At 34.2% G+C, this 69,589-nt stretch overlaps 3 protein-coding genes and 1 pseudogene across 10 annotated transcripts in view; 3 read left to right on the plus strand and 1 right to left on the minus strand.

The window, feature by feature from the left end:
* Window positions 1-7,161, plus strand: part of LOC119641735 (glutamate receptor ionotropic, kainate 2) — a 13,914-nt gene extending 6,753 nt beyond the window's left edge. Inside the window, exons 9-15 of one of the 4 annotated variants that reach the window (XM_038040555.1) lie at window positions 179-263; window positions 685-961; window positions 1,097-1,298; window positions 1,710-1,932; window positions 4,022-4,137; window positions 5,219-5,368; window positions 6,489-7,161. In XM_038040555.1, the coding sequence (XP_037896483.1) occupies window positions 179-263; window positions 685-961; window positions 1,097-1,298; window positions 1,710-1,932; window positions 4,022-4,137; window positions 5,219-5,368; window positions 6,489-6,689 (1,254 nt within the window). In that variant the 3' untranslated portion in view covers window positions 6,690-7,161. Of the gene's footprint in view, window positions 1-178; window positions 264-684; window positions 962-1,096; window positions 1,299-1,709; window positions 1,933-4,021; window positions 4,138-5,218; window positions 5,837-5,859; window positions 6,010-6,488 lie in introns of those variants that run through there. The other 3 variants (XM_038040556.1, XM_038040557.1, XM_038040554.1) reach the window with 3 other exon arrangements.
* Window positions 7,162-19,593: 12,432 nt separating this feature from the next.
* On the minus strand, window positions 19,594-52,033 carry LOC119641708. The gene is made up of 6 exons (XM_038040502.1): window positions 51,948-52,033; window positions 21,810-21,887; window positions 21,529-21,710; window positions 21,248-21,446; window positions 20,161-20,267; window positions 19,594-20,057 (listed from the first exon to the last, which is right to left on the minus strand). Exons 1-6 carry the CDS (start codon window positions 52,015-52,017, stop codon window positions 19,935-19,937), a joined length of 759 nt encoding a protein of 252 aa, XP_037896430.1. The 5' UTR covers window positions 52,018-52,033; the 3' UTR covers window positions 19,594-19,934.
* Window positions 25,417-46,947, plus strand: LOC119641706. Of its 5 annotated transcripts, XM_038040499.1 has the most exons (7): window positions 25,667-26,077; window positions 38,957-39,052; window positions 44,809-45,362; window positions 45,430-45,811; window positions 45,873-46,015; window positions 46,071-46,157; window positions 46,392-46,947. In XM_038040499.1, exons 3-7 carry the CDS (start codon window positions 45,050-45,052, stop codon window positions 46,688-46,690), a joined length of 1,224 nt encoding a protein of 407 aa, XP_037896427.1. In that variant the 5' UTR covers window positions 25,667-26,077; window positions 38,957-39,052; window positions 44,809-45,049; the 3' UTR covers window positions 46,691-46,947. The 5 variants fall into 5 exon arrangements, with proteins under 5 accessions (XP_037896425.1, XP_037896429.1, XP_037896427.1 ...); XM_038040497.1 differs by lacking the exons at window positions 25,667-26,077; window positions 38,957-39,052 and adding an exon at window positions 25,417-25,659; XM_038040501.1 differs by lacking the exons at window positions 25,667-26,077; window positions 38,957-39,052; window positions 46,392-46,947 and adding exons at window positions 25,423-25,659; window positions 46,234-46,379.
* On the plus strand, window positions 28,878-30,976 carry LOC119641709 (annotated as a pseudogene).
* Window positions 52,034-69,589: the final 17,556 nt, after the last annotated feature.

A 69,589-nucleotide genomic window follows, 5' to 3' on the forward strand; every position in this document is an offset into this window, starting at 1 on the left:
AAAGGCAATTTCACAATAAAAGTTGTTCAAAGTTACTTTCATACATTCAAACTGAAGCTACTAATTGAATGATTTATTGAGAACTTTTTGCCGCTTAACCATTCTGGGATGCTTTTGAATCTTATTCCCCCGTCGTATCACAAGTACTTTACTTAAACTCTTTAGTATTACTTTTCAGCGAGCCGACTTGGGCATAACGGATTTGACTATGACTTCAGATCGTGAGAGTGCTGTTGATTTTACAATTCCTTTCATGAATTTAGGTAAGTCCTTCTCTTCTATCTTTTTCATGAGCGCAAAGTATGTATATGTGTGGTGTATGGGGCGTATTAACAACATAAAATAAATAATTGCTTTTTTTGACATAACTTGTATGTAACTCATACGCCATGTTAATAATGAATATGACTATGCAATTAAAGATGAATGAGTGGATTTAAGAATCTTCCAATAAGTCCGCTATGAAGAAGCAGATGAGCTGCACATACATAGAGAGAGGTTTTCATCAGTGTCTCAATTTCATTGATTTCTGTGAGGGACTAAGTAGAGACAAATTGTCTCTAAACTTACAGCCCGAAATTAAGTGTTGTAGATGCTTATTTGAACATAGAGTTCAGCAGCAGTCGTTTCTCTTTTATCTAATTTTTCTTATTTCCTTTTATGCTTGGCTTTTACTTTCTTTAGGTATTGCAATATTGTTTCGCAAACCAATGAAAGAGCCACCAAAATTATTCTCATTCATGTCACCATTTTCTGGTGAAGTGTGGTTATGGCTGGGTATATCCTGTGTAAGTGTTTCGCTTAGTATGTTCATATTGGGACGCATTTCGCCGGCTGAGTGGGATAATCCGTATCCGTGCATAGAAGAGCCCACCGAGCTTGAAAACCAATTTAGTTTAACTAATTGCTTTTGGTTTTCTATTGGCGCTCTATTACAACAAGGCTCTGAATTAGCGCCCAAGTAAGTACGCTAATCACCTATATAATTGCTTTCCCGTATGTCTGCTTGCATGACAAGCATTTTAACAGGTCAGGTACCATGTGCGAAATTGAGTGAGCGTTGCTCTATGTGCATATATATGTTTGTCATTTTCAGAGGATTTTCGACACGTTCTGTGGCCTCATTTTGGTCATTTTTCATACTGATTATGGTTTCATCGTACACAGCTAATCTAGCGGCCTTTCTAACGGTAGAATCACTTAGTACACCCATCGAGAATGTTGAAGATTTAGCCGCCAATAAGGGTGGCGTTAATTATGGCGCTAAGCTTGGTGGCAGTACTTTTAATTTTTTTCAGGTAAATTCGCTGCAAAATCTTTAACATTTTTATCGCCATTCTTCTTATTTTACATATACGATGCGTTGAGTGTAAGTAAAAGATCTTACGCTATCATTACGCCTGCCGTTCATTACATAAAACTAAGAAGAAATATATGTTTCGAAGAACTTTAAGAAAATATTTCTTTAATGGTCAGTGTGCAACTCCAAAGTGGATGTGATCATATTTACTGAAATAGCTGTTTAGCTATTTGTCCGTCTGCTCTGAAGATGACGACATCTGTCCATGTGGTTTAAGGAAAATGTCGTTAAATTTAAATGTGCTCTCAATCGTTCCTAAAAGCATTTGCTTGTAATGTATTTATGCTGCGGATATTGAATTATAATTTTTTGTTTTTTTTTTTTTAAATTGCTACGGTGACGGCTTTAGGGTGCAAAATTTCCCACCTATCAAAAAATGTATGAGTTTATGGATTCTCATCCTGAGTATATGACATCAACGAATGCCGAAGGTGTTACACGTGTGGAAAATGAAAACTATGCATTTTTAATGGAATCCACAACCATTGAATACATTACCGAACGACGTTGTACTTTAACCCAAGTTGGTACTTTACTGGATGAGAAAGGTTACGGCATCGCCATGAAAAAAAGTAAGTAAATGTGTGCTTGCGAATGCATAAATAACTGCGTACTTATAGGTGTCTTAGTGTGTAGACGATGAATTATACTCTGAATAGTTTCCTCACGTACGAAACTGCGGAAAAATCTCTCTCTCTCTCTCTCTCTCTCTCTCTCTCTCTCTCTCCCATACGAAGCATCAAGTTTATAAGTTTATTAAAACGTAGTTTGATAATTTACTGCTAGGAGGATATTATTACAATTATTACCAAGTAAAGACTGGCAGTTGGGTTGATTTTCATTTTATAAACTTGGTTAGAAGTGAGAAGCTTTTAGTTTTATTAACTTATTAGCGTTCAATTGTATTTTACTTAACTTAATCACTGAATAGCGGTTTTATATAGAAAAACTTTTAAAATTAAGTTTACTCGATACGCTTTCCCGATAATATATAACATCGAAGCACATGTGAATTGCAAGAGAACGCGGGTTTCCTGTAATCTGTATTCCTTAAGTCCTTTTTGATTTTTTCAATTGCCTCGTAAAGTAGTGCAATGGCATTAGTTTAATATATTAATTGTGATGAAAATGCATATGTATAGAATATGGATTTCGAATTTGTGTGTGTGTTGGGTTATTCGCAAAATTATTTCGTTTTTGCTCAAAATAAAAGATTAAAGGGTTTTATGATTTCCTAGTTATCTCACGAGTTGTCTTCTTGTTATTAGTTCTTCAACTGGCCTTCCAGATCGTGACACGTCGTCAACGGAACGAAATTTTGTGAACCAATTTTGACATTGACGTTGTGGCAGCACATTCTCTTCAGACTCATTCAATCTACTTTCAAGTGTCCGTATTTGATAGAGCCCTTCGCTATATCAGCTGCCAAAATACGTGATCGCAATGCGGCCTAAGTGTGAACTTCGCTCTGAGAAAATGCAATTACATACAATACGAGACAAAATCACTTTCCGTTATGTGTCTCGGAATTTACAAAGGAATACAAGAAATGAATGGGCAGTTTCTCTTAATAGGTTTTCAATGATAAATTGCATGACATTCGGCTTTGCCCAATGAAAAAAGGAAAACGATCTTGAACGCAACTTCAATCTTTTTTCCCTCAGGTTTTTGTTGAAAGGGAAAGTGCAGTGAACCGTCTATTAAATCGCGCTAAAGGGAACAAAGGTTTAAGATGTAAACCATGTTAAATTACATTATAAGAAAGTCAAAAGTAGTACAGATGAGATTGATGCGTGTCGCGTTATATGGAAGTAAGTAAAGTCACTTCTTAATCAGTTTAATTAATTCTGCGCCCTATGACGCGCCTAACAGACACCCGTCTGCCATAGTTTTCCTTATCTCTAGAGATATAAACTTTCTTTCTAACTGTTTTCTTGTTTACTTTTGGTTTGATTTTATGCAAATCCGAGGTTAGCAATTATTTTTTTATGTGTTATTATATTGAAATAAGTAAAAAATATTTCCAGTGTTGTCTAATGTTGTCCAATAACACACATAAATTAAACGAGCAAAAGTCAGTTTATTGAGCACTATTCGAGATGTGTAGGTCTGCAAGGAATTAATGAATATAAGTGGATGTTTGCAAAAGCAAAAAGTTCGACATAGGGGAATTCCCTGATAACTGAAATTAGCAAATGACGATGTACTTTCATTAAAAAGGAGGGAGTTCCTGGTTAATTTTAATGGTAAAAGTTTAACACTTCGATAAATTCATGCTAAAGAGAAGTTTCCTAATTAAGTTGATGGAATGTTGTTGGACGGAAACCGCGTCATAAGACTATCGCTTTATAGGTGAGGTTATATGGTAACCCTGCTAAAAGAGAGTCGCATTGTAGGAGGATTGGCGCTGTTGTAATTTTTCGTATGACGGCACACTGGTGGACATAGAAAAGCCGAATACCTACTATGTTGGGTGCAAATATTGACTTTTTGTCCGCACTTATTAACTGTGTTATGTACGAAAAGATAAATTTTTTATATCCCTTTCGAATTTAGTTAACAGATATATTTTTCGAGGGGGACTGTATTTGTTATTGCGAATTTTTAAAGAAAAAGCTGAAAATTAGTCCAAGTGTTATGTTGTTGCAAACCTATATATAGATTCTCCATATCGAGATGTCCTCAGCCAAGCCGTCCTGGAGTTGCAGGAACAAGGTGTGCTTGTAAAAATGAAGACAAAATGGTGGAAAGAGAAACGAGGCGGCGGTGCGTGTACGGTAAGCCTTTACCTGAAACAAATTAGCGAAAGCTATATTCGTTTTTGGGCGAATCTTGAATACCACCCATCACAGGTTTCGAACGTAACTTTGTCCGCATGAATATTTCATAACGTATTATAATTTATGAGTTAACGAAATCTTGTCATTTCTGATAGCCACACTGTCGATATTATTTGAGAATAACAAACCACATTAACGATCAAAATATCGTTATACCTGGCAATGTACTCTGTTTCATGATTTGATTGTTGCCAGCAGAATTGAAGTAAAAAATAATTAAGAAAATCGTTTTCATAATTTCAGTTTTTAGTCGTTCCGTCCATTACTCAAATAGTTATTTTGAAAAGGTTAGCCTGTTTAATAACTGCATTTGTTCTTTTGAATAACAAAACTTAATCTGACCGGAAGTGTCAGCGTTAATTACAATCGTACTTTAAAGCGAGGTTATGACACGTGTTCTGCGGTCAAAAAGTAAGACCAATTTAACTTTGACACATAACACTTAGCAGTTTGGCTTAGTGTAGTGAACTTATAGTGCACAAAACCACGATAGCCGAAGAAATGTCGACACAAATATCGCTTTGATTTTTGAGCGGCTATGGGAAGGATTTTCCCTCGTTTGATCGGTTGTGTTCGTTTCATGTGCGTGTAGTCACAAATAATTATCACACTTACGTTGTAAAAATTGCAAAAACTGAGTTTTTTGCGCAGCTGAAACAATTATGACATTTATGATGTGAAATTCGACACAGACGTCTACGGCAGTACGGCTAGTTTAAAAAATATATATTTCTAGTGTTCGACATACCCCTGTTATTGAACTTGAATATTGGTCTTACTCTTTGGGCACAGTATTTTTTTAGGAGATCTTGAAGACGTGTTTCTCTTTTTCAAATCTAATCTTTGATGCTGGTGGATAAGCAGACTTTTAATAAGATTTTTCAAACTCATGCATTCATTCATTCCCTATCACATATCATCATATTAATTTCACTATCATTGAGCCTGGTGCGTGCAAATGCAAAAGCATCATAGGCGGTACTATGTAATTTACAAAATGTGAAATTTACTACTCAAGGGCGTGGAAAGCGATAGTGGAGCTTTGGCTTTAGAAATCAGCAATCTTGGTGGTGTATTTTTGGTACTAATCGCTGGCTCTTTCTTTGGCTTATTTGTGTCCATTGTGGAAATGATATGTGGCGTTAAGCAGCGTTGCGATGAGAACAAGGTATTGCAAAAGATGTCATTCGTCATCCCTAAGAGCCCGATTGAATTCACGCCGTGCATATTTTTCCAATGTTTGTCACCTTTTTTGCGAACGATTGGATCTGGATTTGATTTTTTCTCGTACCAACACCTTTCACTTTTTAATGCTTTGTTCTATAGCTTTTTGTTCGTATACATATACATTCGCATATATATTTTATTTGCCCTTTGTTTCTTTGATATGAAAATGATGCCATCGTCTAAATTTGCAAACTGTAAAAAAAACAACAACAACTTCAAAACATATCACGGTCCAAAAACAAAACTATAAATGAAAACTCTTTTATTCAACACTTTTGTTATTATCCTTGCATTCTTAAAAACACTTGCGGCTTAATGACTTTTTATTTGATTGACATGCGTTGACAAAAACAAAACAAAAAAAAAATAAAAATCGTGTCAAACTGAAAAAAAAAAAAAAATAACGGAATGAATAACAATCGCTTAACACAGCAAAAAGCGAGTTCGGACTCGGCTGCAGAGCTTGGTATGGCTAATGTTGGCGGAATATATGCGGTATTGCTGGCGGGCAGCATTATAGCCGTTTTTTGTGGCATTGTGGAGTGGATTTGCGGACTTTACAGCACTGCCCAAGCCAACAAGGTATTCAATATCATTTAAAAACTTTACTAAGCGTACTAAGCGTAAAATTGTGTGCGTTCACTTTAACGTAACATAAACAAAAACGAATGAAAACTCATCGAGATGTGTCGTTTTTATTATTAACATCTAACGCGCAGACAGAAAGCAAAAAAAAAAAAACAAAAAAAAAGAACGAAAAGAAATTCAAGGTTTTCTTTAATGCATGCAACTAAGAATAATTTTCAATATCACGACATAATCCTACACTTGTTGTTGTGCAATTTCCTTGCGTTTCTAGAGAATCCTAGAGCCCTCTTTAATTTAAATATTAATAATATTTATGAAATTGTTATTGTTTTCTCTTTTATTTCCTCGTACTTCCTTTGCTCTAATTTCCATAACTTTTTCTCCGAAACTAATGGCAGCTTATACTGCATTCAGTTGGTCACTATAAAATGGAAAACAGTAAACAATTTACAATTTTTGATTCCTCGCTCTAGATTCCCTTCAAGACTGAACTTATGGAAGAAATACGTTTTGTTTTGAAATGCTCTGGCAACACTCGGCCAGTGAAATATCCTAAACCATCACGCAGTGCTAGTTCCAGATCGAAATTTTCTGTTTCATCGAAAGACTCCTCTTCTGTAACCGTCGATTCCTTGGCGACCGACGATCAACAATTACAAAAAAGGAAAAAATAATTTCGCATCGAGAATACAATTTCAAATAAATGAATTCATTAATCCTCAGTACTCTTCTTTATTCGATAAATTGAATGAAGGTCACTATAAGGAAGTATAATCAGCATCTTTTTAGAATAAAGTATAAAAAATAATACTATTTACACGATCTGCCATCCTTGTGGAAGTTCAAAGTCCATCTTCTTATTTATCATGCGGTCTTAGTTTGGTAAAGTAAACGTTGTGGTATTCTAGGAAAGCTTTCTGTTTCAAACCCAGTTAGGAAGGGACATGCTCATCGGTCCAAAAAGTGCAGTTAACAGGTGTAAACCAACACACAATCACAATTGGGTTGGGCCGAGTATCAAATATCTCCCATATGACTTCGCTTAATATAAAGTTCTATTATACATAAGTGTAGTTGAGATTCTATTCTTCATCTCTTTTCATCATAACGTATTAAAGGATCATGGAGATTTACCACGACCATGGACATGTAACACTTTAACAGACTGCGTGAGGAAATTTCTACTGACGATGTGACTATGATGCTCTGTCTGTTTACGGGAAGGGATTAAAAAAAATGGTGTTATCCTGAGCAAACACCAATAATTTTCTTCGAAAATCAATAATAATACCATATCTAAGCACACTTTCAATACCCGTCTTCAAAAGGAAGATGGGCGTAAAAGTAGTTTATTCTTGATAGGAACTGAGATAACAAATTCCGTTCAAATAATTCAAAAACGGATCGCTTAGGTTAAAAAAAAAATCAAGGGCAGCATTAGGGGAAAAGATAGACAATCATAGACAGAATTTTTTCAGAAATCCATTGTTCGCGCTGCTGCGTACGTTCGCTGATACTTATGTCTTCTCTATATCAGAAGTATGTAGCTACAGGGCACAAAAAGTTGCCTGTTCCGAGGAAAAGGTGCAATTCTCATTGATATCGTCAGGTGTCGTGTTGTTTTCAATGAAAGATTACATGCGTGTCTCGTATTGGATCTAAAGAAATGCAAGGACCTTTTTAAGGTAATCTCAAATGGTTATTAGATTTAAAAGAAGTGTCGTGGTGTGGGTTTAATTCAAACTTGAAATAAGAGTTTTTTTGTCGAAATCCGTCTTGATCTCTCAGCCACAGGACGACTGCACTCCTTTTTGCAACTTACAACTACTGGCGGATGGCGGAATTCCAGTGGAACTTGATTGATAGATTATGTCTAATGTGGTTATGTGAAATATTTTATTCACTCAATTAGTTTAAATTTATTTATTCAATTCATTTAATAAAAAAACTTGGAATTAACAAGAAATACATTTGGATTTGGTGAGAGCTATGACTATGGTATAATTAATGTATTGTTGAATACAATTTAGACTACAGCTTAGAAATGAATAAACCCTTTGCTGCCGAAGCATTTTTTAGTACGGGTATGCAGCTACCCGACACAGTAGTTTTAATAAAAAATTTTAACACATCAAGCATAAGAATTTTAAGCAAAAGTAGTTTATTTTCATATTTCATTTTTATTTATATACTACAAGCATAAGATTTTAAATTTAAATTTTATAATTTTTCTTATCATGTGATATTTGAGGAAGCACTCTCCAAGGTGTATCCCAGGTTTTTTAGGACATTTGTCAGAGTAATACAACGTTTCACGTTTTCCCCTTTTCTTTTTCGTTCGGTCAAAAAATGCAATGGTTCCGTGACAGTTGCACTAACTTGGGGACGACGTCTAGATTGTACTCTTTCAGGTATTTCTCTAGATTCAGTGACATTTATCCATTCAGAACTGTCTTCGTCTCATCTAACGTGTGAATCAGAAGAATCTTCACTTTCGCTTTCTATTATTCTGATTTTTTTTCTTCTTTCACCAAATACTTCATCACTCTGTTCACTGCTATTGTCTTGATCACTATCTTCTTTATGTTGTGATCTAAGTGTCCACCATTTGATATATACCGGACTAATCCCACACCCAGTAAAAAAATTTACAACGGGTGCGCAATTTAAAGTACAATATTTTAAAAAATAGTAATGACGCCTCTAGGGTTAAATTTTAAATATTCGAGGCTCAGAGAAGTCTGTTGAAACCAATAAACATTATTAATTGGCCTATCGTAAGGCACAAACCTCAGGGTTAAACTGTTAGTTTAACAGTAAGTCTTCAAGCACGAATATGCAAATAGTTACACCTTGTGTTAGTTTATATTATTGGTTTGGTTTTATTTGTTTCATACATGTTTATATTCGTAAATTTCCTCTACCATGAAATATATTCCCCGACATGGAAACTATTTCATCTTGTTGCTGTTTGAAAGTTCGCCACTTAGCGAATTGAGCATTCTATGGCAACAGCATAATCTTCATCCTTTGTTATTATTCATTCATGATGGATATAAAGAGGATATTTCTACCATTTACCAGATTTAACGCGAAAATTAGTGCTGCAACAGCTTAGTTTTGTCTTTGATTATATTACTCTAGCGGCCTCTAGAGTTTGATGTTGAAAATGACATTACTCGTGACTACATTGCCGGCATTTTAATTGCTTGTGTCTTCAATAAACAGATGGCATAGACGATTGCTTCCAATTGCATCCACAGGGCAACGTACAGATACAAATTCGTATTTATAGCTTTTGTTATCTATAAAGGCAGTTCAAAACATCTTTCTTCTCTTGCCTTTAAGAGACATAAATATAAAAAACATAGAAAAGAAAATAATATCTTTGCTTATTGAGGAGTCGAAAAGGCGTTCGATTTTCTCCAACTGCAGATAAATCAATTAATAAATAAATCAATACGTCAATAATTATTTTACATATTCTAACTAACCCTGTCGACAATGAGCTATTTTACAGATGTGTCCCTTTGTAAAATGCTATTTAACAGATGTGTCCCTTAGTTTTGCCGACGGCTTCGTATTTTAGCAGATGTGTCCCTTTGTTCAGTCTGTTAAATTGCTGTTTGGGTATTTAATCATTTAACAGAGTTGCAATTTTTTGACTTTTTTTTTTATTTATTACAAGCAACTCTGTGCTTTGCCTTTTAACAGGGAATTTGGCGAGAGCTTTGTCTAAAAATTATGGCGGTCTAATTTTAATTTGTGAAATTAAATAAGTTTAGTTCGCGTATTTTCCAAAACACTAAACATCTAGACGAGATGATGGAAAAGCAAAAGTGACCAAGCCTAGGAACAAGAATCGGAAACAATCAGGAAAACATTAAAAAGAATAACAATTTCTTTTATATATATATTTTTATATATATTAATAAAGCTATTTGAAGCATATAATAAAGTTATTATATAAATAAAGCTATTTATATTTAATTATAGATAATATAAATTAATATACAGCAACAGGAAAGGTAGTTTGATTTTGCCAAAGCGGTTGAAAAAGCGTTTGTGGCTATAAGCTCCAACTAGACGATGGATTATTTAAAATTAAATTTTGGATTTAATGGCAACAAGTGCTTTTTACGAAACATCATTGGGACATTTAAAGTCGAATGCCCGGTTTGTTTTGATTCATCATTGAGAGTATCATCGGTCTGTTGACATAAAAATTGCTTTGAATCATCTTGACGAAGAACCCATTGACTTAATACAATATTAGCATAATCGCTTGCCATCTCTCCACTCCCTTCATCGTTTTCGACTTTTATATTCGACTTTCCCTTAGCCGCTGACATTTTGCCGCTCCACCTGGGGTAATCTCCGTCTTCTTTCCTGCTTGTTAAAGATGTATTAAAAGCTTTTTTCTCCGTTAGCATGCTTTGCTTTTTAGAAATAATTTTATTTTATTATAAAAGCAAAGCATAAAAGCAAGTTATCCTCATCACCATCACTTTCATGAAATTCATTTAGCAAGGCTTCCACGCGTTCTTTCCCTTTCTCAGATATGACCACTTTCTTGCCATTCGCTGTTTGAAAACCTGCCGCAATAAAAAAAAAATTATAAAAATTAGCATCAAAAAAGTGTGAGGAATATCAATGCCATACCTTGGATTGTCTGCTTATTTACTTGGAACTTATATTGGGAGAGTTATTGATCTTCTCGTTTTGATCTAAGATTAAGGAGGCAAGTATGTCATTGTCATCTTTATCCCAATTTTCACTTATCCCAGTTTTACACTGATTTTTACACTGATTAGATGGTACTAGAGCTAAAAAATTTGGGATTAATTTAAATATTGTCTCATCGCAGATTTTAAAAACAACTTACTGTTTTGGGAAGTTGTGGAACTCGGGAGATTTATATGTGTTAAAGTACGTTTCATCATCATAAATATCCCATACCATAAATCAGAGTCTCAGATGCGCCTAAGACAAGTATCGTTTGCAGAGAAATTGAAAAGATCTGCACTCGATACAAATTCCGAACAAATGTAAGTAGTTTCTATCATAGGGGTTTTCCCTTTACTTTGTGAAACAAGTTTTCAAGATCTTAATCTTAAGAAATGCCAACCGCACAATATCAACCAGCGATTATCTTAATCAACTGCCTTGAAAAGTGTGTTTGCTGAGTAGAAACGTCTTAGATGAACAGCTACAGAAATCAATCCTAAGACTAAAATCTTAAAGGACTAGCACGTAAGGCTACGGGGTTTATTAAAAACTCTACCGCGCTTGACATTCGAACCCGCGACCATGGAATTACGAGTCTTCGGCCACTCAGGCGGATTGAATAGAAATATATTTGGCTTTGATTCACCAAAAATCTTTTTACGATATCAAACAAATAGATCAGGCGATGTCACAGTTGATGAAGTTGGGGCAGGTATTAGACATTAAGTTAGTTTCTGGGCGGCTTAGAGTTTTCAACTTTTGCTTCAATTGACTTTTTTAAACTGAATAAAGAGATGAACATTGGAAATGTACGAATATTCTTTTTAAGAAACTTTACAACAAGCTCGGTATTTTCCAACGGCAATTTCTCAAGTTGTCTTTAGATCTCTCGTGTGGCCAGATCGACACAAAAAAGTGTAGCTAAGCAATACTGCCTCATTGCGGGATAGATCCTTACGAAAAACAAATAAAATTTTTTGGATTTTTTTGCTAACCGAGTAGAACCGAGTATGAATGACAAACGGTAACGGGAATGTATGTCACTTTGGCATATCTAAAAGTATATGAAACCGTATAACATGATATACAATTTATCGCGCAATAAAAATTTTCCCAAAGAAAACAAAAAAGGAAAGTGATAAATTTGAGGAAAACGATGAATTTAAGAAAATTATAAATGCCTGGATTCCATTGAAACACCAGATTAAAAAGTTTGACTAATTTCAGTTTAAAGGTCATGCGTTAGATGCTTGCATTTATTCTGATCATTTGTTCACTTGAAAAGGCATTCATTGAGAAAGATTGGTACAATATATATTAATCAAAATATTTTCCATAATTCTCTACAACTTTTTCCCACCTTTCTGATAAATGGCGATACCGCGTCGAACGAACAATATTGATTTGGCAGCGACCAATCGAACCATGCTGCGTCGGTTTGAACATGGGGTAATCAGAAGGCGGAAATGTCTGGTGAGTATGCTGGGTGTGGCGGAATTTTCTATTCGAGCTTTGACAACTCTTGCAATGTGTGACCGAGCGTTGTAGAGCGTTGCATTTGTTAAACACTGTCGTTGGTCTTTTTTGCAAAAATACATGGTTCAATTGACATCGGTAGACATCTGCATTAATAGGTTCATTCGATTTTAGCAGCACGTCATACGCTGTTGATCCCACCGCATGCACAGGAAAGTGTTATGGTCAGGAATATTTCGCTTCAATTTCGATGAGAATGACTCTGCTGGACCGATCCATGACTTTTTGCGCATGGAATCGCAATAGATCGACTTTTCACCGCCAGTCAAAGTACGCCATAGAAAATTCATCCTTTTTTGCTCGGTAAGCAATGAAACGGCTATATTGAAACACTTCGGAACAGTATTTTCAGTTAATTCGCATGACAGCCATGTTTCCTTCTTTTGGAGTTTAGAACCAGTTTATTTATCGATTGCTAAAAAGTTTGAGAGTACTTTAGGAGTTATAGCCCGATTTTCGTCCGATAAGTTTTGCAATCGATGGTCCTTGGACTTTTTGATCCTCCAGTCCGTTCTTTGTTTGTGACTTCAAGATCACCTCTTTCAACCCGTCGAAACTAAAACCGACGTCTGCAGTAGATTTCTTCAAATCAAACAACAAAAGTAATGAATGCCGAAAATGAAATTTCGAGCTTTCCGGGATTAACGTCTGTATATACTGAATAATTAAATATCAGTAAATGAAAAACTGTTATGTGATGTAGTCGAATTGATTGATACTTCGCATTACTTCTCCATTTCCACCAATAGATATAGCTAATCAAAATACATGCAAATTCTTATTATATACATGAAAGATATAATTTTTCTCGATATTTTGTTTCATAAGGTAAACGAAAGCAGCTCCTCTTTCGCGTGTCTTTTGGTTTGTTATAGCACAAGGTGCTATGAAAGTGCTGTACTAGCTTTGAATTTTCAATTAGAATTATGTAAAAACTTTCCACCTACCTATACAGACCCAGCTTTCTCTGATAACTAACCCTGCGTTTCCACGCTCGTTTTGCTTCGAATAAGGCCCGTCATGACAGAGTGCTTAGGTATTTAATAATCTTCGATTTTATGGTAGAAGTACTCACGCCAACGTCGATCAAGGTACAGTAATCGTTACGTTGTTCCCATAATCTGCAAATAGGAACGTTGTTACCATCAGTTTGGTCTACAGGTATGCCGCCCTGAAGTTTATCAATAAAAGACATATTTAGCATAATTCGTTTGCTTTCTAGACTGGGCAACTTTATAAGCCTTAAACGATTACTATTTCTTTATGGTGACGGGCGGATGTTAGTAATCCAGGACAAACACCGCAAATAAAACGGTAGAAACTGTGTTTGTGCGGACTGAATTTGCATACGGTAAACATCGTGTTGTGGATCCTCCTATGAAACACTTTTAATCGATTTCCTTTTATTATATATCGAACGTTCTCTCCTTTCAATAATAAGGTCACGTATAGCAGTACTTAGTCCTACACAAATGAATAAATTTTACTTAAAGCGGTAAAAGTTTGCACAAGAGCCCTACATGATACTGTTGAAGTTTACACTTCACTTTGACTTTAGCTCCTTGCACTCATAAAGTAAGGAGTGCGTACGAGAGATGAGTGTTGAGTTGCTTTGAAAAGATTTACGATGGATACCTCATAAAATAATATGTTTGGTTGTCTTTATGTATGCACTTTGACTTCCTGTAGCTTTGCATTTATCTTATTTTCTTGTTATTTACTACTTTAAGTAGATTTACTGGAGCGCATTTAACCGCTTTGCGCATTATTTGTAACAAAATCTAAATTGATATCAGATTTCCTGCAAATTTTTGTTACTTTCTTCTACAAACATACTTTTAATACTCACCACCGAAGGATGGAGGAATGCTTTTTTTGTTATAATGTTTGCAACATCCGAAAGAAGGGGTCAGACAGCCTACAAGGTATGTATGTTCTTGATCGTCCTGAAATTCTGAATCGACTAAGCCATGTCCGTCTGTCCCTCTGCGTAATATCATTCTCCAGTGCGCAAAAATGGAGCTCTCGACTTAATGTTTGATAGAAACCTTGGATTGATATTGCAAGTGGGCGAAACCGTTAGAAGAATACGCCTTCAGTACCAGGTAAATTGAGAGAACCATTGTCTTTTAAAAGGTTTAAAGCCCCATAAAGTAAGTAAATTCTTAGTCAGTTTAAAATTCGAAATGCACCTGCACATGTCCATCGTTTCGTCTAAAAATCTGTCCGTCTGCCCAATCGTGTAATATGTGTGAAAAATATTCTCTCGTTGGCAAAAATGAAGATAACGCCTACAAATTTGCCAAAAGATTTGAAAGAATTCCCCGAGGACGCCCACAGGGCTATGCAACAGAAGCTGTGGGCACGTTTGCTTCTCTGTACATTCACTTTTATTTTGAAACTACAAGAAAGCAGTCCCTTTTAGGGTAATGAGTATAAAAAACTCGCTCACGACGGAGTATAATTTTCTTACGTGTTTTTTTTTTTTACATCAGATACTTACGCTCGTAAAATATCGATGAAAACAAAAAAGTCGGTCTCGGTGATTGATTTTTGCATTTAATATTTCTTTTTTATTTTGTTGTCAGTTATAATAATACACAATACATACATACATTTCATAGACATTTAGAGTGAAAGATAGAGAGATAGAGAGGGTGAGGGTGGGGGATAGTGAAAGAGGTGAAAAATGTAAATTTTATTAATTTATTTTTATGTTTGCACGTAAGTGGTCGTATATATAACCAATTGAATATATATTTTTAGTTTTTAATTTTTTCTGTGTGTTACGTACGTAAAATAATGTCTATTTTCTTCTTTTTTTTTGTCATGTATACCGTATATAAGAACATTCTGGCAATATATTCATATTTGTTACATATGTGTACATATATATAAATATATTTATATATATATATAAATACATATATATATATATATATGTATATATATATATATATATAATATTATTTTTTATTGGAGTTTAACTTTAATTCCTGAAATATGTTGATTTATATTCTCTTGTAGTAGTGTAGTTCTGCTCGAATTAATACAATTTCAATTTTTTATTTATTTGTTTATTTATATTGTTAATCATTATTATAGTGTAAGTTTTTTGATGTAGTGTCGGTGGGTGGACATAAAAGCAATCGATACAAATAGATTAATATCTAATATATGATATATGGGTAGATTTTTTTTATTTTTTTTATATATATGTATATATTTGTTTATTACTTATATATTTATATACTTATATATATGTATATATGTATATATATTTATACATATATATATATGTATAAGTATATATATGTGTAGCGGCAATATATATATATATATATATCATATATGTATATATATATATATGTGTATATTTATACACAGCGACAATACTTGTGTAGCTCGTACTATTAATTTCTATAAATCTTGTTCAGCATTACTTTATTAATTAGGTAAAATTGTTATATATATTTTTTGTATTTATTTTAGCATTTTTATGTCGTTTTTATCATATTATAAAGATTATCGTTTGTTTGTATAGAAAGATTAAGAAAAAAACACCAATTTACTATATAATAATTAGTGGTCTAAAAAGTATTAAGCTTAATAATGCGTATAAAGTTGGAAATGCTACTCAATACCGCAATACACGAGCATAACTTACGTCCGTACGTTGAAACGCATGAATTCGGTGTAATAAAGGCTTAATACTTTTTAGATTTGTCTAATATATCAAAATGTTTCAGTATTGTTTATACTATTATATGTTTTATATAAATTTTAATTTTAAGCGTATTTTTATTGATTACTTTTCTTTTTTTTTTTTTGTTTTATTTCAATTTCAATTTGTTGAGCTCCGTTTCAAAATACGTGTACGTAATTTGACGCTATTGAGGGAAACCATGCGCACATAGGTAGAGAGTATCTGCTTTGCTCCCTTAATGTTAAGACAAACACGCGTTGCTTAAATCAATCTTTTCGATCTACGGCCAATTTATTGAAAATACTATATACGATTCTTAATCTAAAAAGAAGTGTATGACGGGTTTCAAGATATCTTACAAAAGCTCGCTAGCTTTGTGGTGCAGCAAACTGTACTACAACAAACGCGTTTACCAGAAGACAAGTAAGCAATTTGAACCATCAAAGCAAGAAAAGGGATGTCTTACTAATTCGCATAAGGAATAAAGAAAGTTCGAGATACCTTCAAAGAAAAGTTTGAAAACCCTCCATAAGCCCCTGTAATGAATGATCGATCTGTTTGAGTTTATCACTTTTTTATGATGAATAAAAATCACTTTTTAATTTCCTTAAATAAATTCTGCCAATATTTGCCTGTAAATGAAGTGAAGAGAAAAAGCAATTTCAAATTTATATCTCATAATGAATCGTTTGAAATAACTGTCGGTTCGACGATTTCGAATTTTGTGCTCGCAAGCACTTGTTGTAAAAATCCTAGTAAAAGTGAAGAACCATTGAGTTAAAACATAAAAAACATAAGAAGAGAAACACTCGCTCCAGGGCAACATGTTTTATTCAAATGAATCTAATCATTTAATTAATTAAATGTTCGTTTAAGCACACAACGCTTGTCGGTAAGCAGAACATTTAGAATTTAAAAAATTATTTAAATATGAGTCAAATAAATATTTGCGTTAAATTTGTACCGTAATTATAATCTGTTGCTAAACAAAGGAAAAGTTAACTTATATGTATAGCAGGAATAAGTTACCTTAAAGTAAAAGATTGTAAAGCTGTAAATACTTCACTCCATGTGGGGGGAGTTTAATGCGCTTCTCGCATATTTTAAATTATTTATATTCAACTTTAATAAACGTTTCAATAAATATCCTTCAGTCAAACGCATGTCATGCGTACATACGTACGTGCTGCGCTCATCGAATATTGGCAATGTTTATATATGTATATGTATATCTTCTTTCTTTTTTTTTTTGAATAATTTGTTATTAAATTTACCGTTTAGTAGCTATTAAATTTGCATATTTAAAACAATAACAAAAACCCTTTTGTAAAAACATTACAGGATTTGTGATTAAGTGGCTGGTCATATGATGGGTGTTTTATCAATGGATTGCACTTTAGATTTGCAAAATAGGCGCGCGTCTGTCTCCCATCACTAAGTGGTATATTTGCAATGTATCTCTTCCCGAAAATTAAATCTTTACCGCAATAATCAAATTTGAGAAAATAAATTTCGGATTAGGAAGCTCTCCTTACGGATAACGGCTAGAATGCATACGTGTTTTAGCTCCACAAATATTGGTAGGAGGTATGCATTAAGCTTTCAAAAGAAATCTTTCTTTTTGCAAAAGTATATTAAAAGCGTTTAATGCTTTGCGAATATAGCTTACATTTTACGCTTTCCTTGCTGACGAAGACTTGAGAACTTGTCAAGTTTGTTAAAATGACTTGAACGGTGCACGCACATAATCAAAAATATACTTAGCAAGACTTTTACTGTTCGTCACGCTTATTTTCTAGGGCTATTAACTAGGGACATCAGTTTCATTGATAATAGAACTAACTAATCTCTTAATAAGTAGTGGGAACTCTTTAACCATCTTTGACTTCAATCGATGGAGCAAAGAGGAAATGACTAGAAGGCTTCAGGGTTTTTAGCAACAAAGAACAAGGCTTTCGGTAAGGATCGGTTCAATTTTAACAAAACAAAAGTAATCAACTTGTGCCTCTACATACACACAATAACGGTTTGATTGTTTTCGGAGATATGTCTCAAATAAGCGACTACATGTAACAAAATTACTTTTGGTCGGGACCGTATTTTCTTATATCTATCATCGTTATCCTAAAAAGACTAAAAAAAAAAAAGGAAAACAACACAATTTTCGTACTCCATAATAATAATAGGTGGGCTCGGTTAATTTTTCATATATTCAGAGTGAAATAAGTGACAAGCAAAAAAAATGGCAAGATGTTCGCAGCCTTTACTACATAGGCGTGTGGGCGTTATAGGTCTGTCCCTTGATCGGTTTGGACCATTTTCAAATTCTTTGGCAAATTTGGCAGCGATATCTTCTCTTTGGCGGATGGGAGAATGCTTACCACATACATAAAACAGTTGAGCAGACGGACACGCTTTGATGAATCCCGAACTTGAAATTGCCCAAGATTTTGCATACTTTTTGGGGTTGTTGAAGGTTGTAAAGGTATTGAAAAAAAAATTAAATTTGGTATATTATAATGTAGGGTATGTGTCTAATTTTTGCCCAGGTATCACAACAACCCCCATAGAATATACGTTCAAATTTGTTTAGCTTTGTCTGCTGTAGTTTATGGGTAGATGAGCAAAAAACCTATTTATTATTTATTCCTTTTGAAAAACAAAGGTGTTCTCAGTTTACGTGGTATTGTAGGCGCATCCTTCGACTAGTTTGGTTCATTTTCAATACTAAGCAGCATGTGAGAACTTCCAATGTTTCTGCCAAATGTCAGGTGCGTAGCTTCATTTTTTCGCAAAGGAGGATGATTACAACAGACATTGCTTAGATGGATGGACGGACAAACAGAATTTGATATTGGTCAAGGATATATATAGTTTGTGTGATATCTAAAGCTTCCTTCTGGGCGTTGCAAATATTTTGATAAAATAAACGCATTCCACGTCCTTCGGTGATAGTTATGATTTTCTGCCTATCCTCTATCGTTTAAAGAATTTAATAATTCCAAGTCTAAATGTTTTTCATGAACAGTTCATGCGTATGTTTGTTTTATTGCGAGTTAGTTCTTCACTTTGCTGGAAGAGAGTCGAAACCAAAGTAAAAACGCTGTTGTTTTCCGAAACTCTTCAAAACTCATAGTCCATAGATCCATCATTGTATACCAATTGAAATATTGCTTTACTAACAATTTATGATTTCTTTTTTAGTTATTTATGTGTCAGGTTTCACTACACACTTACACTAGTTTTCCTATATATCCATCAATCTTTCTTTATAACATGCATGTGCATGTTACCAGAGTATACGCAAGCACGCACGCTTCTGCAAACACAAGTATTTATGCACTTAATTTTCAAATTCTTTAATATAATTTATAGGTCGATATTGAGTTAAATTCTTTTTTTCGTATTTACGGACTTTAAATTTCTCTTCTCATTATTATGTTATTATTATTATTATTATTATTATTATTATTATTATTATACGATTAAATGGTGGGCTTAATTTTCACTATATAATATATTCCTGGTATTTCTATTAGTTTATAGCTGCTTGAAAATATATATATATAGCTTTTATAAAAAAAAAAAAAAAAAAAAAATTTCTTTATATTTAGTTTTGAACAATTTGCTAAAGAATTTTTATCTAGCTAAGCGCAATAATGTTTTATATTAAGTTGTGTTCCGTGTGCACATCGTGTTAAGGAAGAACATCAAAATGAAATCCTTGCTAAACTTTAGGAAGTTGCAAAATTTTTCCGATGCTTATGTATATATTTTTCTTAATTTCTTGTTTTTTTTTTTTTTTTCGTTTCTTTCTTTTATCTCCTTTAGTTAGTTATAGGTACTAACTGTCTTTGTCTTTGTGTGCGTGTTTCTGTTATTTTTACTAAATATATTTTACATGTATTTGTTCTCATGTTAGTTGGCGACACGTACCGTTTAAGTGAATTCAGTTGTTGATTTCATGACATACTTCCATATAATCGGGATCGTGCATAATGCCTTTAATCATATCCTTAAGCATAGTGTAACGTGGAAAAATGGGATATAACTTTGAGCTGCCATACTCCTCCTGTATCCAAATGCATTCATTTCAATTAAATTAGTTATTAAAAACATACGAAATGAAAAACAAAAGTATTTATTAGTAGGTATATATATATATAATTTCATACCTTCAGAACTCTTATCAAATGCCTTAGACCCAAATATTTTTTCAACAATCGATACAAATCGTTAATCAATTGAGTGTTTTCATGTTCAATTTGGGCTGTAGTCATAGCTGGAAAGAAAGCATAAAAGCGATAAGAAGCAATTATTAACTACGATAAAGATATATAATAAAAATCATACATAACTGCATTCACGAAGCTTATTGATCGTATTTCTATATTAAGATTTCAGATATTTAACTTGAAACCGAATGAAAATACTATAGTGGGTCACGGTTCTGCATTTAATATTCTACACCTCCTTACAGTTATTCATATAATGATTGTTCGTGGTGGTAAAAGTGGTCCGATGGGAACCAATAGCTCGCGTTCGTCCTTGGGTGAAACAAACGTCAACGTACCAAATTTCGTGAAAATATATTAAAAAGTGCGACCTTTGGGTTAAAGACAAGAAAACAAGACCGGCAGACAGACGGACAGATAAACTTAGATCGATTCAGTAAGTTATTTTGGAAGGGTCGATGTAATAAAAATATGGAACTATCTCAATACCTTGCGGCTTTTGCACACCTATGAGAAGGATTTTCAGTCCAGGTCCGCTTAGTGCATAGCGTGCTGATTTTCTTCCAATTTATGGGCAAGTAATACTTATTCGTAATTTGTAGAGATATAAAAGCCGCAGGTAATAGACGAACTGGCAAAACAAGAAAGTTTGCTAGTGATTACGAATTTCACGCTTTGATTTGAAGCATTTAGTTATTACGTTGTCCTAAGGGACTTTAATGCGCTAACGGAAATGGAGAGACATACAAGAGTAACGCTCGTCCTATAATTATTGATTGCTTTGATTTCTAACTTGTAGGCTGGATTTGGCGTACGTTCTGTAATTAAATCACTAAGCTGAACACAATTCATTGATATGGACGGATTTTTATTGCTGCTGCCTTCTCTTAATGATGTATACGTTAATAATTGTCTTTCGTTAAAGTGCAGGTCTCTAATAACTTACTTACTGTCAGACGTGTGTCTGTTAAATATTAACATAAACAAGAACAAATCCTTTATTTTAATAAAAACTAAAAAAACTTACTATCTAATCTTTCTAAACGTTCACGTTTCTCGGCAGCTTCTTCGGCTAATTTAGCCGACGTTTTAACACCTTCACCCGACTTTTGTGTCTTCTCCATAATGGCGCAGGCTCGCATAACGTAAGAAGGTACAGTTTCCTGTTTCTCTTGCCGTGGAATGTCTATTAGAGTCCAATATTGGGTTTCCAGACGTATGACATCCTTAACACAAGAAAGATTAAAAGACAATGACGATAAGTAGGAATGAAACAAATCAAAAAAAATTCATTAAAAAATTATTCACCTTTATCATAAGCTTCAGCATAGGATAACGTTGAAACACATTACGTTGACTCTTTGAATCGCCATATTTATTCATTAGAGTAATTAAAGCTTTTTTAGCAGTGTCATAGGACTCCTCTAAACGTATGCGCAAATTCCTCAGTCTCTCATTTGTCTCAATGACTTCTTCGCGACTCATACCACCTGATTATGTATAAAATAAGTAAAAAAAGAGAAAAGATTACAAAAAAAAGGGAGAATAGTTGGAAAAGAGTACACATTAAATGAAAGCATGCATTTTACTTGGAGCTCCCTCATCCTTAACATCTTGCACGATACGTCTTACACTTTGTGTAAATTTCCCAACGAAATTTGTCGTAGCTAAAATTAGAAAGAAACCAAAAAGGCGAACGGATAAGAATTTGGAATATATTTATAATAAAATGTAATGAAGAGAAAGCATTAAAATATAATAAATATGCAGACTCTTTACATTGCAAAAGCCATCTCACTTGAAAGACTCTCACTAGCCATGCCACGAGCATAGATAAAAATGGCATAGTTTTTCAATAAATAAAAACGTATCAGATCGCCTCTTACATCGCTTGAAGACTTTACAATACTTATAATACCTTATAATATGTCGATCATCTACTTAACACAAGCGAAACAGTATTATCACCTTTCAGATTTTCCTTCTTTTGGAAGAACTCATTAATCGTTTTATCTGTGTCCCGAACTTGACGAAAAGAAAAAGAAATTGAAAACTCACTTGCATGTCTGCATGTAATTGGCAGATGAAGAAAGCGGTTCGTGTGCGGGTGTTATGTAGAGTTGTTCATTGTCGTTAAAAACGAATCGATTCTTTCAGTCATTCGCACCCATGTCATGTCATAGGGATGAAAAGAAAAATGTCCAATAATTGCTCAGCAACACTATTATTTATTTAGTAAATATTAGCAACTTAAGAGCAATCACAGGAAAGAAAAATTCTTTCTTAATCTACGACTTCGCTTGGAAATGTTCCGACCATATCACAAACAGTAAGTAGGATCATTATGCCATTGCAAATCGTACCACACATAGCAACACATCACTTCGATAAAAAGCACGCACATGCATATTGCTTTAAATATTGATTCAAACAAAAACACACACAAATGTATTTTTTTATTCTCCTCTCCGGGGCGAGATACGAACCGGCGTACCGTTTAAAAACCGGCCGTACATAACCATTGGCATAAACGTCTAGCTCATTGCACTAATTCTATCACAAAACCACCTATGTTTAATAGCCGAATATATATTTATTTTTCATTATGTGTACATTAGTGTTTCTCCTATTTTCCGAAAACGTCGATAATACTTTTGCAATAAAAATGTTTAATAAGCAAATTACTGTTTTCTTAGTAGGTTAATTAAGGCTGAGATATGTGAATTTGTTTGCAAGTATTAGTGTACAGTAGGATATGGATCTTTCAACAAATATAACTATATGGTTTTCAGATAGGGCACTGACTCTCACCCGCACATTCGTTTCGGAAACGTACAAACGAGATGACGATTTTTCACGAAAAATAGTCGAAAGACCTCTCTAATCATAGGAAGTATGTTGCAATTTTGTTGCAACCGAAAAAGCCTATGATTTGATCCTTAGGACAAGTCGATTATCGAATCGTTACCGGATGCTGGTGATTGACTTTTTTGGCTTTAAATTTAAGACTATGGATATGAACATTTTTCCCAGCAAAATGACGCCGCTTACTGCGGAGTTGTTAAGACAATAGGTCTATTGTCTGAAAAAAATGTAATCAGAATTTCTACTTAAAGACCCTATATATACGGAAAAACCATTTAATTAATACTTATTATTTGAATTGTTAAATATTTCTTCGAAAGTTAGTTTTTCATTTTGGTTTGGATTATTATTCATACCAAGGGGAAAACCTAATGTATTGTTTTAAAATGTCGGCAATCAATTGCTAACCTGGCTTATGCATAAGTAAAGTTTGGCGTGTAGGTTATGTGTGTTTGAGGATAGAGGAGAAAGTATATTTACGTTTGAATCGAATATTTGTGTACTACGAGATAGCACCAGACAGTTTTAGAAATAGAATCTGGGAATTTTTATAATGATACTATTAACAAAATTCGTATTCACTGATGTAGAATACCTCAGCTCACGAGGAGCACAAGAGATATATAAGTTTTCGTATTTTCGTACCAATGAAGCAAATGGGCTAGCTATTAGAACCAGAATAAACCCACCTGTAAACTCGCTCTTCTATTTCATTTTGTCAACCAAAACCGAAAGGAAAGAAGAAAATTGTACATATTACTTTGGCGTTGATCAAATGTAAATAGTGTCGGCTGTATTCTAGTTCTAGTCTCCTATGAAGAAATCTTTTCCAGGATGACTTTAAAAAATAAGAAAAAATTTAAATTGTACGATCTTCGCACAAAGGGCCAAAGTTTCAAGGACCACCCACAAAAACGATATTAGGTCTCTTGATTATAAATAAGGTTTATGTTGAAATTGTAGATTGCAAATGTGTTTTCTTATTGCGAGCTATGTATTGAACGGCTTTCCGAAAAGGAATAAATTACTATTAATTGTTTAGACACGTGCTCCTCAAAATGTTTCTCACGGTAATTTAAGTGCAACGTCATATTTTATGATCATCAAGAGATTGATAAATGTTTCGGACTTTGAACTGATTATAAAAAAGACCAGACATTTAAATCTTTCGTCAAAAACGTGCATTGGTGTTGTGATGACTTAACCATGATGACTTCATGAAAATGTGTGGACGCATATTTTAGCAGGCGTGGGTAAATATATGAATCATTTCGGAAATGAATTTGTATTGAATTTTTTTAATTTCATAAAAGTATACTTCGTACAAAAATTAGAATAACATTTACATTAAAAGTCAAATGACGGAACATTTATGCCCTGTTTTATTCAATTATTATTATTCATGCTATGATTGTATCATATTTCAATTCTTTTTAAAAGACAGAAACTCTGTCTCTAAAGAGCTATTATATTCCAAGGGGCTGAGAAGAGTTTTTTTAAAATCAACAACATTTTTTTTTAATTCTCTTTCCTATTTTCATTAGTTGTCTTTAGTTTCGTTAGACCAGTCAAACGCAGTTATTTCTTATCTTAAAGGTGTGCACTCGCTGTTGCGTGGATCGCAAACAATTCTATCACACATATGAAATTTTAAAGCAAAAGTTAACAACTGGAAATAACGAATGGTTTACAAAACTGGCCACATAACAGCTCGGAACCATCGTTTGGAAATGGCTAACTAAATAAAAGAAATATTTTTAACAATTTTGTACTACACAGTTGAATTTATTTTGAGCTGGAAATTTACTTAAAAGTTAGGTGTAATCGCCTTTTTTTTTTAAACCATTTTTTCTCTTGCTTAATTTGTTGAAGAAATTGTAATAGAAATAGCTTTAATATTCCACTTATTTTACTTGAAATTTAAAAAGACTGAATGTAAGCTCATTAAATGAAATAAGAAGGTTGCACAATATTTTCTTCTTTCATTTGGCTTTTAGATATTTATTATTATATATATCGAATTGGAAAAACGCTGCAAATAGCTACAGTCTTTCATATGAAAGCATTATTAGTTATGGCAACGCTGGTTTCGTGCATATGAGCGTGCAATTAGGGAGAAGGAGAGAAATACATTAAGTGGCTTGAGCGATCACCGCTACTAAGAGGCAGTTTACAATCATATGTGAATAAATGATGCCAAGCGAAAGTATTCAAAAAAATCTCTGAGAGTAAAACAAAGTTTTGCAATAACGATGCCAGCAGTATGTGAATAAATGATGCCAAATAAGAGTCCAAAGAAACCTCCTCTCAGTCATATCATTCAGTTGCTATTTTCGCTTGGAGTTGTTTCTGGGCGGAAAAAAGGAAGGAAAATCGAGACTCCGTTCTTTTTTTTTTTTTGTTTATTATGATTGCGACGAATGTAAACTTTTTAAGTGTGCAACGAGCTAAAAAGCGATCAAAGTAGTTTTTGGCAGCGACAAATACTACGCGTTTCCATAATATTTTGGTTAATGAATTAATTTATAAAGTATAAGTTTAAAAGTCATTTGAGCCATTCGAGTAACAGTGTGGGTATGTGCGCTTCTGTGCGAATGTGTTTGTGCAATGTGTAGAGTTTATGCGATGTTTGTATTTTTAAGAATAAGTAAATTTAATAAAAGATACTTCCAATTCGGTTCGTGCCGAATATTGTAGTACCCGCCATTTAATTGATATTTCGGTTATTACGGTAAATCTTTTCGATTATAAAACATTGCACTCCGTTTTTTACGAAAAGTACATGCATGTATATAGGGGTTTAAAGCTAATTCCGTTTCCCTTGAGAAGCTGTTAGTGAATTAAATATGCAATTGTTTGCTTTTCAAAAAGCAGTTAATTTCTGTCCAAACAATAAACATTTCTTTAGTTGTAAAGTATTTTTAATACTTTTTATATAAAATGCACTTAACCCAAAACGGGTTTCCTTTGTAAAGGAGTTACGGATTTGAAGGTAAGTTTTTTTTTTTTTTATAGTGGCGTTTAGTGATATATGGACATATAGGCAGAAAAGATCTTGGAATAGATTTTTTGTGTATATTTCTTTATTAGAACTCTTTGAAAAACGAATCGATTTTGCTGGCATGCGCATTGAGGATTCCATAAAATTTATAGATAGAGACGCGCCTTATGCGTTACAAGTAATATGATAAATTATTACTCTCTGCGATGTAGTGGTGGGTACGCATGCAAAGCTTTATTATTGTTTGTGCCGAGCAAAAAATTTACGTAATTTTTTAATGGAAAAAAAATGCTGATCGCGCTGTATTTTCTGTATTTTAATTGTAAAGAAAAAATGCAAATATGCAAAAATAGTTTTTAAATTATCTAGAGTGTTGCTTGTGTTTAACAAATTACAATAACTCCATATATATGTATATAAAAAATGTATAAGTTTAGTTTTACAATTAAGTTAAAATAAATTGTTTCACTGTATATGACAAGGTAATTTGGAGACCATGAACACCACCTGCTAAACGAACTTAGGAATTTATATGCGTCGTTTGCTTAAACGAATAAACAGGCGCTATCACTTATTCAAACGTTTGAAGCATGCCAATTTTCTCTATCTTGGCTTAACATAACTTCGTCAATCGACCTTATGGGTAGTCGTCTCTTAAAATGAATACTTAAGATATTCTTTGATTGATTTGCTTTATTATTCTTAAAAATCCTACAATCGGAAATAAGCAAAACTTCAAAATTCCAAATCGAGATGTGTAGGCGGCCTGCCTCAGGACATACTAAATACTCTCTTCGTAAAACTCTAAGGAAAGATGTCATAGCGAGAACGAATCTAAAATCAAATTTTTCAGTAATCTGCCGATTAATAATTTTATTTATAGCTGGCGCAAGGGCGAAGTTTTCGAACGGCGATCCTTAACAAAGAATGGTTCGCATTGGGTCAGCCTGTAATAGACGGAGAAATGTAATCTTTTTTCAAGCGGCATATCGTAGAGAAAAAAACATAGGGATTTTCCTTGGCGATTCTGTCAGAGTTGCATGTAATTTTGTTTGTTTGTTATCTAGAAGTTATTTCCTAATCAATCGATCCTAATAAGTTATATGCTTTCTCGTTCCAGGCATAATTATTAGATGATTTCGCATTACATTTCACTTGCATTACAAAGTGTAGCCTTATCGGCGACGATCTTTATAAGCCGATTTGAAATCCATTGATGATCAACGAAATCATGAAATAACTTACCCCGAAATGTAGGGCTGTAAGCTAAAAAATAACTTTAAGCAAGTAGATGGAAAAAGGTCGAATTTAATGAGAATGGATCTGGAGAAGGATTTAAAGAAAAGCTTAGGAATTATAAACGTCCCATTTTTTAAGTGCTAACATTCTTTTTATTGTACATATATGACCGCAAAGACCAGCTATGTGGTCTAAGAGATGCAATTGAAGCTAATGCTGCTGATGAACTTTTAATTAGAGAATGGCATTGATCCGGAAGTTTCTTAGAGCGACCAGTTTTTTTCTCGCGTTCGGAGTCTACGTCTGTAATTTATTTACATCTATTTAGGTCTGATCGTATTCGTTTTTCTATTCGTTAACAAAACGGTTAACTTAAGTTTAACTGATTTCGGTAAAATTTTTTGTAAGAAATTTCTCAGTCCTTGAGTTATTGAGATATCGTTAATGCTTCAATGTATATATAAGTGACTAAGAATTGTATCGATTCTGCATTCAAAAATTTTGCTATAGGTAACGGCTGACAATTATTCCTAATATTGGGGGGAACGCTAAGGAAATAACCTACACGGAGACTAAAATGCAATTTTATAAACAGTTGTTGTTCATTTGTTGTTGTTAATAGCTGGAGTAGTTAAAGGCAAGGCGTTATAGCGTGCGAATCTAAATAACTTCCATCAAATCTGTGTTAACAACAGCTGATATGATGTATATATTTAAAATTATTGTTAAATTAATAGAAAAACTCTTCTCACCTTTTTCAATACAATCACTATCATTATTACTGTAATAGGTAACTAAACACTACCCATGTTTTGTTAATTTATTATTATTATTTTTTTTTTTTGTTCTGCGCATGTATCCATCCAAGTGTGTACTTTGATTTGTCTGTCTGTCTATAACTATTGTTGTTGTTGTTGTTGTTGTTGATGCTTTTTATAACATGTGCATGTGTGCACAATGCACTTGTATATGCATTCATTTTAGTTAAGTGTATCTATGTACGTGCATTCACATAAAATATTACGTGCTGCTTGCACTGTATTATATTTGTAAAGTCGAACGTATACTCTATGAATGGTTATTGTCTACGAGAATATTTTGCATTTTTGTTTGTTTGTTTATCATAATTATACAAAAAAAAAAAAAGAAAAAAGAAAAAAGCAAAGCATACAAGAAACTGGAATATGCAATATTTTAAATTGAATACAAATAATAATACATAGATGAATTTTTTTTTCAGGGCGCAAATAATTCGAATGACATTCTATTAATAAAAAGACTCATTCGATAAACTGTTTGTTTTCATATAACGATAAAGAATGAATACATTCAATAGGGGAGCATTTTTGGATTCCCCCCCCCCCCCCTCTTCCTCACTAGATACAATTTTAATAAAGCTTCTCTTACTCGTTTCAAGAGCGGTTGTGAGGGGGCAACAAACTTTAAAACGTTTATTTTCATTTACCAAAATGAATCGATTGAATGTTAAAATATTCAAGTGTTTTGTAGTATTAAGTTCAATAACAAATATTTATGCCTCGTAATTACTGCTAATGAGCTGCTATTAACTTCCTCGCTACGCAAGTGAATAATAGAAAAATTTTCATTACTTAACTTATTTTCCTTTTTTGAGTCATTCAAGGCAAGTTCACTTAGATAAGTTTATTAAAAAACGCACTTTGTACTCCATTAGTTTATGAATGACTTTTCAAAAACAGTTTCACTCCCCATTTTAATTGACAGAAATCTTGATAGGAAAGTTCGGCAGGGCTTTTTCGAAGGCTATCAAACAAAATTCTTTATCCATTGAGAAGATTGAAGAGTAATGACGTTACTCCATATTCAAGCACATTTACATTTGGAATTAAAATGACGATGTGTTTCTTATTAAGCTCAATACATTTTATTTGTATATCAGCATAAAATGCTGAGTGGACTGTCTGTGCGCCACTGTCTGTGCCCTTTTGTTTCTAAGACCGTGATAAGCAAAAAAATGTTTTGAATATTGCTGTGCATACTCCTACGTATTGTATTTTCAAATAAGAGTTTCAGTTTCATAGTCACGAACAATTCATCTTTTACGCTATTACAAACAAAGCTGCAAATAACAAATGAACAAAAAACTTTTTACTGAATTTTTTTATTGTTCATCGTAAAATTGGAAATTGAGTAAAAATCATGAAAGATGTTATACGTGATTGAGTTTAGTTTAAATCGAATACCTTTACACCTATCGCTAGTTAATATCTGCTCTTAGGAAAAAAAGAGGAGGGAATGTTTGAAATAATATTTTTTTGTGAAACACTTCGTAAGTAATGCTTATTAGCATCGTGTTATTGAGAAGATTTCTTGGACAATCCGTGGGTGCACTTAGGCGACTTTCGAATTTGCAACACTCAAAACGCCGTTTAAGATGCCAAGAAACGTTTACTACTTTCAATAGAAAGTAGAAAGTGACGACTTCTTTTCAATTGAGGACTGATCTATACAACGTCATATACTAATGGCAACAAAACAATGCAAGGACCGTTCCTCTACAATTCAACTGGTCCAAGTCAGGGCCACCATCTCCCCCCCCCAACTACGCAACAATCACTAGCAATGATTGATCATTTCAAAGATCATAAGGTCGATTTAGCTATTTGGGCAAGGCGTGGATTGGCTACATTATTTGCACTGTTTGTCCTGTAAATGCCAATCATCAAAGTGTCTTCAATAAAGTTTCATTAGCTAATGCTGCTGTATCCGCTTTACATTTGCGAATGGCACAATTCTTGTGGAAAATATTTACATTCATAGTCGTTTTAACGTGCAGCCAACATTTTTTAATAATAGTACCTATAGTACTATACACCGCTTTGCAAAATTCTTTGAAATTGCTGGAAGCCTCTGGCCAAAATTTATGGTGGAGTATCAGGTTTTTAATATCACTTGTGGACTTTCAGGCAGCTAAAGCGTTTTTTTGAAATATTTATTATGCCATTGACAGTGATTTAAACATTTACAGGGCGTGTCGGGCTTATGACATCCATTGTCTACTATCGTTTTTTGTTTAGGCGCCGCAGCGCGAGAAACAACCCTTATACGCTAAATGTGTTCGCCGACTTTCGTATGACCACGGAACCCTTGACATATCGCTCACCCTACCCGATCGTTGAGGGAGTTTTGCGGTGCGGGGCAAATTTTATAAGTCCTTTAGTTGCGCAAAACCCTCCTGTGCCAAGACAATAAATATTAATTTAATGTCTTTTCCCGTACACTTGCAAAATTAAGTCTCGAATGCAAAAGCAATTCTTTGGAGAATATAAACTTGTGACCCGGGTTCAGATTCTGCAGTTTCGCTTTGCTTTAGTTTTACGACACTCTTTTGTTTCTTATGATATACAAGTCGGGAATCTTAAACTTGCCGTCCGTGCAATCTCTGTTCCACTACAAAAAAAAGTTTATAGATTGAAATTTGAAAAAAAAGAAAAAGTAGTCATTTCTTGTTTTGGACGGTTCCATGAAATGAAATATATAAAAAACGCCGTTCTAGATAGCTATTCCTAATCCCCTGCTAGCTGTATGTATTGGTTAGAGACAAAGTTATTTTGGAAATGTTTGACAGACCGAATGTAACTTTCACGGTGTGTGTAACAAACCAATACAATGACATTTTTTATGTAAATTTCAAAGGTTTAATGTTCTGTCTACATAATTGATTTCGAAAAAACGTGACAATAATTATCATTTATGTTTATTTATATCTGCAGGCCACACCAAATTATATCAGCTAATAATTAACATGTTGCTGAAGGTTTTCCACAACTAATTTTTTATTTATTTATTTTTTTTTTTTTGTATCAAGTTTAGAAAATTACGTCATGTTATTCTCTTCAATAGCTGCAGTGCACAATACAATCAATAAAAAAATCGTGTAACAAATCATTTTAATAAATTATTTAAATTATTGCTCTTATATTTAAAAGCAAAAAAAAAAAAAAAAAAAAAGGGTGACCGCTCTGCTTTAATTCTTGCCTCTAGCCGGCATTTTTAACTTATAAAAATGTACATCTGCGACATCAGCTCATTAATTATTAATGGGACGGTAATTATTTTTTTTTTTTTTTTTTTCGCTTTCGTTCAATTTGCTATTACGGGCTTGTTTTGTAAGAGGTTTGATCTATTACACGTATAGTAGTCATGAACAGAAAACATAGACTTTGTCTGTGAATGAACCGACGGACGGGTGGACTTGCCTATATTGATTCAGACTTTCATACTAACCATGATTATATGTGGTTTATATGTTGTTTGAAACTTGCTTCCCAGCATAGCAAACGTTTCGATAAAATGAATATACCCTTCCAAATGACTCGATGTGGTATGTAAGACGGTATAAAAATTACAAAGATTTTTGGTATTTGTGGGACTGCCAGCTGAAGGCTGCGAATGGTGAATTAAACTGGCATTCTTAAGTTCGTTTATTGAAAATAAAATTTCAGATTTGTGTTTTTTAGCTCAGGACTTTACTGCATTAGGATATTAGGTGAGGGATGTTGTTCTGTTGCTCTAAACCCTAGAAGTAATCGAACAAAGGCTTTTGATGCATTGCTTATATATAAAGATGCCGTTTCAGTCGAAATTGAAATAACTCTTGCTTATGATAAACTTAGGAAAGTTCAAGTTTCTTTGTTACGTATGTACAACATGCTAGTAAGTGACTGTGGTTCATCTCGTTTCGTCTCGTAAGTGCGTCCTCTAAAATTTAAGATTAAAGTTTATGGAGGCTTTTGTGCTTTATAAATTGTTTCTATGAAGTGGTGGACAATCCGTACTGCGACCTAAAAAGATCTGTTGCACTAGCTCGTGCCTCCAACCCTCCAGGTTTCGGATCCTTAAGAATCCGGGCACTTCTCCAAGTTCGGAGCGCCAGACGGTATTTGCCGAACGCCTGATGTACAATCCTGCATATGGCTGCGCATTTCCACATTTCTTTGGCCTCCTGGCAGAGCCTGCGTGCATCATTATCTGAGATACCAATATCTGTCAGCTGGCATGTGAGCGAGTAATGACTCATGCAGAAGCCAGTTATACGAGACGTATGCCGCTAGTTCGTTGTTTCAATAGCTTATGTACTATGCCGAAAGATGTGATGAATTTTTTAGCTTGCCGTTGCCCTGCACTTTGTTTCCAATGATTTGCTGACTTTTTCTCTGCCCACTGTGACACTAACCTCTTTATGTGGTTCCTTGGCAAGCTCTTCGTGCTCCTCTATTAACTGGGCAGGCAGCTCTTTTATTCCCTTCGATGCCTGAATGTCCCGGTACCCAAAATATGGTCCGGAGGCGCTCCCACACAAGCTTAGAGCAAGATTACAAATCTTGTCTTCGAAATTAATCGTAACATTATTCGCTAAAATGTTAAAATAAAATCTATTGATGCCTTTTGTTCTACAAACGGTTACACGGGTCCCTCTCCCACCGAAAACTTTTTTTGTATCTGTGATAAGAAGTACTTTTTTAACATATTGTGTTATGCTTAACATGAATGTTTTGCTTTTACGAAGGCAATGACGTACCGGAGTACTGTCGGTCTTTGCCGGCAAAGAGCTTGGAAACCACTTATACACTATATGGTATTTGTATTAGAAAGAGGAACGCAATCGTATTGTAAAGGAGTTTTCAAAACGAAAATGCTTTATAAGCATCATTAAGTCTTCCAGTTATCGCGCATGGATAATGGATCTCAACAAGTTTACTAACAATTACTGATTCTCTGATGACTGCTAATCCACAGAGAAGCAGAGTAGCAAGCAAAACACATACGCATGCTATTACCTACAAACAAACTTATGAAATCAGGACATTATATAGAGTGCGAATAAGAAGTGTATATAAAAGGCAGGGAAAATAAATGGCAGCAATTGAAAACAATATTATTTAATAATTCTCTAATAGGTATACAAGCGCTTTGTTTATGGCATTAAAGTGCCGATATAAAGAGCCATAATAGTTAAACTATAGAATAAAAGAAGAAAGTCCGTCTTCTCTTTAATACAAGGCGCACCAGGGACGCGACGTCCGTGCATATATATTGAAAGATGGAAAGCAAAAGGAAATTCCGTAAAATATTCAATGGATGCACAGATCTGTTTGTTCCTTTTGGGCTGGAAATCGGAAGAACCGGAAAACGTCGATTATTACTTGCTTGTCAATGCAATGCAATAATCGGTTACTTTCGCATGCAGACCTTCGATTGCCCCAAATATAAGGCGCAAGACGCAATGCTTGCGTTATACGCTATGCTTGACTTACGAACTGTCCAAATAACGTCGATTAAGGTGTGCAGGTATCCCCGAAGACGGAGAGTTTCGACGAAACATGGATATCTTCCTCCGAATTGCACGGTTCCAACTACACAATTTTCGACTAATTCTTTTGAAAAATAATAAAACATAACATACTAATAAACACACACCACTTAGAAATGTGTATCTAAATATTTGAGATTTCTTTGCGATATTTCATCATGGTCTCATTGACATTTGTTGTAGTCGCGAACGACGCGGATTGAAAGAACACGGGACCGGTTAACGGTGTTCTTCGAGGGTTACCTACAATTAAGTGTAGCTGACCGTATAGCTTGCGTTACGTTGTACGTGATCGCAAATTTTTTCCAAACTTTTAAAATTTCTGCGTGCGCTGTTTTTGACAGACAAGACAGTGCCGTGTTTACGAAAACAAAACAAAATCATATGGTTTATGGTTTATGTTTCGAGTGGTTATTCATATTTTTACCGAAAACAAACAGACCTATTTGAACTAAAGTATTTCTATATCGGAATAAACTTGTTTATTGTTATCAATCTTGCACCTCATCCGTGTTTATGTAAACAAACACTAGTTGGATGATTTTTTGTTTTCTATTTTTTTTTTTTTTTGCTTTAGCAACTCACGCAAGCATTGTATTTAGTAGCGTTTAAGGTTTTAAATATTATCAAGCAAAGATCAGTTAATTTATCGTTTTGCGGTTTCGCTTGCGATACTCATCTCACCTCCTGGAGACTTACGTACACACGGAAAATTTAACTAACAATTTGAGAATGTCTTTATAATGGAAATACATTACGTAATTCTATGAAGCGCCTTTTGCGATACTAAAGCAATTGCAAATGCCATGAAAAGTTAAATAGATTTTTCTAATCATAGACACGGCTGATATAACAAAAAAAATGTTAGTAAAATGAGTTTTTAGTGTACAAGATCTTACAACTGATTTATGTAGGATGTCTTCACATTTGGGCAAGAGTTGCGTTTGCCGCCATTTGTTCGGTAAAATATTGGCGACTCTAAAAAGGAAATGTGGAGGAGTGTGGACGAGGAGGATGGGCGGGCTAATCATGTATGAAAATTGGTGCTTTCGCTTCAGTATTCGCCTGCTTTGTCAAAACGGCTGAATTCAAACGCGAAAGCTGACTTTCTGCTACGTGACAGTTCAGGGGTAAATAAAAGTAGGGGGAGTAATGCTTTCAAAACATTTCGAAAATAATGAAAATTTGGCAGAAATATTTCGCAAATTTCGTACAAAAAAGTTTGGAATATTGAGTCAACTATGAAAAAAATTATTGAAAAAATCAACAGGACTGAGTCAATTGGTGATGCCAAATACTTTAGACGTCCAATAACAATGTTCATATCGATGCAAGGCGTGAGAGCCTCGGTAAACGTTAATTCGGCAGTGTGAACAAGAATTGCAAATTTCAAGAAGCTCTCTACAGCGTATACCCAGTAAAGGTTTACGTTTCCATGCGTATAAAGTGCAGTCGACGCAAGAAGTGAAGTCTAACGATTATGCAAAGCGAACAGAGTTCTTTGAATAGACTGTTGAACATCAACCATTCAATGGTGATTTTTCGAAGAAAATCATTCTAAGCAATGCGGCTTATTTTCACGTGTGATTATCGAGGCAAGAGTGCATATATGCCAGTAAGGCCGCGTAGGCCTTTTGCGCGATCTGCTATTCCGCACATAAAACTACAGTTAAACCTTATAAATTATTTAATTGAAATCTTGCGTAAATTTTTGGGGCACCCTTTGTTAATACAATGCGTTGAAATATGATTTCCACAGTTAAGAAAACGTATTATTACGTTTTTTTTTCCAAAATATTATTAAAGAAAAAAAAAAAAAAAACGAAATCGCTTTCTGTCAGCACATTGTGTTTCATGCTAATCCGACTGGCAGACTTATATATAAAATGAAATTTTATTTTCTTTTCCTTCCGTTTTGTATGCCATAACGCTTGTTGCATCTTCCATTTAATAACGCAGAGCACAAAAACTTCGAATGAAAAAATGACAACACGAGATACGCATACAAACAACAGGAGCAGAACATGAATCAATATTTGTGTGACATTTTGACATAAACTTGTTGTGCAAACCATACCAATTAAAGTAAGAGGAACAAAGAAGGACTTAATAATACCGTTACATAGTCGTTGTGTATATGTTTGTTGCCTGTTAGAGATATGCAAGCTTAAACAAAAGAAAAAAGTATGTAGCACATAGCACAAGTAAACGCATACAACTAACAGTGTAGGTGAAATCCGAGCTGTTTCTTTTTCCTTTTTTTTTTTTTGCTCTTATAGTCCAAGTGAAGCTGGCAGCTCCTTTTAGGTTAAGAATCTAGGGAATCGTAGAGAGAAGTTTACGATAAAATTGTTTCGCTATTTCGTCTTAATCTTAAGCATTCTTGTGTGAGTTTTCAGCTCTCTAAGCCGCATAAATTCGGACGGAAAGACAAATATGAATGACAGCGTTCTTGACTTTAGCTTGCATATGCAACTATGGCTTGAAATTAGTCTGAATAAAGTTTTCATTAATAAACAATTGACTTTCGAGTACGTGCTGCTTGCAACAACAAGACTTTATTGAACAAGTTCAACCATAAGTCAAGATTGCCAGTCAATAAAACCTTCCCACTAATTGACATGATTCTACAAAGCAATGATTTTGCGAGGGTCGTGAGAGAGAAGAGAAAATATAACAATTACACCTTAGCAGGAAGCTGGAATAATATCATTAGGCACTTAAAAGGTTTTTGTTAGGAGCACATTTCCCATGACATCAATAAAAAATTAATATAATTTTTTGAAATGTTTTTGCGAAGAATAGATTTCAAATGTAAAACCTCTAGTGATAATGAGATGTGCTTGGGAAAAACACTTTTCATATTTCCTTATCCTGCGAAACGAATTACTGAAATGAATAAGGGCTAGTGTCTGTTAAGTGCATGCAGCATCATTCGAATAAAGTATATTTAATAAACTATTTGTAACCTTTTAAATTTGCTATTAAGTGAATTGATTTCATTAATTACTTTTTACTAAATAAAATAAATTTAATTAAAATTTAAATTAAACATCATCGCTGCTGTGTTATCAAACAAAATGCCTACTAAATGTATATATATATATATATATATATATGTATTCACGGATGCATACCTTTTTGCATATTTTATATAAAGGCACACACATACGCATTTATGAACGTATATGCAGCATGTAAGTGTGTATGTATGTCCTATATGTGCTATACATGAGATGATGAATTTTAATCGTTCTGACAACTTTTTGCGGCTTTTTATGTGAAACAGAGAATGAAAATATGAATGAGTTCAAATGTGCACTGCCTGCTGCACTGCTAGTTTATGATTTGCATAAAAAAACAAAAAGAAGAGAAATACACACACTTACACATACACATACACACATACACACACACACACACACACACATACACACACTAACGAATATTTGCTTTTAACAGTTTACCGCAAACACACAATACACAAAGCATTCAATTAACCATTAGAATTTAAAAAATTACACATAAAGTTCTTTGTTTTGACATTTTTTGTTTTGCTTTTTTTTCATATTAATCTTTTTGTTTGTCAATGGATCGTTTTGTCATATTTTTTTAATACAATTATTTGAAAATATCTAAAGTTATTTAAAAATAAATAAATTACTCGATTATTTTTTTTTTTTTTTTTTTTTTTTTTTTTTTTTAAATGTTTACACAGGTTAACATTACTTGTCGTCTACGCGGTATTTGGTTTTGTTTGCTTTGGTCAAAGTGGAGAACAGTCGCGCATAGAACCGCGTCAAATCGGATAAAATTCCCTGCAATGACTGGCAGTTTTATGCAACGTTAAAAAACTGTTTGTTATTCCGCACTCTCTTTGTTTTTTTAAATTAATCTCTATTCTTCTTCTTCCTTTTTTTTGCTGCTTGCCCTTCCCTTTCTATATACACCTTTTTACCGAATTCATCATCGCTGTCGACAAACAAACTAACATATATATGTATGTATGTATGTATGTATGTATGCATGTATGTATATAGTTGTGTTTGAAAGGAGATGAGTGAAAATGTGCAAAAGGTGTTTGTGCAAATTCATGTCAGCCGGTAAACGAACAGTTTGCTAACTTCATAACTCTATAGGAACTTTGAAGATAAAGGGAATAACAAGTCTGAATCTAGGCCACTTCCCTTAACTTAAAAAATTCTGCAGCCTTTCCTAAATAGAAATCGAATTAAGGAGAATAGCTTTCGTTTAACTTATTTTTGCCTGAAGAAGCAATAAATATATTTATGTAAATTAGTTAGAGAGTGACTGGAAGTCAACATACATTCTTTTCGAAAATGAACAGTAGCCGCTACTTCGAGATACATTACTTACATATCAGGGTCGGTGAGTTCGTTTCAACTTTAAGAAAAGTCAACTCTATTGAAATAATTTCAGATCTTCGGAAGAGAGCAACACAAGCAACATTGACTAAATATCATTATGAAAATATTGCGCCATTGAATGTAATCATAACGATGGCGATAATTAATTCTTGAAAAATGCAGAAATAATATGAATACAGAGACTTCTTTAGACTTCTCCACCCGAGATACGATTTATTTTCTTTTGCTTATTAGGATTGAGTTGCATCTGAAGTCATATTCTCGTATAAGCATCGCCTTAAACTTCATGAATATCCCGTTTTAATGTTTTCTGAACGAATACTAGTTATGTACATAATACTGTCCTCTCTGTGTAAGCGTTGGGATTAGCTGAGCTATGTAACCGCATGTATACGTTGATGAGGCAATACTCTGTGCAGTCATCATTATCAAAAATCGCTCAGCGATAAATTGGAAAACGTTTGTTAAAAATTGAGTTGCATCCAAGAGGTTTATCATACGCCGTCAGGTAAATAATGTTTGTAACACACAGTACACAACACAACTCTCTCTCTTTGTCAATCGGAATAAGTGAACCTATTCAAACTACAATTTGTTTTATTTCTTGTTTGTTTATTTTGTTTTTTGGATAATTTGTATGTATATATATATTTTGGAAAATAGACAGAAGTAAGTTTTATATTCATGCATACATCAGCCTTCTCAAATATGTATGAAAATTCCTTTTGTTATTTACGGATGTGTCAGTTGATTGATCGAAAATATTTTTCCATTGAATTTTAAAAGGGATTTTGTTAGTTAGTGTTCGCGCTAGAGTTAAGACAGATATATGCTATTTAAGTTATATAACATATACGACAAACAAAAATTCTTTTAATTTCATTTTTTAAGGTTTTTTGCATCACTACAAAAAGCGTTTATGGCCATTTCACGTTCGCTTCCAAAAAGGAGGACAAGGAATAGGGCAGTATCTCAGAATGATAACAGGTAGGGATAAAAAATAGGCTAGGTCGAAGGTTCATATAGGGGTCGTATTGCTTATGGAAGCATAAGCTCTTCTTCTACTACTAGCTAAAGGCGAGGTATCAAATATCGTGTGTGCATACACGCTAATGCCTGCGCTACTATAGCAAGTGGTTCAGCAAAGTCTGCACATGTTTGCGACTGGAAGGTAAAATCCAACTAAGAAGCATATTTTATCATTGAATATTTCTTATCGGGAATTTAGAAGACCACAACGACAATTATTCCATTTCGCTCTCTGCGAACGTACTTATGCAGCAAATAAGTGGATAAATTTAATATAACTATTTCGGGGACATATGTTTAAATTAACTTATGCGAGCATCGGTAAAAGGGTCATGAGAGCTAGTAAAGCAACGACAACAACAACTTGGAAAAATGAAAGGAAAATGTTTACGTGAAACCATCCGTTAGCATTAGCTGTGTCTATGTAATAAATTTATTGATTGTTTTTCAAAGTTTTTCTGCAACATATACCATATGCAATAGTAATAAGTAAGAGTGTATTAGTCTCTCTGATTAAGTAGAATAAATAAATAGAGCCATTGCTCAGCTCACTGACCAAGAAAGAAGAAGATGTAATCTCCTCTATAATGTAGCACTCGACAAACGGCTTAAATTGTAGACAAATCGTTACTCATCAATGATAAATATACCATCGCACATATAATTTTATAAGAGTCATTAATTTCGAAGTCTTAATGCAGCTGATAAATTTAAATTCTGCAATTTTTAAAACAAATCCAATTAAGTAAATTTCCTTCTTTTCTTTTTAATTCTTCTAAATTTATTTTTCAATTTTTTCAAGAGCTTTTTCTATAATATTCAGTTTTTACACCATGCACCACTTGTCATACAAATATGTATCAAGTTTGTGCGGATATATGCAACACCCACATGTACTCGAAATTTGCCCACCGATCTGGCACGGATCAATTCAAAATTATTTTCTGAATCGATTTAAGCTTATCTGTCTCTTTGTCTGTCTACCTTGTTTTTTCTGATCAGCCTACAGGTTATAATATTTGATATAACTTAACGAAATTTCGCGCACCGACATGTTCTGATTGGAGGATCAACGCTATTGATATATCTTGGATTTGCATCGGAATACCTTTACGACCACGAAAGTGTGGGTTATGACTTGCTATAGTATTTTTATTTTTTGTTCGGATCGGGCCACTGTTTCAACCACTTCTCATATAAAGCCTTATTTGGGAAAGTCATTGTACGAATAACTGTTTTAAGCGAGGGCGAGTAAGGCACTTCACGGTCCGTGTCCCACTGCATTGCTTTTATCTGTTCCTGTTTTTTATAAGGCTTGATGGATGACAGTGAATAAGCGTATGGGAGAAAATCCACAAACGATACACGCTAGTAATGAACATGAATGAAAACGGTATGGAATGCGCTTCGAGCGCATCTGATGAAAGAATAATGAAAACTTCGCACTTTGTTCGAGATCACAAAAGTTAATTTGGAGTTCTTCTTCTTTATGTTCACCTCGGATTAAATAAAAAAAAAAAAAAAAAAAAAAATCACATTAAAAAACCATTCAAATTTTCTTTACATGTAGTAAATTTTCAAAACTTATAAAATACATCTACCGATGTGCTATTATGTTTCCAGTTTTGAGTTATTCTCGTTAAAAAAGTTGCTTTACCGGCAACGTAAGTTTGTTGTCTTTTAGGTACATATAAGTTTAGGTGTATGTCTGTCGCAAATTGTAGAAAATTTGGCGTTCATTCAACATAACGAGATACATCTTCAAATTTGATAAAAAAAAATTTTCCAAAATATTTTTATTTCTTATTCGGTAATCAAAGATTCTTTTCTTAAACATCTACCATTTTCTTGTGGCCTAAAGCTCTTCGTTACTTCGTTAACGACATTTGTAATTTATCCTTCCATATATGCACACATAAATGCATCCATGCAGGCGCAATTTACGCACATGTTTATATACATATTTAAAAAAAATTTTACTTTTTCGATTATTATTTCTTACAGGCAAACATTTTGCCTCACAAGTCTTGAATTGCTAGACAGTGAAACAAGTCTGGAATGAAATTCTCCGACATAGTCTTATCCCGTCTGTTGTAATATATTCATTCGGCATTTCAATGTATCTATCAAGCTTCAATGTTTCCTGTAAACATATATATGAGCAAACGTATTGCGAAGTGTGTGCTCTTTGACGCTTCTACAGTTGATAAAATGTCAAACAATTTTCATAAGTTGTCCTCCACTTATTTATATGTAATTCATGTCTTATGTTATTTATTTATTTATTCTGTTCTAGATGACGTTTAAGATTACGAACTTTATGTGAAAAATATGGCACCGTTGGTGGCAATTGATTTGAATTTTAATGAATATCCTTAGGCGAAGGTAGATTTCATGCTTCTTTTGCTTTCACGCGCAAAAGAGGTTAAGTTTGGTAAATATATGCAAATTTACGCACAAACTATGAGCAGTCAGACGGCCATAGCATCAATCTTGGATTTTCTAACTGCCAACTACTGGCCTGCGACATTGGGGTAAAACTATTCCGGAAACGCTTTCACATCATCTGGAGATAGACCCTTATCTATTGATCATCGCCATTGTATCAGTCAGACGAAAATAGCATGTCGCGCGCCGTCGTTCATGCTTTGGCAAAGGTCAAGTGCGTTTCCTGCTTGTAAGTTGAAATGGCATAAATAATTCGAGAAATTTCCTCAACCCGGCAAAAACAATTTACTTCGTTTTCTCCCCAGTCATTGTACCAGATTTGGTCCTTCTATGGTACTTTTCCGTAGTTGTTGCTATTCCGTTAATAAATTCTGTCGAATACTTGTTTTAGCTACGCCGTTATCGATATTAGTTTCGCCAACTGTTTGTGTGGATATAACGCTGCCCCTTAAGCAGCAGCTTGTTAGTAACATTCCCGCCAAGATAGTCAAACTGCTGACGTTCAAGCTGTGCGATAGGCAGCTACCATTTCAACAGCTATCATTTTCGACAGGCGCAACCTTTGAACTGCTTCCAACTTCCGCAGGAGATGATGTCCGTCTGTCCGTCTGTCTGCCTGTCTCTCTGCCTTGTTTTTTTGGGTACAGGGCGTAATTTTTGACATATTTTAATGAACTTTGATAGACGGAGTTTTCTCGACTTAATGACGAACGCTATTGAAAATGGTTTGGATCGAATTGCCTCTTCGATCACTCCCCTTATAAAGCCTCACTTTGAAAACTCGTTTTATGAATAACTATGCTAAACGAAATGGTGTAGTGTATCTAAGTGTCTTCACCCGGTTTCATATATATAATATGTCGTACGTAAATGTGCCAATTGCCATCGGCGTTAGACATAGTACGTTCGAGTCAGGAAATGTTACGTTACGTCCAAGTCTATGTACTGCGTTTTAATTGTCTATGTTTTGTTGCATGACAAACGCAAAAAATTTTATAATAATCGCATGAACACATGGATAAGCCGCGCTTACATATATTCTTTTTACGCAATATGGGGCTTGCACCGGCACGCAACAGAGCTTGCATTTACATGGCCGCCATATTGTTCACATGAAATATTTTCTTCTCTTAGTCTCAAAAATGTAAAAAATCAACAGAATTTGAGATCTTAGCTAATATTTTTCGAAAAATGTAACTCTCATGTTATTATCGTCTACCGTCTCGGCGGAGACCATCTAATGTTCATTTGGATAGTTTGTGTGATAGAATAAAACATAAGAAATATCATCGAAAGTAGCATATGTTTTATTAAACAATTACATTGTCGATTCATTTTGGAATAATATTTATGCTGAAAGATGTCAAGTTGTGATTAGCGGTTTAATAGAAAGCAATTCGTGTTGAATATATCTACATAGACACACCTGCTGATGTGAGTAAGAAAAATTTATTAGTTTATGTATGTATACGAGAAACATTTGATTGATTCATAAGTAAAGAAAACCAAAATGACGTCACTAATAAAATTTATCAGTAATAGGGTGACAATGCTTTTAAAAAGACTTCTTAAAAGATAACGTATTCTAGGGAAGAGAAGAACAAATTGATTCATTCATTGGATTGAAAAACATGCGCTGGGAAATAACATACATCAACGATTTTCAATGCTACTACTACTACTATTACTACTACTTACACACACACAGTTACACACAGACACACACACACACACACATGTACACGCAACAAACAATAAATATTGATAAAAATTGCTTTCATTAACTAATTAAAAATTATTAGGATTTCATTAAAAAGATAATGACAGCTACTTTCCTCTACTGACTCTTGTCGGCAAAAATTGTTTAGATAATAAAATTTATTTTTATCGTTCACAGACGAATATATGCCTATATGCACACACTCTTCGTTGATACTTAACCATGTACAAGTGCATATGAGTGTATGTGCACATTCATATATACATTCTTCAAGACTAATAACATTTCGGTTTTTTTTCGTTTATTTATTTCTTCGGAAAAAACTCTGTCCTCTTACTTTTATACATTTCGCTATTTTAGTGTATGTGCACGTGTGTATATGTAATATTTGCAAATATACGTCAGAGGATTCGTCTATGCTATGCATTACACATGTATATGTGTTTTATCGTTTTGCAATTAAATGCTTTAAAAGCGCCTGAATAATTTAACCTTAATTCATAAACGTTTAACATTTATTAGCAAACAGACGAAATACTTTTAATATATAAAAAGTATATAAAAAGAAAAAAAAAAAGCTTGCACAAGTTACTGTAGTAAGAAAGAAAGCAAGCAAGTAAGCAAACAATAACAAGTAAGTTTTTATTTGATTAAGGAGGAGTTATTAAGTAAAATGAAAATTTTATGAATAAGATCTCGTAAGCTGACTAAGGCATGAATATAGCCGAAATCTAAGGAGAAAGTGTTAATGTTCTTACGATTATAGGGCGTTGGTGATTAAATGCCTTTCAAAAGGGAGTCGGTGTACGGTAGCAAAGTATAGATTAATTCGAAAACGGAATTCAAAAAAAAATATTAAAAATAGTGAAGGCTTTAGGATGATAATTCGGCAGCGATCTTCAGGCAGTGTCTTTCAGCAGGCAGATAAAGTATGTTGAAAAAAATATACAAGTGGGATAATGTTCAAAGCGTTCCTTTTGGTGTAAATAATATTCGATTTTGCCGTGGAAATAACGCAAAGTGAGAAGTCGAAATGAAATTTTGGTCCTGAAGCAACATTTAAGAAGGCGGACAAAAGGACAGACAAGTCAGGACTCTATATTCAGCTTATTAGTTCTTCGACTTGCATTTCTTAAGCAAATAATTGATTATGTAGATGAAGCGTAGGAGGCACTGATAGGACATTCTTTAACTCGGCCAATAGGACAAACTCTAACTACAGTCTCGGGAAAACCTGCGCCCATCTATAAATTGATTCAAATTACTTTTAGTTTTAACTTTTTGGCCGACTGTGACTTCAAAAGATACAGACCATTCTTCTGCTAGGTGGAGCGTAAATCTAACGCTGTTCACTTATCTAGCAATTTAGTTATGGTTAACCGGTAATAAAAATGGAAATCGTTAAGAGATTTAATTTTCAAATATTCGTAACTATAATGAATTGTTGTTGCTCGTTGTTCGTGTTAGGAAAAGTTCTTAAAGTAATTTCTAACTTTAAAATATCGTTTTTTTTCCTTGTTTTTTACTTATTTCATTACAAAATCAGTAAGCAGAAGCAAGTAAAAAATTAATCGTCGTAGTTCAGGAGTGAAGGGAGAAAGAAAAGAGTCATCATTTATATATCAAATTGTAAAACTATTTTAACAACAAGTCATAAAGTTGTGGTTGAGTGTTTGAATAAAATTCAGACAAACAGCCCAACAAACCCATCATTAGTGAAAGGAGAGCATACATAGAACCTGTATAAAAGAGTTCATTCGCAGTGTGAACATATCACAGGCTTAATAATGAAAGAGTTAACTTGGAGCGCAGCTGTTGGTGATTTCCGGACAAAAGGGAAATGTTTTGCTTTGCACGGAAGTTTTTTCATAGTACTGTTATTGTCTATCGGCCATGGTTCCTGTCGACCCGAACAGAGTGACGATGATTTCAAACTCAGAATGATAAGGGAAAATACAACAACAACAACAGCAGCAACGAAAATAAAGTTAAACACAATTGCTAATGGCGGTGAACACGACAACGCCGATAAAGATAAAATGTTTATATTGAATCATCCAGAAATAACGTATAAGGAGGATTATGTAAATGAAGATTACAGTAAGTCACAGTATGAGTTGCAGTAAGTAAGAGAAATAATAACCAACGCTTATTCTTACAATTTTAGAAGATCCAGTGAAACACTCTGTCAAATCTGACATTCCCATTACCGCTGAAAGCTATAAACGCTTGAAACCGGAGAAAATGTACTTCGATGTGTTGCCGAAAAAACCTGTTATTGTGATTGAGAATTTGCCGAAGAAAAGCAAAGCTTCGCGTCTTAAAGTTAATCCTCTTTCGGAAGATGTAACTGATAAACAGTCCAACAAATTGTCGCACAACGAAAGCGATGAAATTGTCCACCTTCGTAAAAAGCGTAGCACGCAAACCATTATGGATAATCAACAAAACGTTCTTCAAGCATTAAATCCATACTTTCGGAATGTCTTAGTCCCGTGTAGCAATTGTGGTGGAGCAAACGGTATACGCGCTCAATACATTCTTGTTAAGTGAGTTTAAAAACTTTCCGCTGACTTAAAATTAATTATTAATTAATTATTGCGTACGTAGCCGACCTGTACCAGGCAAAAAGCATAATGCTTTGGATATACCAGTAAGGCCACCACCACCACCTACCGATATGCCTATAGGTTTTGATAGTCGCATTGCCGCGGACGAAAATGATAGAGTTATCTTCTCGGGTGGATCAAGAAGTACGTTTTCAAATCAATTGGAAGGCGAATATTTTTAATTTTTATTCACTTTCAGCAACGCAACGTCCAGTTGCTACTCGAAGACCACCGGAATCCATTTTCCGTGATCCAAATCCTGGAAACTTTGATTTCAGTTTTATGAGTGAGTAAAATGCATTAATCAGTTTGTGTTTAAAAGCTTGTTCTATACACGGTTGTATTTACTTCCATTTGTCCAGACACCTCCGCCACCGCTCATCCTGTGCACAATGCATGATCGCCTTGAATTTCGTCTTAATTGTTCGCTTTAACATATTTGTCTTTGTTCCTCCTCTTGTCATTTCCTTCCTTCATGTCTGTCTATACTTCTTATTATTTTTGCACATAAAATTTCTAGATCCTGGAAATCAAAATTCGCAATCAATGCGTCCTATGGGTCCGGCAGGGAACGCGCCAAGAACAACGACCATGCGACCTCCGGCTCTACCATCAGTAGCACCTCCTCCAGCTCAGGGCAATAGAGGCATCTCGCAATGCGTCTGGGCTATTGTCAATTGCTGTTCCACGGGCGATAGCGAAATACGTTACAGTTGTTTTGAACAAAACGGCTGCTACGGAGCTTTCTGGGATTTGAATCCTTGCGCTGAAAGTGTTCGTGACAATATCATCACTTATGTCGCCGATTATTATGATTAAGTTTTTCATATCCTACCCAAAAAGAGTATTTTGAATGAAACATTCACTGGGATATATTCGATTTATATATGATACAAATATATACATACGCGTTGTGTATAACACATGTGTGAGCCGTTCGTTGCTTTTTGTGCACCAAACTTCAATGCAGTCATTTTAGATTTTAGTTTTTTGTGCTCTTTCTTTTTTTTTCTATATTTCGCTTATATTTATTTTAATGACGAGATAGATATCTTTGCTAAGCTTTATTTTTCGTTAAGTTATAGATTTATTTTATACGATTTTGTCTTTGCATTTAATCTTAAAAAGTTAAGCTATTTTCTACTAAATATTTGAAACTAAATGAATGTTTGTGAAATCGTACATAATATTACAAATCTTTTAATTAACTTGATTTCAGCCAGAAAAGGTAAGCAGAGTTTAATTGGCGCTACATGCGGTCGCGGTTGTTCTACAATTACTATCAGGCGATGCTTATCAGAACTAAGTCATTCAATATGCATGTTTTTCTTTCGCTGCGTTGGCCTTACAGACACGCCTATAAATGGTGTGATTATTGTATTATTCTTCCATTATTTGAAACGTTGTCATTCCTTTCAACACTTTTAGCTCCTAGTTTAAGTAAATTTTATAATCACGTTTAACATGAACAGCATGAGCAGACCGCTTCTCAAAAGGATTTATCTTACACAAACCGATCTCCGGTACACTTGGAAAAAATGTTTTAACACTTCTTTCATTGCTTGAAATTCTTGTAAGAACTCATTCACTCATTAAGTCCTTTTAATCCATGCTGGCATAGACTGCTATTACTTCCATAAAAAGCTACCTTTGCTCCCAATAAGTGACCGTTCGTTCCGCAAAGGCACGTATTTCTTGCATTTCTGGTGATCAAAGGCAACAAAACAATTACAAACGCACTACAAAGGCAGGCAAAATCATGTATTGGTACACTTTCCAAATATTGTGGATGGATGGTAAGAAATAAAAAGATGCAAGAAAAGCGTTGACGAAAAACACCAAAACACTTGGAAACTAATTCCACAATTATAGTTTTTCCAAAGAGAATTTCAAGCTTGCCTCGCATATTTCGCTTATTCGGCCTTTTATAGGAAGTGATGATTGGTTTGGTTTTGTTTTTTTGTAAGGAAAACAGACTTAGACCATTTTGAAAATGAATAGTTTGTGAGTTTGCTTGGTGTAGATGATGTAGATTTCTCTCGTAAGCATTTACTCAGTCATTTTTATAGGTTTTGTGGGTTTGTGGTATTTTTGTTTATTGTTTTTACTTTGCAAATATTGTCGATTATCCGAAACGAGCCCGAAGAGAAGTTACATTGGTTTCAACATGAAAATAGTTTTAGGCCAAACATTTAAAGGATAGATAGGGTGTACACATAACAGGTAACATAACGTTGATATTTAAGTACACATCTGTGCAGCAATGATTCTGACATAACGATCAATAAAAATTAAGTTTAAGCAAAAAAAAAAAAAAAAAAAAAAAAAAAAAAAAAAACTTAAGGTCTATGCCTTAAAGGGTTCTTCCATGATTTTGTTTAGTTTAGCTTGATATGTAAACTAGGACAACGTTTTTAATCGATTAGTGGTTGTGAAGGTTGGTAGATTTTCACCACAATTGGTTAACCCCCACAGATGTGCAAATGTTTATTCTCGTTCGAACACATAAGAAAGCATTCGTATGCGCTCCTTACGTACGTGTTTGTAAGCGCTGAAAATGAGTTGAACTTATACCAGTTTCGCATGTGCAAACTAAGTAAAAACATAACCAAGTTAATTTAGTGCGTCTCGTTTAAATCTTATGACAATATAAAGGGCGCATACAGCTGTGTCTGTCTGTCTGTCTCTTGCATGTTTCACGGTCCACTCATGTATGCAGCTATATTGCAGCTGTATCCGTGGCTATACATGCATACGCATTTATAATCTGTAAAATTTCATTTATATTGTGTAAAGATGCTGTACGCGTGTGTGTGTGTGTGTGTGTGTGTGTGCAAAAAATTATTTATACCATAACATAATAAAACTCGAGGCGTGTGCCCACAAAGGACCGCTGAATTAATTAAAAAAAACGACGAGAACTTGTATTTGAATTTAATTTTGAATAAAGCAAAGATTATGCCTTTAGCCTGCGTGCATCTATGAGAGTTCAGTTATGATGTTCACTTATTTAATTTGCGACTGAAACGAATGTCAGTACTCGTGTATAGTTTTGTTCTTTACAGGTGTTCAAAGGTTACGTGCTGTCTTTTTGCCGTAATATAAAAAAAAGGAATTTTTCAGTTAGACTAAAACCATATCACTACCACTACCATTATTCGTATTCATTCATGAAAGTTGGTGTTTTGCTTATAGCTTTCAGGAACATGCATCGTATACTTTACACCGCATTTGTACATCGGCGTGATATTGCAGGTTAGGCTGCTTTGTGTTCTTGATATGCCTTGAGTCGAAAAAAATTAGATTGAAGCGACAAAAGGATGGCACCTAAGTTTTTTTACACATTTTTTGGACCAAGTTTGATAGAAACGTGACTATCTTGCAAGCACGTTTATAATGAGTTTTTAGATTCATTTGATAAAACTGATCTGAATCTGCCTGTTATTCGTTAGTGGTCTACAAAGATGAAAGTCAGCTAAAATAAATTAACAGACGGATTCAATTGCCTTTTAGAAGTAAATCTATCCTAAGTATTATGAAAAAAAGTATGTAGTCATCTAGCACAGAGGCATACCCACAGCTGGATACGGCTATGGTAATCAACAGATCAATCATGTACAATGCGGGCAGGCGGTATTATCTTTGTTTAGAGGAAGAAGAAGAGCTTGCAGGTTCGCCTTAACAATTAAACGAATCTAAATTAAACAATTAATGATTGCACAAAATACGATTGATTCTTAGAAGTAATTATTTTCGTTGTCACTTTGCTTTCGGTCTCGCGATCCAGTATAATCATCGAGCTTGGCGTATATTATATGTTTGATTTTTACAATCTATCCAAGAAGATAATAAGTAAATGTTATAGCAAGATGAGGAAACCAACAGAGACGATTGCCCCTCAATGAGAACAGTGTGATAGGTGTAGACTGATGTTTGCTTATTTATCTTTTCACTTTATTTTAGTGGAAATCGATGAAGCTCTAAAGTACGATGTATTTGCTGTGCCCAACCAGATCCTTGGCACCCGGTAACAGTAAACAACCGCAGTTAATTTTCGAATCACACGACATAGGCAAATGGCGCGTATTAAGGACATTTGATTTGATAAAATTTAAAGAGCCCGATATTGAGAGTCAGTGATAGATATAACGACTCTGAACGGATTGGAAAACTCGTAATTATATTTACATTGAGTAAGCTTTATGAAGTTCCTAGAGAAGCGATTCGGGACAGTTCGAAGTTTATCTCAACAAGTAATGTTGGCGAATCCATAGTACCATTTATTAAGTTCATTAGGAAGGAAACACTAAGGTAAGTCTAACCAGATCAATCTATTTTCATAAGGATGCAGAGAGGCAAGTGGGACCCAGCTCAAATTCCTAAACGCAAACAGCAAAGAATTGCTTTTGAACGGATTCTATTGAATCTACATGACATCTATAAGAAGGAGACCACACAACGGGGGCATAGTCGACTATTGGTCTTATTGGTCTGGCTAAGCTCATGTTAAGCTTTATGTAAAGAGAGAGAAGCGTAATCTTTGATCGGATAGAACCTCCAAGTCGATGAACAAGTCAACTTTTTTCAAATTGTGTGAATTAACGAAATTGGCAGTATTGATTGACTTTTCCCTTAAGAAAGAAAGCTTCTTGCATTTTATTAGGTTTTATAAAATTTAACGGGTGCCATATACTTGAGTCAAATTGAAACTGATACGATTCCAAGGGGAACGAAGGAAACAGTTTAACATCCTCAACGCACATTAGAAACGAAGGAATTCATAATATCATGATAGATAGGCGTCTTTACCGCATAGATACATCGACGTGCCATTCTCGAAATGTCTTAAATCGCAGGAATTTAGATTGGGATCGATGTTCTTTCATACACTTTATGGATCAAAGTTGATAGAGAGGTGACTTGCAAACACGTTTATAATGGCTTTGGATATCTGAATATGCCTTGTGTTCGCGTTACAGATTGTTTAGAACCGAAAGAAACCAATCTACAGATAGATATGACAAGAAGACTTTAACGTAATTAATTTCCCGTTAATCTAATGTTTCTGCTGCAATGCTAGTCTTGTCTTATTTTCAGACACAGTCTGCAAAAAGCTAATAAAACATTTAAACATTTAAATTTAATGTGACGTTAGACATGAGGGAGAAAACATCATTATGATAAATTTCCCATTTAGTGAAAAGTTTTGCTGAAATGTTTGTTTTCTTCTGGGACTTGGGCTAACAAACAGAACGTGAAGAGTTGATAAACAATTCAAACCCAAAATAATGTTAAACATGATAAGACTTTATGATGATTACTTTCACACTAAGCCAATATTGTTACTAAAATGTCAATTACAATTTCGGACATATGTTGATTACTAATATGCAATGAAATGCCAGGAGTTTTCAAAATAAAAATATGTAGAAGAAGGAATGGAAAGAATTTCAAAATTGCGGAATCTCTTCAAGTGAAGTATGCGATATTGCTTGCCATGAACCTTATATTTTGCGAAAAATTAGTTAATTGTTCATAATTGTATTCCAATTTTTTTATCTTTTTTTTTTTTTTTTTTTTTTTTTAACTAATCCTTGTTTATATACTTTGGCTATATGTGGGATTTTGCATTTTTCGGGAAATTTGAAACGTTTTTCTTTTTTTCAGTTTTCCCCAAACACACATTCTTTACTTTTCTCTAGTTTGGTAATTGTGTTAAGCACAGATGAAAACTCATTAAGTATTCAAATGGTTTAGATTCACAACGTGTACATATATGTGTATGTGTGTAGATAAATGCTGTCAGTCGAAACTTTGGTGTTTCCTGGTTTGACTAAACGATGGTGTCATTGAATAATAGTTACGTGTGTTGTTGGTTGTAGAAGGCACTGAAGCACGGCCGTATTAGATCAACTCGTACGGATAATTCGATGAATGGAAAGCAGACAAAATTCATACAAACGAATAAATAAATAACCACGACGCAGTGTGGATTGGCAGAGCAGTACATGCAATTAACTAAGTATTAATCGTTAGCTTATAAGTGAGGTCGTAGGAAGGTAAAATAGCTACTTACCACTGCCGCTGTCATAGGATTTTACTGTAGAGCCACTTGTGTTAGAGCGCTTAATTTCACGGCGACCCATCGTTATTGCGTGTGAAGGTGAGCGTTGCAGCTGACTATGATAGTGATGGTGATGAAGATAGTGATAAATGCTTTTAGGTGAATTATTAGCAGAGGCACAATCTAACGGCGATGAAGTGGAACTTATGGTGTTAGCCCCACAATTCGAGACTGAAGATGCTGCTAACGCTACGGCTGTTGTTGTGGCCAGTGATGGGGTTGATATTGATGTGGATGATGCCGGATCTAGCAGTAATTCTGCCGGTGGAAACTGAAAGTAATTTATTTGCTTTTGATTGATATAATAATCGGGTGTCGTTAAAGCTGAATATACGACGATACGAGATGTGTCAGATTTTGTGAGATTCGTATGAGACGCGTTTTTATCAATGTCAGTGCAATTCACAAATTCGTGTGGCGTCGATGGTGGGGCTGCCGGTGTACTTGTGACAATTTTCGTATAATTGCTGTTGTTGCAGCTGTTGCTCCCTCCACAAAAAGATGATTTTCGCTGCGATGATGATCTAAACCCCCTAAGAGGGCGTAATGCATACTATCGTCCGTCTATGCGAACCCAATCACGATTCTTGCTATTGTACCAAATACCTGAAAACAAAAGTAATTTTTCGTTACAACTCAAAAGCGAATTGTTCAAAGTAGGCTATTGAATATCCTACTTTACAAGGTCTGGTGTAATTCTTTAGCTATCTTCCTAATAAAATGTCAAAAATTATACTTTCTTCTCATTATCTGGGCCTATTTTTCATGAGACCGCTTAAATGTGGAGGGGTTCAAAAAAGTAAACGTGTGCATAAACGTAATTTTGCATATCAAATCAAATTGTTGGTATCAATTTTTTGCTATTCAAAGGCCCGTTTCTTTGTGAGAGCGAGATGGCCTCATTTCGTTCAAATTTACAACATTTATGCATATTTGTCGAGATATCTGGAAAATCGGAACTAATTACTTTTTTGAAATAGGCTTTCATAGGAGAAGAGGTCACCAAAGTAAACCGACCCGATCAATTGTCAATAACGTTTACTCCTCGACCAAAACAACTCAATGCGGTGGTTTTGTTTAAAATATCTGGGAAAATGAGACTTGGAGGTTGTATACGGAAACAACCAGTCAGACGGACAGACAGTAATTTTTAGTATTCTCTTTGCCACATTCTCTTCGCCTCTTTCATCCTAAGTGATGGATGCTTCACTTGCCAAATCGATTAACTCCATTTTTGGGATTTTATTAAATTTTAATATCAAAGCACTTCATTAGCTCTTAACTGTACATATTCAAAACGACTTTCTCTAATAATAAGCATTAACACCTCTAAACAACAAAACCCTTTTGGCCACTGAATAATAAACAATTTTTTTATAATATTTTATCATTTTCCTCAACTTCTTGTTTTATGGAGTTAATCGATTTGGCAAGTGAAGCATTCATATGTCAATGTTATTTGGAGAAGGGGAAACAGGGCAATGTAAGTCTCGTCAATTCAACAAGAATGCAGTTTCAGTTTCCCACCTCTGGTTCATATACACTGCTGACATCTCCCTCACTGTTATAACCAATGCTATGTTAAATACTATTCAATATTCAAAAGAAAGTTGTTCTAAATGTTAAATGAGTTCGCAAAAAATATTACGAGAAATGTTGAAAAAAGCCCACAATAAAAAAAACTATTATTATTATTATTACTATAATTAGTTTAATTAGAAAATAAATTCAAAGGCTAATGTTTTAAAGCACTAGTATCTGAGGCTATCGACTTTATTGAAACATCTAAAGCACTTAAGAACTGAACTCACGACCAGTAAGTTGTCAGACGAGACAGTTCGCCCATTCGTCTTGCTGTGAAGAAAATCAATTGCGATTTTGGTTTGTAGTGTGAAAAACAAAAGAGATAAGGGGCATATCATTAAAGGCATTACTCGGGGCGCAGGGCATCCATTTCTATAAAGTCAGTGAAAGATACGTAGAAAGATGTCATTTTTAGCTGGAAAAACCAAAATGCTTTTCTCAAAACCAAGTTTGCGTTCGAGAATTCATTGAATTATTAGATTTAACAATCTCTGCCATCAAGCGTTACGCGGCAGTTTAGAACTAGAGCAACTAGTTTTATTATTCTGAGTTTTATTAATTCTTACATGCGGCTTTTGTTAAGGCAAGTGCTTGACACTGTCTTTAATGTTCGCATTATGTTAAAGATAACAAGCAAAGCACCGAGAATGGTTTTATCACTGTAACCGCAATATATTTTAAATATTTTCTTTATGCTTTAACGGCAAAGTATGTCTATTTTTGTGTACACATTAATTGTGTGTAGATATGTTATGTGCAGTACTTTCTCACAACTCTAACGTTACGTTGGGGCGAACATTCCAATCAGAAGCAATTAGGGACAAAATGTGAAAAACATCTACTTTGGTATCCTTAAAGGTTTGTGTCGGATATGTTTTTGCTATGCTCGTATGCATAAATAGACATCCGCACATATACATGTGCACACATGTATTTCACAATATCTGTTTGGTTTCTGTTTCACTAGAGGTTTAGTTTCACTTTTGTTGCATATTTTCTACTCTTCTAAGCTCGAAAGTGTTCGCATTTAACAGTGTTTGTGCATATATGTGTGTGTGCGCGGACAAATACATAGCCACCCGTGCACGTCAATTTTAGTACATATTTGACTAATGTCATGTCACATTAAGGCGTTCAAATGTAAAATAGTGTCAGAAGAGAATTTTGTTTGCGTTGAAAAATTTTTATACATACAGTTATACGGCTGATGGCGGATGGCGAATGGCGGATGGCTGATGGCAGATATCAGATTTTATTTTCCCTTAACACTTTCAATATATGCAAAGACAAAGTTTAATGGTATTTTTGTTGTTTTGAATAAATGGTAAATAAATCATTGTTAAATTATTTTCGATTTTCGAACCCATTAAAAGAGCGCAACTTTCATTTCGCCTAAAAAAAAAATTAAACGTTTATTACAAAACAAAAAAAAAAAATGGCATAAAATATTTTACACAAAATATGAGAAACGTCACTCGTTATTAGTTTTCTGAAACCACCGCATGAGGCAGACTTTGAATTTCATGTGAAAAGAAAAGGTGATCATTTAAAGCAATCCACAAAAGGAATCTATTTTTTAACGGTCGTCGATGTGGCAAAAAGTCATCAATTGAAACCAGTCTTAATTAGGAAGAGTGATGTCTGTTTTGAACAGAGGAGGAGGAAGAAACACATTCTATTTGATGTCAAAGACTCGTTGATGAGTTTCGCTTTAACAGCTATCAGTTGTTGTTCGCAATATTCGCTAATGACGGTCTCGTTTCGTTGCAGCAAATTGCACGTGGCACTATCCTTCCAAGTAAGCGGACAAACTCACGTTTACCTCAGAAGGTTTTCGTTTTGCGCTACTCTCGCCTCCACTCTACAAAGCTGTGAAACAACATGCTTTGCGGGATAAGTTAGAAATATTACTTTACGATGAAGATGTGACCGCATTCTCTAGTATCGATTACGTTGTTTGAGAACTTATACAATATCTTAATAATGTTGTACGCTACCTTAGCTTAGAATGAAAGTAATTTGCCTGCGGTCAAGATCTAGTTTGAGGTAAATGAAATGACTAGAAACTTTTCTGGACGTACTGGCATTGAATGCTGAGAAAGAAATGAATAATTTCGTATTGTATGACAAGACTCTGGGTAAAAATTTCACTCAGCCAAGATTTGTACTAATTTGCCTATTCATTGCGATGTTAAACATGAATTTTGACGCTATTGAGAGAAATATTTTTCTTTTCAATCTTTTTTTCCCTGTAATTATTTGTCAAAACCTTTTTAACATTATTTTGAAAAAATTTGAATGAGAGCAACGTTCTGCTGGGACTACTTACAGTGATTTCGAAGGAATAGTTTTAAGAAAGAAACTCAGCTAATGCGAAAACAGAGCAATAATGTGTGTGTTGGAAACTCTACTGAGAATAATGCGTCTGCTTCACGGTGAAAGAAGAAGAACTTTAGATGGGAGGTAATAATTTTGAAGTTGTTCAAAAAAAAGCTATCCCCCTTAAGAGTATCTTCTACGCCTTGCTTCACATGCTATTAAGATCTTATAGCTTGCTTTGCGTTGCTAAAACAACAAAGTTTTCGAAAATGAATTTAAATCTAAATCCAACAGCAGCATCTATTTAACTTATTTATGAAGGAAATTAATAAAAAGATTAAAAAACTTAAATCTTAAGCTACGCAGATATCCGATGAAAGAAAAAACAATTTAAGTGTTTGCGGAATATTTTGCAAATCGTCTTTGCGTAATCATTTATTTCGGAGAGTTTTACAGTAGGGAGATCGCAAAATACACTTTTGATAACTGATTTGGAAAGAGAGTCCTTTGAAAATTAGTTTAATTAGAGAACTTTACGTTGCTCCTTTCTGAAGGTAAAGTTCGTTTGGACGTGTGCAGCGCCCGAAAGGATAGACTCGGTTTTTGTTACACCAATCGATTCTGGATCGTCTTCTAAATCGACGGAAATCCGATTAAGATCCGCCTGTCTATAAATATTCCAAAAAAAACTGATACTCTAACGTCTTGCCCCAAGAAGAACTATATTAAAAACGGATTCGATTACAACGGCTATAAGCGTCTTCCTATACCAAAGAGCATATTTTGAAAATTTCTCGATAAGAATCACTAAGCAATGGAATTTTGGCATACTGAACTGTGAAAAACGAATTTGGATACGATGGGTACAACATTGTTTTGGTCTTTCTTATGAATATATGAGAAAAATATGTAATTTTTAGTATTTTGTGACGAATGCTAATTTGATATAAAAACGAATAGTGTCAAATTTGGACAACGCGCATCAATCTTTTGAGCTTAATCCCATTTAAGGGCTCTCGTCAAAAGCAAAGTTCTATATAGCGACAAAGACTATCTTTCAATACATTATTTGTGAAAGCTATCGAAGGATAATAAAATCTCCGTCCCTCTCCCGCATAAAGATATGTCTTTATTTGGAAACAAAGTGACACCTTTGGTATTTGGTCGCGAAATAAATAAAAAATTATATTAGATGAAGTAACGCAGTGTAATTAACGAGCGGTCACGCCCGACTGTAATTTTTTTACTTGTTTTTAAATAAATTAATTACGGTGCACAGCTGCAGCTGCTCATCTCAGTGTAAACTAATTAAATAGATTTGCATCCAGCTTACAAAGTTATATACGACGCGACTGAGAACTTTTCTAAAAGTAAAACTCAACAACAAATTTTTGTTAGAGTTCACTCACTTAAGAATTTATTTCGTCCTTATACATTTTCATTCATTAAATATATTTAAAAAAATAAATATTACTTTGAAAAACCAAACCAAGTTGCGTGAAAAATACATTACGCCTTTATTCTATGCATAATTCGGGGAATCCCACTTATATACGCATATAATCGGCATAAGTTAATTGAATTGGTAAAAATATAACGCGAAGCTGTAATGCATATTTAAGAGGACTGAGAATGAATGAATTCATGGAACCATCAAAAAAAAAAAAGAAGAAAATTCAATCGTGTTAAAGCGAAACAGTTCGTGCAAAAAAAGAATTTTTTTCTTTTTAGATTGTGGTCATCATCATCATCGTCATCATATTTCGTGTAAAAAAAATTCGAATAAAAAGAAAAGTGGATATAAAGTTGCATATAAAGATATATATTATTATATTTGTACAGATGCACATCCATACATACTTATGCATTTAAAGAGTCAATTACCGTTTATTAATAGAAGTGAAAGTTCAGGAGAAAACTTTCATCTTTAGCGAAGAATAATCGAGATAATATTATTGCCTATTTTGAGGCGAGAAAGCTTGACGTCAGTGAAATTGCTTGTAAACGAGAATTGAAAGATTTTAAAATAAGAAAAATGTAATAATTTAAATTTAAAGTTAAAATTGAATTAATATGTGTGTTGTTCGATTTTATTGTATATTTCTTCCCTCATCACACGAGATGATAAAATTACAAAGTAATTCTTTTGATTTATTAAAGCGTTGACTGAATTTTATATCAGCATTTCGATCGAAGATATACTCAACTTTGTTACAATAAATGAATTGGCAATGTTTTCCAATGGTTGAAATTAAAATTATTAATGTTGGACTAATAAATTACAAAAAGTTACGGTAATTATTCGCGATTTACTTTATTGGTTGTACAGGGGCATGATGGATGAAAAAAAAAAGAAGAAAATTACGCTGACTGCAATGACCAGAGATGTCACGAAATTTACTCATTTCCTCTGCGCTTTAATGTAAGCACGTTCGCCCAATGTAGAACCGTGTAAAATGACGGGAAAATGTCAGAGGAATGGAAATATATTGCTGTGTTCAATAAGTAAGACCAATTTGATTTTTTTTTATCTATTTCGTATTCGAAATCTACCCCGCTGCCTTTAAAGTAATCTTCAAGCTCAAATAGTATCCTGTATTAACGGTTCGATCCGGCAAGGTAAGGAATTCATAGTGCACAACACCACGATAATCGAAGACAAGTATTAACATCGCCTTGTTTTTCAAGCGACTTTGTCGCGGACTTCTTGATCTTGGCTTATCTTTTGCATGGTATTCCATTGGTTGTTTGCGAGTCGTATGCGTAGATCCATATCTCGTCTCCCGTAATAATGCGTTTCGTTGATCAATTCATAGTCAAAAATGAATCTTAGCTGAAAGACTAATGCCGTGTATGAGATAAGGAATCCGGCTCATGTCATCTTGCGTATGTCTGTTCATTTGTTAAATGCATTTGAAAATCTCATTCGAATGATGATGATTGTTAGGTTGGAAATCAATTAATTAATTTGAATGTAGTGCATTTCCGTTAAGCTGAATGAACGAATGCAAGGAAGGAAAGTAAACGCAAACTAAATTTTTATTTTTTTCAAGTTTAGCTAAGCTATTTCCCTAATCTCTTGTACTTTTCATTACAATCCTATCTAAGCTTGCGTGTGTGTGCTTTCTATTTTCTTTCTTTTGTTGGTAATTTTGGACAACAGAAACCACTTTAAATGAAAGGAAATCGAAAACCGAGACGTTCTTAGATGTTTTTTGTCTTCAACTTTCTTACCATTTGTTAATAAAAATGCAAAATATGTTGTATTCTTTTTGTTCTTGTTCTTGTCTTCTTGTCTATTTTTTTTTTTTTTCTCACTTTCTTACTTCCTTCGTTGTGTTTCCCTTTAGTTGCCATTCGTCTGTGAAAAAGTACTTCTGATACATACTTGAAATATTGAAATTCTCTACAGGCTTACAAGCAGACAAACGATTGTACATATGATTCTGGCTGGCGGAAATACAAAGATTCGGAATCGTGAACAAATGTACGTGTTCATGAATATTTTCTTTAAAGCTCGTACTCGTATTATCGGTGAATGGGAATTTTGTTTATTTTAGGTTAACTTGAGAGTTTCTTCATTTGTTGTTATTCTTGTTTCCCATTAAACTTAATAGGATATACAAGGAGCGAGAATTAAGGCGTGTGTATACGCACATACACCAAGAAATGCCGCCTGCCTATGACTGTCAAGAAAGTACATTTATTACATATCGCAGTAGTAAGCGTAGACATGCCACGATTTTCACTAGTTTTCCTTTTTGCGTCCTTCCGTGCAATTACAAGATATTCGAGAAGATGGTTTCGAATACAGCGTAATATAAATTTTTTTTAATACACATGCTTACTACAACTGTACGGATAAAATTTCCAAATGTTAGGAGGTGCTCACTATGCTTACGCTCCGAGCTTGTGATATGCCTTTCATAAAAATGTATAAAATAATGAACTCAAGTTCAAGCACTTGCCAGCGATTGCTAAGCAAACTAATAAAGGAATGGTTCGGCGAACGTATCCTGCATAATTGAAAAAGAAGAAAACTCATATCGTTGACAAGGAAACGCGCTATCATGTGTTCTTCTCACAATCTAGAGAACGTATGATCAAAATAATAAGAGCGTTAAGCGTTTAGGCATGGAACCAACTCATATTCAACCAAATTATAATGAGTTGCATAGCTGGAAGCTAAGCTGTAGTAGATTATTGTATTATCATTAAATTGGATTAATTTGTTATTTGTTTTAAGGACACTTAGAAATGCAAACTTATAGCGCACGGAAAGCGACATGATCTCAAAAGTTCTCGAATAAATTAAATCTGGTGAAGAATGTGGCAACTCGCCATTGGGTTCCATGTTGAATTCTAGGCGTAATTATTCTCATTACGGCACTTATATGAAAGCGATCGTGATAGATAAAAAAATTATTTAAAAAAAAGGCTTGGTTTTGTTTTTTTTTACCAGTAACAATAACGCGTTATTTAATGACATTTACAAGATAGGTCCTATTAGGTAATCTTTTATAGACTGGGCAAGAATGATTGATCTTTTAAAATGGATCTTTGGATGTCCTGTACATTTTTGACATTTGCAAAGGAAATCATCGCACTATGGTTTCACTTTCGTCCTATAGGTCGCTGTTGATGGCACGCCGCTTGATCCTTTCTAATGACAGAAATAAGGCGAGCCACACTACTACAAATGAAAGATAAGAGTACGTCTTCTATAGGAGATAATTTCTTCTTGTCTTTAATATTGTTTTTGTTTTTTCAATTTGTTAGCAAAACTAGACCTGTCTCTGGACAGACCACCTACGCCCTCCCTTCCCCACTCCCGCAGCTTACGGACTTAACATAACATAAGTGGTAAGCTTCATTGTTTCAGTTCAATTTTTGATACACTGGCGCTTGCAAACAGTAAATGATGAGCGGATTTTGATGAGAATTTTTCGATTTTTTAACTATTATGTAAATAAATAGCAGACAATCGTGAATTTTGTTCGTGAATTCACGTTGATATGACGCAGCGAAGAATTTCACTATCTGCGGTTAATTGTTTGCAATTTCATCAATAGACGATGACCAGGCGAGATGTACTGTTGCGCTTGTTGACGAGCGTAATGAAACCAATTTTGAATGTTATCCAAAGCACTTTTAACTATGATAAACGGCATGATGGTGACTTGGCTATATTGCGAGGGGAGGACAGAAACACTTGAAGATTTTCTCAATTCATTTTTGATCGTAATTTTAAAGCCTGAACAAGCATGAATAGGCTTTGGTCATTTTTAATTTCATTTAATTGCATATGCGAGAGGGCATCTGCCCGAGTCCGTCGAACGGACGATTATTATTTCGTAATTGTTTTTGAGCGATACTTATTGGAAGTATATATTATAAGTATGGCTGCGGCTGTGGGGCTGTGGGTAAACGATATAAAATGTTAAAAATTAATTAATGAGCAGTGCTTACTTATCATTTTATGCCACCTAAGGTGAAGTTAATCCCGTTTGGATGATTGCTTTTTTTTATATTGTGTTTTGCCGTTCAAAAGCTTTGCAAAAAATTTCCCTTCGATGGTTGAATATTCCCGTTTCACACATTTGAAGTCATTTCATATGACGCGTACGAAAATTCGTGTGTTATGAAAATTTTGTTGATGATCTCTCTCTATCTTTAAAAATTGATTAGTAAAATAAATTTCAAATTTTATTATCGCTTTTCATATTTTTATTTTTCACATATATTACACACAAACACACACAAACACACGCACACACAAACACACACATGTATGTATATATGTATATATAAACATATATAAATAAATGCATACATGCATACACATACCATGATAACACACTGCTAAAGGTGTTACAGGAATAAACAATTGTATGCACGTTTCAGTAAATTTCACATTTTTTCCGCATTTTTTCCGTACCCGAAGACTCTGCAGACTAAATCAAAACTGAGTGCGTACTTAACGGTACTGAACTGTTGCTATTTGGCATTGAGTATCGGACAGGATATATAGCTGCTGCACGCCGCTCTATGTACTCTCACGCACGGCAATTTATTTTACAGTTTTGCAGAGGAGAGATAGTGACAGAGAGAGAGAGAGAGAGAGAGTGTATGAGCGTGAGTGTAAAATTGTGTTAAAGAATAATGTAAACAGGATAAAGGAAACGAAAGCAAACATATTTTTTGATATCTAATATAATGAATCAATTGTTTTTTTGTTTCTATTGTTGTCGTCCTTGTTGTTGTAGCATATTTCACATTTGCTGACAGATTGACGTTCTGTCCATATTTGTGTATCGCAATGTCTGCTGTGTTGCTACTACGTTGTAATAAACACATCATCATATCATAATTAATTAGGAAAAAAAAAAAAAACTATTGTTTCCTTATTGTTTCTTATGTCTATTGTGTCGTATGTATTGACGAGGATATATTTAGCATAAATATTCAAATTAATAATTTACTCTAATCAATACTTTTCAAATTATTATTGAATGATCCGTCCTTGTACCCCATTGCAAGCCGGCATTTATATCAAGCGCCAAATTAGAGAGATAGAGAGAGAGCGAGAGAGAAAAAGAAAAAAAGGAAAAAAAAGGACAAATTGTTGCGTCTCTCGCAACAGTTGTGTTATGCAACGAACAATAGCAATAGCGGTTGCGTTACTAATGAGAGCCACAGCGATTCAAGAGGAATAGTATATCTACACACATTCATAAGTGAGTGTATAACTCATCTTCGCAACGTAAATAAGAAGTTATTGACTTGTTGTTGCTGTTGTTAGATACATAAGCAAACATGTGAAACCACTTGACAGTTATTAGATAACACAAGTCAAAGGAAACCACGATGAAAGTATCCAGCCCAGGTTAGAATGAATTAATGAAATAAGGTAAAAGAGGCACAATAAAATGACAACAACAGCAGGCACAAGGCTCTTTGATTAGATGCCCCCCTCTCCAACAAAAAACTGTTGCTTTCATTTTGCGACGTTAACCGTAAGACGAATGCAAATATGCCAGAGTGGTAGAGTACAAGATCTACAAGTAGCATATGGCAAAAGGAAAATAAAGTCATAGCGGTTTGGGTTTTAGGTTTGGATTTCTTTCATCTAAACTAATGTACCGTAAGACAATTGAATGCTGGATTTGTTAAACAAAGTCAAGCGCCAGGGTAAAGTAATATTACATGAACAAAAAGTGTAGAGAATGCAGAGCTCTTCCTAAGCCCCATAGCAGTAAATGTATACGAGACGAACTATTGTAGCAAAATAAAAAATAGAAATTGAGACGAAGCATTGAGATGATTAAGGACTGGATTATTGGCCTATAAATACAGGTTAAGAGCAGCTGAGCTTTTGCAGACAAGCAAAATATGGGTATTAGCATAATCAAAAAGTATTGCCTCGTACACTTTCCTCGCCTACTTTTATATACTTTTTTGAAAGATAGCGGTCTGTTAACCTTGTCTTTTCGTTTGTAACGCATTAATCATCTCATAAAGTAAAGGGCAAGTATAAGTGTGTAGTGTTTGAGAGTGAATTACTAAAGGGCTAAAGGGCTTTACCTTTCTCGCCCCTCCATCCACTAATGAATAGTTCAGAGTTGCAAAAACGCTCTAAAATATTGAAACATATCATATATGTGCATAATGTTGGTCATCCCGAACGCATAGCAGCGTGCGGGATTAAACAGTACCTAATTAAACGGTCTCTCGCGGTTCACAAATTTCTCTTAATTAAAAATAAATTCATAATTTTCGCGGATGAGTATCCAAAATTCGTTTCATAGCTAACGCCTGTTTCGCTTATATATATTTTCTGTTTCAGCTAAAATACGTACACATAGACACGCACAAATACATAAAAAATGTTTAGAAGCACATAGTGAAAGTCTCCTGTTACGAGTTCATTCGTATTATTATTTATATGTAACTTGTGCTGCTTGCTGTCTTTGCAACTGAATATTCATTTCGTTTGGTTCCTTTCTCTGTGATTAAAGTTGGATCTGCTTGAATTCCCATTTAAATGTGGTTCGTTTAATGTTTTTCATTTTGATGTATGTAACTTTCTGGAACACGTACAATTTCTATTTTCTCACTTCTATTTTCTATTCAAATTCTTAAGTTTTATTTTCTAAAGCATTTATAACGTTGCGTTCTCCTGTCTTGAATATCTCCTGGGTACAGGTAGCTTTCGCATAAATCGTTTCGTTTTGTTTCCTAGCAAATCTTATGTAAGAAATTGAGATTTAAAACTGAGCTGGAAGTCAATCACCTTTAATGCTAGTGCTTTAAAATTTTAGTCTTAGAATTTATTCTCTGATGCAATTATTTATAATAACAGTAATAATAATAAAACTGAGAAGAAAACCGTTCACAAAACCAAAAACAAGTCCATCTTACGGAGAATCCTGGCCTCTACTCTTTTCGTATTCATTATACGTCTGTAGGCATCTACACGACGCCCAGGACTCCTTTCTTAATGGGCGTCTTAATGAGTCGAGCATACATTTAACTCAAGATTAGATCAATCCTCTTCAATGGAAAGTGATTTGTTAGAAATATTTCTGAACCTTGAACACTTTTTGCTTTCGATTGACATTTACACTATAAAAAGTATGTTTGTGAGTAGCTTAAGTCCCCCTTTCAACCAATTTTCTGAACTTAATTCAAAAGACTTTTTATCGAGCGCTGACTTTCTGACTCAACTTTTGTGTGTTTCAAAATGTCTGCTATACGTTGTTATAAAGTTTCGATTGGTTTACAATCAGCTGACTGATGCTTTTTTTGTAATACGATCAGTCACTCAGGGCAAGTCCTCTATTCGCGGGACGCGGTGACGGTCAGTACGAAGTGAAGGGAAAGAAAAAGAAAGAAGGAACCAAGGAGGTCGTGGCCGCATTCTAGTCCACATGAGACCAATCGCATTAAGTATTATACCGCTATCGACAGAGCACTGACTATAGCTACGACCAAAGAAAACTCTATCGCACTGAGATTTGAACCCGCGAACATTGACTTTGTGGGCGCGAATCTTATCCATTCAGCTACTTATGCGAAGTGCAGTTTGCCTAACTTAGAATCTATGTTTCCCCTCTGCTCGCCATCTGTTGAAATATTTCGCGGTCCTGTTTTATGAGTCCTCTTATGTCTATCCCTTCATTTAAATAAGTGTAGAGCTATTCGTAAGACAGTTTCCGTTAAAGAATCGCTGTGAACCGAACGTACCTTTTTATAGTTTAAAAAATAGTTCTTAGGGAAAAAGGAAAAGAAATAAGCTCTCGAGGATGTTATGCTTTATGGCTAGAAGGGATGCGAGTTATAGTTGGCAGTGAATACGAGGGTTTATCCGTACACGGAATTATTTATGTAAATGAATGCGTTCACACACACACACATACACGAAAGCCTTTAAGCTCTAACTTATGACTTGTAATGCCAGTCTCTTGAGGGAAACATGATAATAAAATTTACTCTTATTTTATATTTGATATAAATGTGTGCGCAAAATATTTTATTGATTTTGAATTGAACATAATTTCATTTAAAACTATATACAAATGAAATTGAAATATTCGAATAGAAATTAAATTAAGGCGTAAGTCTTGAACACATTAACTGTGAATGACTCAATTTCCAGCACACAACGAGAAATTTTGCATACATCTTAGAAGATAAGATTCTGTATAAGTTAAAGTAACACGTTTTAAATAACATTATCTTTTACTTTAAAAAAAGAAAATAAAAGAATAAATTTACTCAAATACATAATTCATTTAAGGTAGCAATAAAAGTTTTCAGTTGCCGCCGATATCACAATAGGCAATAAGCTCCAAATCGGTTTGCGAAATACGTCAATTACGGCACTGGATTAAATTGGGCACATTGGTCTGGGTTTAATCCTTTCGCTACCAGCGCCACATATACGCCACATGACGGGTGTTCATTGACATAAGATAATTGTTTCACTGTACGCGGAGGTTGGGCTACGAAAGGAACTAGCAATCTGTAGTACACACTGTTATTTACGTGTGTCAGTTTGTAAAATTTGCAAAACTACTAATTTCAGTTGGTTAGAACGTTATAGATACACCCTACAAAAATAAATGACAATTGATATCATATTTACGTGTTAAGACGTCTGGGCTGTGGTGGCGGTTTTTTTCTTGATGTTCTGATATTGAAAGGGTTAAAAGATATTAGAAAACGTTAGACGACCAACGAAGTTTTATTTCATAAACATTGCGGACATTAATGCAATCCGTGCCGCAGTTATCCCAGAAGTAATCGATAACGCACCTAAGAAGATTAACTCTTCGAAGGCCACGGGAAAAATGTGTTCGATTAAACCAAAGTCTTAGACGGTTTCAAACGAGTTAGTATATGATATTTAATTGCAGGTTTTGTTATAATTGCGTTATCATTTCGAAGGAAACAACATTGACTTTATATGCCAGCAGGTCTTCATTCCTTAGTTGGATGTAAGAATGCGGTAAGAAAAATCAGTTGGATGATGTAATCAAAAATTGTTGAATAGATTTAGAAAGTCAAGTTTTTTTGGGATTTAAAAAAAAAACCTAGAATCGATTACCAACGAAGAGGCGAATATGGACCGCATCGCCTTTTGGTCAATTGCATGTAAAATTGCAGTTAAAAAGATCTGGTTCCAAAAAAAGGGATAATTTGTTATCCAGGCAATGAGTCAGTTTGCCTTCCAGTGATCCCGAATTGATCAATGTAAACGAGCTGCCGTATGCATTACTGAAATATTCAGCATTTTCATCAGCTCCGACTTTCTCCAAGTTTCATCTTTATCCAAAAAAATTGCAAAAAAAATTTCATTTAAACGAATTACTTCCAGCATTTCTACGAAGGCTTCTAGCAAAACCACATCCACGCAGGAGATAAAGTAAGAATAAATTGCCCCCTTGACCTATAGTTTGAGATAATATTAAGACTTGTCTTTTTTCAATATTTCTTCAATTTAATTCTATTGGATGAACCACGTTAGCATTCACTTGCATAAAAAGTTGTTAGCATTAACTTCCATCTGCTGCATACGCCATGAACAGGAAAAACTTGTGTTCACTTGTCCACGTCCGATAAAAAGTTAACATTCGTTGACACCTTGACTAAATGTCCAGAAAAGTTGCGAATATCAGTATCACATTGCAACTTGACCAACGGATACGTTGATATGTTAGAAACGTTTTCAAAGAAAAAAAAAAAAAACAATTTAATTAATGTTAGTTTGTGAGCATTTTTTTAAAAATATACAAAGAATACGTTTTTTTAATGCACTTTAAGGAATTAATGCCGTCGATAGATGGTCTGTTATGAGTTTTGTCTTTGCTTATTGTCCAACAGTCCATAAGCCTGCAGCATTGTGCACATGCATGCTAAGTGCTGAGACTGAAATATTAACGAGCAATACTAAAAGAGATCTCACGCAAATTGTGACAAAACAGCGGGTATGTCCTGCCAAATTGTTAACTAAAAGAAATCTGCCCCTATTTCGCTGTGATAAGCGTGTAGATGCAGTGCCAAGCGGCAGAGCTCTCTACAAAGAAATAGCGGGTGGTAAGGCGCATAAAGTGGCTGCGCTCAAATGCATTATGAGAGAGGTGGTAGAAGCTTCGTCCAATCTTCAGAGGCCATTAAAAATCAAAGGGCGCACATGCGTTTGAAAGTCGATGCAAAATGTCACGAAATGATTTTAAATAATGCTGCGATGTTATTGAGCGCAATGGTACGAGGTGGGTAGAGTTCGACGTGATTTATTAAGGTAATGGACAGTACGAAGCTGCATGGGTTAGGAGTTGCTCGCGCATCATGCTAATACTGTCGTTCGTCGGCGTGCTCCTCATACCTACAGGCGAACGGCCTCCTTTGTATTCTGCAGTAAGTCGAGATTACAAGATTCCTTTGTCCATAACACGAAACGAATGCGCGAACTTCTTAAAAGCATTTTGCACGAATAAGGGAAATGTTGTTATTATTGCAAAATGATAACATTTTTAAATGGAGTCTAAAAAAAAAAACGCAAACTATTAAATGCTTTCAATAAGAAAATGAACAAATTGTGCATCGTATCAATATCAAATAAACCGCTAGCTTTGGTAGTTCACGTTCTATTAAATGTATTGTTCGTAAGCAATTGTTTATCCCTTTTTCTTTCTTTTGTCTTCTCTCAGTGTTCAATGTGTGAAATATTTCTAATTTCCTTTAAATGGTTTTTTATTTATTAATTTTTTTTTTTGTTTACGTGTATGGATAGAATTGATATATATATAAGTGCAAGTAAGCAGTTGTTTGACTTCCGCATAAGCCTTACGACGGTTTGCAGATATGTATGGCCCTTTATATGTAAAGAAAAAATACGCACGTACGTCTTAAAGTGATTTATCCAAAGAATAAATTAAGATATTTCCAGAACACAACGATAAACGATCGCACTAATGGATGGCTGAACTAAAGAACAGAAATCCGAAAAATCAGAGTTGGAAGCTCACAAAATATTTGCTTTTCAGAAAAAGTGATGAACTTCGGCAAGCGGAAAGCAGCTCAATTTATTTAATTAAAGATCTTCTCGTATTCCGTGGGGGACTACAGCAATGGTAGGGCAAGATGCAGGCAATTTTTATACAAATACATGTTCAAGTATTGAGCATTGTAAATAAATGTGGACGCTTATTCTCAGATGTTTGGAATTTTTATACAAATTATTGAGAATCATAGACGCTTATTCTCAGATGCAGGCAATTTTCATACAAATACATGTTCAAACGTGGGTGAGGTTGTACGTGTGTTTTCCTGTTCACAAATATTAATGTACATTTTGACCCGTACAACAAAATGCTTCATCTATTTTATAGAATACTTAAAATCGGAACTTTTGTTCATATAAGGCCTTAGTTTTCATGGGAATCCTTACATGGGACGGGACTTAAAACATGAACGAGTATGCTAAAAAATTTGCTAACACCCAACAAAAAAGAAGCAAACGATTCCACACATATTAAAAAAGAAAAGGAAAAGAGAGTAACGAAATATCTTTCGTAGACCAGTGTCCGTACAAATACATCTTCACCTTTCAAGGTTTAATATTAGATTTTATTTTTACATGACTATTAGCCTTTATTTGATTAGACTAACATATGAACTTTTGCAAACGCCCTAAAATTACAGAATACTAACGTGTACATAGCAACTGAATTTCGCTTTGAATTTTTTTTAATTCTCCGCTGTCGCAGCGCCATCTAATTTCCACTCATTTTGAACTGTAAAGATGCTTTTATGTTTTTCCTTCACCACTTACTTAAAATAACTTTTAAAGCTTTCTCAGTGTAATAAATCGCAGCTTCTAAGTAATGAAAGCTTGGTGGTGTATTGATGCAAAAGCTTTATATAAAAATGAACACGAAGCAGGAACTTTCAACTCGCAAAGAATTCTTGCATTTTTTCCAAAATTACAGAATAGTAACGTATACCATACCGTAACCAAATTCCCTCTCAACTTTTAGTAAAGTTTTTTGCTTTCGCAGCGGCATCTAATGTCCACTTATTAAGAATTGAAAAGACGCTTTTATTCTTTGCTTTAAAAACTACTTTAAAATACTTTTATAGCTCTCTCAGTGTAATCAAGCGTTCTAAACCGACAATAATTACATTTT

This window comes from Glossina fuscipes, unplaced genomic scaffold, assembly GCF_014805625.2.
Source record: "Glossina fuscipes isolate IAEA_lab_2018 unplaced genomic scaffold, Yale_Gfus_2 174, whole genome shotgun sequence".
Classification (NCBI taxonomy): Eukaryota; Metazoa; Arthropoda; class Insecta; order Diptera; family Glossinidae; genus Glossina; species Glossina fuscipes.

Excerpts from the sequence above, each read along its gene's own strand:
- LOC119641706 (XM_038040497.1), top strand. The coding sequence starts at position 45,050 with ATGAAAGAGTTAACTTGGAGCGCAGCTGTTGGTGATTTCCGGACAAAA. Across the intron at positions 45,363-45,429 it reads TTATGTAAATGAAGATTACA|AAGATCCAGTGAAACACTCT; the intron begins GTAAGTCACAGT and ends TTACAATTTTAG. Across the intron at positions 46,016-46,070 it reads CTTCTCGGGTGGATCAAGAA|CAACGCAACGTCCAGTTGCT; the intron begins GTACGTTTTCAA and ends ATTCACTTTCAG.
- LOC119641708 (XM_038040502.1), bottom strand. The coding sequence starts at position 52,017 with ATGGGTCGCCGTGAAATTAAGCGCTCTAACACAAGTGGCTCTACAGTA. Across the intron at positions 21,711-21,809 it reads TAAGGATGAGGGAGCTCCAA|GTGGTATGAGTCGCGAAGAA; the intron begins GTAAAATGCATG and ends ATACATAATCAG. Across the intron at positions 20,058-20,160 it reads ATTTGATAAGAGTTCTGAAG|GAGGAGTATGGCAGCTCAAA; the intron begins GTATGAAATTAT and ends ATTTGGATACAG.